Source organism: Megalops cyprinoides, chromosome 16 (assembly GCF_013368585.1).
Source record: "Megalops cyprinoides isolate fMegCyp1 chromosome 16, fMegCyp1.pri, whole genome shotgun sequence".
Lineage (NCBI taxonomy): Eukaryota > Metazoa > Chordata > Actinopteri > Elopiformes > Megalopidae > Megalops > Megalops cyprinoides.
In genome coordinates this window covers 21,645,006-21,717,094 of record NC_050598.1, presented here as the reverse complement: position 1 = coordinate 21,717,094, position 72,089 = coordinate 21,645,006, and the positions used below count along the sequence as shown (strand labels likewise).

General features: G+C 41.0%; 3 protein-coding genes across 3 annotated transcripts; 2 read left to right on the top strand and 1 right to left on the bottom strand.

Annotated features, from left to right (window-relative positions):
- Positions 1 to 21,258: 21,258 nt before the first annotated feature.
- On the bottom strand, positions 21,259 to 27,939 carry ids (iduronate 2-sulfatase). Its single transcript, XM_036548757.1, has 9 exons — positions 27,712 to 27,939; positions 27,225 to 27,361; positions 26,886 to 27,063; positions 26,427 to 26,515; positions 24,956 to 25,156; positions 24,419 to 24,589; positions 23,904 to 24,030; positions 22,629 to 22,802; positions 21,259 to 22,074 (listed from the first exon to the last, which is right to left on the bottom strand). The coding sequence occupies exons 1-9, from the start codon at positions 27,779 to 27,781 to the stop codon at positions 21,548 to 21,550; spliced, it is 1,674 nt and encodes a 557-aa protein (XP_036404650.1). The 5' UTR covers positions 27,782 to 27,939; the 3' UTR covers positions 21,259 to 21,547.
- Positions 27,940 to 29,013: 1,074 nt separating this feature from the next.
- On the top strand, positions 29,014 to 30,850 carry lygl1 (lysozyme g-like 1). The gene is made up of 5 exons (XM_036548142.1): positions 29,014 to 29,047; positions 29,293 to 29,376; positions 29,678 to 29,874; positions 30,260 to 30,398; positions 30,684 to 30,850. The coding sequence occupies exons 1-5, from the start codon at positions 29,044 to 29,046 to the stop codon at positions 30,815 to 30,817; spliced, it is 558 nt and encodes a 185-aa protein (XP_036404035.1). The 5' UTR covers positions 29,014 to 29,043; the 3' UTR covers positions 30,818 to 30,850.
- A 6,285-nt stretch (positions 30,851 to 37,135) lies between these two features.
- On the top strand, positions 37,136 to 63,927 carry zgc:66433 (uncharacterized protein LOC321250 homolog). The gene is made up of 12 exons (XM_036548552.1): positions 37,136 to 37,416; positions 47,236 to 47,312; positions 50,305 to 50,473; positions 52,392 to 52,524; positions 54,203 to 54,361; positions 54,786 to 54,851; positions 59,058 to 59,216; positions 59,799 to 59,916; positions 60,157 to 62,004; positions 62,580 to 62,713; positions 63,272 to 63,359; positions 63,720 to 63,927. The coding sequence occupies exons 1-12, from the start codon at positions 37,382 to 37,384 to the stop codon at positions 63,884 to 63,886; spliced, it is 3,153 nt and encodes a 1,050-aa protein (XP_036404445.1). The 5' UTR covers positions 37,136 to 37,381; the 3' UTR covers positions 63,887 to 63,927.
- The last annotated feature ends 8,162 nt before the right edge of the window (positions 63,928 to 72,089 follow it).

Here is a 72,089-nt window from a genome sequence, read left to right as displayed (position 1 = left end):
CCATGATTCCAGGTGTCAGTACAATTTGTGACTTGAAAAATCTGAAATGAGTTTTGGGGAATGTGGAGCCCATTAGACTACAGTGGGAGGCCTCTCTTTGTTGCCATCCAGACACTCACACATAAACAAAGAAACTCTAGCGAAGGTATTGGTTTATATTTTGGCAGGGCAACCTTTCATAATTACCTCAAGTTGGGATGGGTCTGTGACTGTTGCCAATTCTCAGCCAGCCTGAAGCACAACTGGAAGCATATTTTGCCCAGACATCTTCCATGTTGACAAGTTGATATTTGTCATACTGTTTCCTCATCTTCAGTATATTGTGCAACATTATTTATGGACACTTTTTTTAGTCGTTTTTTTTCCCAAGTGGTGTGACTCCAATACATCCGCTATTGTCCTCTCTCACTCTCTCTGTCTAATCTAATTCTCTTTCTCTCTCACTCTCAGTTTTTGTCTGTCTTGGTAAAGTGCATAACTGGGAAAGATCACAAAATTCACAGCATTCAATCTCTAAAGAACAATTACCCTCCCAGAAACAGCTTTGAGAAACAGTGCCTGGCCAGGGAAACAAAAACACATTCCACAATATCCCCAAAAAAATCCTCCTTATCTGAGGCTCTGTTGATGGAATATGAAGTTTTTCCAACAAGCTGCGACTCTGCTCTGATTTTTCATGTTCGCAATCATTGCTCACTCCTTAAAGACCAGACCTTTCCTTTTTCTGAAATGCGTATGTCTCTGACTCAGAGACTCTGTCTTTCCATTTCTCTCATGTCAATAACCGTTGGAGGATTACACTTGCAGTTGCATGGCATATTGTCCTACCCTTGTTCATATGTGTTTGTTAAATATTTCTAAACCATGAATTGTATCAGGGATGTTAATCGGACGCTGAAATTATTACCAGCACCCTTTAAATGTATTTCTTACTTGGTCTCATACAAGGCATCTGAGGAGATATGATTGTGGTTTGAGCAGGAAATGTTTACAAAGGCAGACTGAGTGAAATAATTCAGAATCATACTCTGTTACCTCTTGCATTTATTTAGCTGGCACTTGGTCTCAATGCTTCAGTTTCCCGAACTTGTGTTTTGTTGTCCAGAAAAGGCATCACTTTTGAACGGGGCTTTTTCTGGTTTTGTTTTGTTTTTATTTTGTTTTAGGTGAAGAGAATGACAACTGAAACAATCATTTTTGACAGTGTTTTCTCATGTTTCGTTTGTGTGTTGTAGTGAGTAATGATATAAACTTGGTCTCCAAATTCCTGTAAGGAATACTGCCCCGGTCAATTTTAGTGTTTGTAGGAAACAAACCAAATAACTTCACAAAACACTACTTCACTAGTTCCCTTACACTCAATGACACACCATTCCAGACAACAAAAGCAGAGTAATCATTACATTGCCTTTGACCTCCATGTAATATCTAAGAAGCACGCAGGGTGTGTGAGGAAGAAGACTTGTGTTAGTGTACGGCGGATGAGCCTTTTAAAGAAGGTAGATTCCCATGGTGCTGTTGTTGTTGTTGTTATTTTTTGTTTAATTCAACAGAGGAGAAACAGAGGAGCACTGAAAGGGAATCATTTATCTAAATCAGAGCCGCGGGTGCCGTGTTGAAGGAGTGATCTTGCAGCGCGATGACCTTTGCGGGGCCTCGGTGTGTACGCGCAGACTTTGAAGATGAAGTGCTGGTATTGATCACAACAGCAGTGCGTCCTGGGGTCGTTTCATTAGCACAGCACCTCTCCTCATCTTCTCTTCAGCCCCCCCCCCCCCCCCCACACACACACCTATCCCCCCACCCCCACAGAATGTTCAGAGGCCTTGCTTATGCTGAGATCACAGAGCAGAGGCACCACAGACGGTAAAAGGCATCAAGGTTGGATGTATGAGAAAAAATAACACAAGGAGACAGTTTGGATAGATAAATCAAGCTTGTTTTTAAATGTGTTTTGTTAGGCCCATTGGCAAGGATTCTTTGCTTTGTGTGTCCGAGCAAACAGTTTCCCTAGGGCTGCAGTTTCATCTGCTTATCATTTAATAAACAACCAATCTTCTTTTTTTTTTTTTGGAAAACAATCAGGATGCCCTTTAAAGAGAACCATTCTTGATGTGATGTGATTCAGATTTCTGATTTTGTCAATTGAGTAAAACTAATGATGCACAGAGACTGAGCTCAAGGATTTTATTCACCTATCCTACCCTGAGGGTTCAGTGATAAGAACCCACATCATTTTCCTTTGCAAAGCTTCCCATAACTTATGCTGCGCGCTTGCCATTGCAGACGTGCGATGAAGAATGCTTGGAATGCTGAACATGAGAAAAGCGGCAAAAAATTGATTCACTTCATCAAAACTATCCACTCCGGGCATGTCAGAGAAAAGGATGAGTTATTCATTCATAAAGAACGTTTTCACGGCTTACTTCAGACATACTAACTGTGTGTCAATAATTACCATAATAGTATGAGGCCCCATTTGAAATCATTGTCTGAAGCACTGTACTCTTCAAGCAAAGTGCCATCTCTAGCATGAGCTGTGACTTTGATGAAGTGAATTGTTGTTGAGGAATAATAGGAAACACGTATGTTGTGTCCCTCCCTCTCACCAAGTAAACTGCCTGTTCATGTCTAACTCATTTTTAGACACCTAAGATGATTAAGAACGGATGGGAGATGGCACTCATGTTAAGATGAAAATGCTTTCTGGTGTGTTGCCACAGAAACATGTAGCCCCTTATGGATTGTATTCTAACAGTGAGCTGGTTGGAGCTAGAGGATGGGTCAATTTTGTGCATGTCCCAGTAATGAATGGTCTGATTTGCCACTTCACTCTAATTCATGAAATGTAAACACTCCTAATGAATACGCTACATGCAGTTACACATAGAAATGTCTGATAACTCAAAATGATGCACCATATGCCTCTGCAGTCATATGTAATTCATGTTGTACAGGACTTAATGATAGAGCAATAAAGATGATTTGGATAGTAATTTATGTCTGAATGCAGCTTTTAAAGGCAGATTAAAAAGGCAAATAAAAATGTAACTTAGTCTAATAATCTGTGTTTAGAAAGTCCCATTGAAAAATATGGAAGGAATCCATAAGCACAAAACAGAAGAGTTTGTGCTTGATTTCAAAACTTTAGCTGTGAGCAGTATTGTCACCATTAATCTTCAGGTGATGTGGCTTTCTCTGTTTGAAGCCAATTCTGTTTGCTGCAGCTCCTGACTGCTTTTAATAATAAGCTGTTTCTAAAAGCATAAAAACTGTTAAGCGCTATGTAACAGTCCCTGCGGGCATTCCTTAGTTTAAACTTCAGCTGTGAACAACCAAATTCCGTGCCCATGACTTTTGAATAATAACAGGTGTATTTTACCCTTAAATGTGTTTTTTTTTTATTTCCTTCATGTATCTATGCACTCTCAAATGTTTGTACATGTTTTCTCCAGCTGAAATCAATAATCACTCAGATTTTGGAGATCGTTATGATCCTTCAGGAAGGTGTTACATAAGTAATGACACCTGCGAAACACCACACTTCAACAAGCCTTCCTTGATTTGAACAACTTGTCAAGTTGAAAAAATGATCAGCTACACCTGTTCTTAATCCATGTCAGGTGGTAGATGGCCCAATCAAAGCCTCTCATCTATTACAAAAAGCCAAGGAGATCACAACCTCATGATGCCATGTAAAAGGTTACATGCATTTGCTTTGGTTGCATACATTTGAAATCTAAACCAAAATGCTAAAAAATTCCTTCTTTGTGGTTCAGTTATAAGTTTAGAGCTTCTCCTTGCAGTATATAATTTTCCTGAAAGGGCAGATGAAGCCAATTACTCCAAACATAGAGGAGGAAATCTGAAATGTCTAGGCCCTCCCAGCTGTTTTGATTTGAAATAATGCATACTAGCAATCTATTTATTAAGGGAGATATCAAATTATCAGATAGGGTTGCAGGGTTATAACAAAAAATGCATTCAGTAATATTCAGGTGGACTTATTGTGTCTTTTCCAAAACCAGCACATAGCATTAGAATCAAAATCTTAAATTGAAATGCAGCTTTTGAAATTTTACAGAAATATATAATGTTTGTTTCATTCAGTATCTTTATTTCTGGCAATATATGAATGTGGTGTGAATTTTGAGCACTGATAGCTGTATGCTGTGTCTCTTCATGCTTGAACTTGTTTTTTTTCACAAATCAGCTGTGTGCTGAAGCATTAAACCTAGATACCAATGCTACTGTGTTGAAAGTCACATGTCTCATCTATGAGATTTGGGAGAGTTTTCAGAGAATGACTATGCAATTAACCAAACCTAGACAAACCTGTCCCATCCACAATCATAATATCCAACTTAACACTTCCTACCTGCACCAGCTGTTCACAGTATCCCTCCGTTACCTCATCTCCCTCCTTTCACTCCCTGTATATCACATCCAAATTGGGGGAGGTGCAACCTCCTCTTCTAATGCCAAGCATGATATAAGTACCATTACACCTACTTCAATTGCAACCTTTCCATTTTTATTTTGTGGTGATAGATATCCACTGAATTAGTCGTTCAGATCAGTTCCAGGGAAGTTATACCTCTGTCATTGGCTTACATGCTCTTTTTTTTTTTTTTTTTTTTGAAGAAACGGGATTAGCCAAAACATTAGAGACAGCTGTGGTTCCTACTCCTATGGAATTTTGTGTCACCATGCAAACACATAGCATCGATGATTATGGTTCAGTCGTGATGGATCCGTGGGAGTTGACCTCTCGCAGATGTTATTTCTTCTTCCTATTCATAGATATACTCTCCGCCAGAGGCGCAGGAGTAAGGCACAGAAACACATGGCTGAAGAAAGGCCTGAATGAAGCACTGAGACTAAATGGATTCTGACAGATCGGGGGAAGCATTCATCTTCATGAAGTCTTTAACGCTAGTAAGCGGCTTATAGTGCCTCTCCCTGGGTGTACCAGTTCACCTGCACCCGACTACCTACGCTACTCAAGAACAGGAGCATTCAGCTGCTGTTGCTTTTGTTTTAAAGGGACTCTAAATGGTGTTTCAATTTTGCGATGGCCATATGCTTGGAATAACGCAGTTGCTGTAATGATATTCATTTAATATATCCCATAGCAGCTGGCATTATCTGTGGATGCAGGATTGATACTGAAAATGCATAATAGCCTTTGGGCTCTGAAAATGCCTCAGGCTTCAGTAGCAAGTCTTGTTTTAGTTTCATCATACACATTTCTTCTAACATTCTGTGCATATGTCCTCATACTTTGTACATACTGTATTTTTGTATACTTGGCACAAACCAAACAAATTCAAGTGATAGAATTCATTTACGGTGGGAAGTGTAATGTGACCAGACACTTCACAATGACAAGGGTTTGACTGGGGTACATATCCATAGCAAACCACAGGTGTATAGAGTAAAACCAGTTGCTTTGCTCATTTGTTGGTTTGTTTTTGTGGTTGGTTGATTCTGCTCTGTTCATTCCAAGCCAGATCAGAAATTATTTAAATCTGGGATTTATAATTGAAGAGAACAACAGAAGGGCTGCCTGTCAAATCACACAGAGACACATCTTCCACAGGAAGACATTCAAAGGAAACTTGTTTCACTCTGGATTTAAAAAAAAAAAGGAATGCCAAGAGTTGTCTAAAACATGACCAAACAAGATAAAATATTTTAGTATATCATAACAGATGTTTACACAAACTTAGTTACTTTGCTATGCACAGACATAAAGTTAATCCCATTAGAATACACCATGTTGTGTGCAATTGTATTCATTGGTAGTGAAAAATGTCTGGTGCGTATTATGAATTAAGCCAGGTCTTCATTTCATGGTCAGGAAGTCTTATGTATCCTAACGGAAACTTAATTTCCTTAAATCTTCTTCAGTTTAACACTGAAAGACTGATAATGAGGTTAGTGTATGTTTCAATAATATACACATTAACACACACACACACACACACACACACATATGAATCCACCCTTGATGTATGCGGCAGAAATAAATATGCATCTAATTATTATTGCTGCATACAGTAGTATCCTCAGGTTGCTTAACACTACGGAGCCAGTGAAGCCTTCCATATTTCATGTTTTATGTTCCAGGCTATTTCTCCTCTCCTGTCCGGGGGAAGAGAGAGTTTGCGGTAAAAGTTTAATGTGTGGTCCGGGTGCGTTGGTATCTCATTACTGTGTTTTGGAAGCATGTTCTCGCTGCCACTTGTTTAATTACACTGGAGCAGCGAGACTTGTGGCCGTGGGTGCAGCAGAAGGATTACACTCCAAGGCAGGGCCCCAGGGCCCTTCATTATGGTGTTCATTTAGCTGCTCCTAATGAAATTGCTTTCTCAAACACTGGCATGGAGATGCTTCTCAAACTTTCTCCAACACTGGCACCAACAGCCCTCTTTTTTTTTTTACAAATCAACATGAATGCTGGGGCTTACCAACATTTTCTGGGAAAGAGGAAGTGGACACATGCTTTGCAATAATCTAATCAGAAATTCTGCTGTAGGCTATGAGTTTAATATATGTATTAAAATCAATACACCCACACAGACTTAATTATAGTTATTTTAATTCTGTATCAATATGATTATGGTAATTATATTTTAGAAATGTTTAATTTATTTTTAAATGTGTATTTTTAATGGATGCTGCTTTGATGATTTGTGATGGAATGGCAGGGGCAACAGAAGGAATGAGAAGTTGTTTCCTCAGCATCTCATTCAGTACTTCAATATATTGTTTTGTTCCATACAGTTTCATTTCAACAAACAAGCGAACCTCTGACTGTCACACTGTGATGAAGGCATACATAAAGGTCACTTATAATTAGTATAACTTTATTTTTATAAATTATTATGTTGATTATGTTATGTTTAAGGAAAGTCACAAAACATTAATGCATATCAATGCAGGGAGTCATTAACTTTGCAGATAGAAAACAACAAATCTAAAGCAGAGACAGTCTTTGTGAGAGATAATTTATCACCTGGGAGACAACACATGCTGGATTTCTTGTTGGGTGAGCAAGGGGGTGCCTGTCTTTTCTTGAATAATTGAACAAAAGAGTTCCAGTGATGCAACTTTCACTTCAATAAGGGAGGTACTGTACAACAATTCAAATTATAGTCCGCTGTCTGCAATCTTGATTTTATACAGAATCTTTCAATTCCCATGGTCAATATTCATTGCTTGCTATTTCTCCTAAAAACTGACCCCAGATAGCACAGATTATTTAATGCCATGATGCAAGACTGTACCCATTTCCTTTGTAATGAGCGTGAGATCAATCTCTCCTCATTTGCATTCTTTAACATCACACAGTGTGAAATTCCTACCACTTATAACCTATGCCCATGGTGTTTTTATGTCAGCCATATCAGCCAATATTTACGGCTGTTCTTTTGTTGAATAAATTGGCAAGTTCTCCAAATGGAACATGTATTACATGGCAAATGATACTAATCAGATTATTTCACAAAAAAATGCAGAATGAGTGAGTCGACTCAGTGGGGGAATAATAGCACTGCACTTGAAAAAACATTTTGTTGTTGTTGTTGTTGTTGTACTTGCTCTTAGTGCACTAGAAGGCAGTGGATATTGTTTTACCTGTAAATGTTGATTGAAAAAGGTTGATATTTTGTAATCGTTCACAAGGTGCAGAATCAATGACTAGACAAGTGACTAGAGAGTGGAGTGCACAATGACAGTTCCTCATGTTCCTTACAATTTTGCACAACATGGAATTCTAATTATTTACAGAGGAAAAGCAAGCTGAAACAAAGACCATCTGTCAATAACAATGACTTTTTCTCAAGTCCCAAAGGTGGTCATTAAGGCTTGGCATCTCCATACCCAATTAATCCCCTCTCACTGCTGCTGTTGTGACACTTTGTCAATTAATAAGGGGCCCAGATTTATAAGAGAGGCACGGAAAGGCACTTCACAAAATTCTTCTGTGAGCCCTTAGTTATCCTTTACCGGTGTTCCCTATTCACCTAACCAGTCATGGTTAGTTAACACTGAGACGTCATAATTAGGAACTGAGAATTAAAATGGCTTCTCAAACTTGGCTTTGACTCTGTGAATACTGGACTGTCCAATTAGCACAGCAACTCTTCTGGATTCTAGGCTGTGGAGTAGAAATGTTCATATTAACAAAAGCATGCAGCCAGACCGAGTGAAAAGGCTCCTTATTGAGTAATGTGTTTCTCCCCTCTCTTCACCTGTTCAGGAAGTGACAGCTAATAATTAATGGACAATGAGAGACTCTAGAGCCGGCAGAATGATGGACAGCATCTGCTTTGGAACCCCAGCTAATGTGACAGCCCCGCAGAAGAGACCCAAATGAGTACAGAGGAGCCGCAATTTCCATGGCCTGTGGCCATGTTCCAGACAATGTTGTCAAAGCCGCATAGGGCTCACAGCTGTGAGGGAGGGGCACGAGGAGAGAGAGAGAGAGAGAGAGAGAGAGAGAGAGAGAGAGAGAGAGAGAGAGAGAGAGAGAGAGAGAAAGAGAGAGAGAGAGAGAGAGAGAGGAAAAAAGAAGATAGAAGAGAGAGGAAGAGTGGGATTGGGAGAGTTTTGGAGGGTGAGAGTGAGAGAGAGATGGAGGGGAGGGGAGGGGAGAGAGTGGGGGGAGATTATTTCACATCTTTATACCACATGTACATTTTGCCTGGTGCAGCTGCTTAGTGAAGTCTTTGAACTGATCATCTGAACACAAAACAGTATAGTCACTGTAGCACTTGCCTCTTAACCTCAGCCGAGATGCTTGGATATAATCTGATTTTAAAAATAAAGACGTTTCTCCTTTTCTGCAACTGATTCCAATCCAATGATATAAACTGGACCAAAATCTGAATAACCCCGAATCACAAATGACAGAAATTACATTCCTCATGAGTCAATGAAAAATACTATCTAACATGCAACAGCACAGAGAATGAAAACATAACCAAAAGGTATTAAAGATGTAGATCAGACAAATATATGTGGAACCATATACCATGGGTTTATTATCCAGCCATTTGAGTGCTCATATGCAAAGTTAAACATACACACACAGATTTCACGCTAACCAGCTCACCCCATTATTTTCTTTGCCATAGTCAACACAGCAGACAGTCAGGCAGTGAGTATGACCCAGTGTGGTTGAGCTAAGCCACATTTATGCACTTTTAATTTCATGTGACCATTAGCGACCGCCTGGGTGTCACTGCCCTGCGCGATCCATTATAACAAGAGACAAACTTGATGAAAAAGAGATAAAAGACCAGAGACGAGAAACCAAATTATCTCCCAGTTCTAAGGGACTCCAAATCACACAAATGGAGTGTACAGTAATTAGTGTAATTTCCCACTTTGATGTGGGAATTAAATATTTATAAAGAGCAGAGTTCCCCTTATCTTCCATCAGATGTGAGACTTTGTGAGGTAGATAGGGCCAATGGGTCCTGAATGGGGTTTAAATTTGCCCTGAAAAAAGATAACGAAAAAAAAGGAGCAAACACACAATTTTGTTTTGGAAGAGGGTAAAGCAGATTCACAGATATTGTATCGCAGCCTGTTAATAACAACTCCCCAGGTAGTTCTTAAGGATTTTGACCCCTCAGTCTCGAGGCTGCCGCACGCGAGATACTTCAAGGCCTTTACAATGATTGTTGTTTGGTCATTTACATTTTTATTGCTTTCGGGTTGTAATGCTCACATGCACCGGCGGGCGAGAGAGACCCGCTAATGAATGGGACACAATATCATATTCAGGACGTACTAATCATCGCCTTGTTGATGCGCTGTGTGTGTGAAGTGACCCTGTTCAAGAGCAGTTTTTAGTGCCATTAAAGTGTGGCCTCTGTCACACTCAATCCATTTCAAGCCTGCTGATCTGCACGTCTGTTAATCTATGGAACAAATGGAATGTTTGGGGTATCCTGCTGAGTAAGCATGAGGACATAACGCGATTTATTTGCGCACTGTGGCACATTGTATGAATAAACGTCAATAAACAAGCAATAAAGACATAGATAAATACATCACTCTCTTGCGGACAGTAAAATCTGTTGTGTGTAGGAGTGTGGTGTTTTTGATGAGTCCTCATATCCGTGCAGATGGTCCCTCCGGGCAGAACATTGTTTAGTTTTAATGTGTGCTATACAGTAGGTCCGTGTTCAACAGAAGGCATATTTTAAGTCTAACTCCAGTGCGCTTTGGTCTTCACTTGCACTTAAATTTAAGCACATTTTCCTTGCACTTGCCTATTTACAGTCAACACTCACTGTAATGAAAAAATATTGTGCATTATACAAATTGAATAAACATAAAACCTTCAATAACTTGCACGCGGTTAAAGGTACAGCACTTTGCGGTTAAATTGAATGTCAGCGCTCAGCTCCATGTGAGGTAATCATGGACCTGTTGTAATTCCTGACTGGCTTGAGTGTGCTCTTCCCTCATCACTGGCTGGATTGAGTCCTTTCGTACTCTTCTGTAGAGGACTGTAACAGTGAGGAGCTTCCAAGATACAGCAGGAGTGTGTTGGGATCTGGCCCACTGTTTGCCCTGTGTAGTACAGCAACCAAAGCCACAGCAACCAGAAATGTTATGGCAAAATAGGCTCAGTCCATCTGAACCAATACGTAGTGGATGTTTACCAATTATGGAAGCAGTCTACCCTACTGATCTGAAATCAATTCTAAGAGCAGCACCACCACAGCATGAGTGGCCTAAATAATTCATCCATTTATGGGAATGTTATTGTTGAGCTGTATTAACAAGTTTGACTTCACCATTAAAGCAAAGAGTCATTTTACATGTGCTCTCACTTTGTTCAAATTACCCTGACATTGCTGCTGAAATCAGAGTCAAGCAAGATAATTTTCTACACTTCGAACTGACATGTCTGGTATGGCAGTCAAAAGCCTTGTCTAAACAAATTTATTTTTGTAAGGCAGACAATTGCTTACTGGCATTTATTTATTCATATTTACTTATCTTTTGGCACTGGGGGTTTCATGGGGTGGAATTATCCATGGATCAGTTTTTTATATGAGCAGCCTTCTACGTAAACCATGACGTTCTTATATCTCCATGTAATTTTCTACAACATTGCTGTCACACAAAAATAAGATAACAAAAACCCAGACAGATTTTGAAAAGGGGTAATCAATCATCGGTGCGTTAGTTGATGGGTCTTTTCTGACTAATCAGTTATTCACTGCAGACTCACTTCTTCCCATAAAGAAAGTGAATTTGGGACCTTGAAATTGACTTACTGAGTGATCTTGACATTTAGAATCAATGAACAAAACTCAAGAAAGCGTGAGATGCATTATCCTCTTTGCATGAACTCATCTAGGGGAAAGGAACACACTAATTACAGTACTAGGAAAATTCAGTGGTGGACACCAACAGAAAGTAGTGGAATCCATCTTTAGTTGTGCCACAGTTCTTAACAAGATTGTTTTTGAAGAGACTCATGAAAAATGTAAAAGTGGAAAAAGTGGATGGGAGACAGGGTCCTGCTATGCCCATGGCAATTATTTCAGAGAGATCCAAATCGGAAAGGATCAAGCTCTATCCGCAAAGGAGAGAGGGGGGAATTAGCCAACAATTTAAAACATCAATGAGACTCGTCAAGAGCTGGTCACTCCTGGTCTCCAATCACATTTAACCATGAGCTGCGGAAAAAGTGTGTTTTTGTTTGATAGTGATAATCATTAAACTTTCACACTATTACAGAGCTGCTGCAGTTTAGCTTCATTTCCCAGAATTTGTCTGAATGCTGCTAATCTTATCAGTCAAGGAAAGGAATAAACACATTGTCTTATCTCACAGTAATAAGATAAGGGATACAGGTGAGGCATTATCTTCCATGACACACAGTCTGATTCAAAACTCTAAAAACAAAGCAAAGCACCTTTTCTCATATAAACACAGTGATATTGTATGTTTGCTACAATGCAGAAAATTTAACTGCTAACTGCTTAACAACCGTAATAACAATGCAATAGCACTTGCAACACTTGTGGGTGATATTTATCTTCAGCGATAAAGTGTTTATGCACTGTTATAACCATTCCCCTAACAGGATTCTCGTTTTTTATGCCCTTGTAAGTGATACCCCAGAGATTCATGTTTAATCAATAACAAATTGCAGAAGGGTATCCTTCATAATATTATCTCAGGTCTGTTGCAAACCAAATGATGCATTACCTCCAATGTCATCATGAAAATCTACAATGCGGCACGATTATTTTCACACTTACAGCAACATGAAAGCTCGTTAAATGGAATATTTAAAATAGAGACGCATAGTTGTCCTTTACAACGGTGTGATGTGCATGTGTTTCATTACAGTTAATGTGCTTGAGAGATTTAAAGAATATAACAATGCCCCCGGGACAGATTCTCTCTAATTCCATAGCCTCTTTTTTATTATCATCATCTTCAGCGTGTTTTCACAGGGGCGCAGCACCGGGGGGGGGGGGGGGGGTATCCTCGTTCCGAACTCCAGCTCCCAGAGGGCATCAGCGTTCGTGTTTTTATGGGCGAGGAAACGGTCTGAGTCAGGACAGTATGAACAGATGGCCTCGTACAAGCCGAGACAATGGACCGTCAGAGCAGATGGCAGTCAGAGGGGCATGGAACGCAAGTTCCATGATGGAGAGGGGGGACAGCGAGATAACACAGACTGAGGGAGAGGGGCCGTGACCACAGCAGGTGGCTCTACACGCAGCAGCCAGGTTATCACACTGCATGAGAAGTGGCCATCAAGATTGAGTTATTATGTAAATAATAGAATAAATATAACTGCTAGCTGTAACGAGGACATTGTCTTTTAGAGCATGTGTACTGCACTTTCAGTGCGCACAAGGTTGGGCATGGAATGAGGCTGGAGTGCATTGCGTTTAGCGTTAAGGTTTGGGGGTGGTTAGGTGCCGGGGTTCAAGTAAGCTCGTAAAGACACTTAGAACACACACTTAGACTTGAATGTCCCTATCATGATATAAGTCATGTAGCAGTGTGCTCACAAAGACTTTATGTGGCATTCAGTATTCAGTCAATATGATGAAATGCATAGTATGATAAAGAATTAGATCAGATTTTTGAGATGATTAGTCATAGTCATTTTCATAATGGTACTGCAAAGGCCAATTTGCAAGGTAGGTTTTTTACTTTTGGTGTTTTTGAAAATGTGTTTGAAGAAATGATATCGCATGAACTGTCGTACCAGTGCTGTAAAACTTGGGTGTTCAGATTATGTGTTGTAAGGATGGCAGTGTCAATAAAAATATATATATATATATTTTTTTTTTTGTCTGAACTAGTATGGTTTACTGACAAGTTGTTGTGTGATTTAATAATGGTTATATTCCATTTGTTACAAACCCATATGTAAATATTTTTTAATTGTTGAACAAAGTAATTTTACATTAAATGCTCTCATATGTTGCGCCGACCCTGTTTGTTTTACTTTGTAATGCCTCTCAATGGAAATGATTATAACTGAAATGAAACATATGGCAGCTGCCACTTGAAAGCAAGGTTAAATATGATGAATATGCGCCTTTGAAGTTCGCTCTCATTAACAGTACTTGCACTGTGACTGAAAAGCTGATGAACACTCTGATTTGGAGAAATGAATGTGTCTGATGTGATTGAGATTGAGACAGTTGGTACTGGCAATATTTCCGCTGCCGATTCATTGTGTTCCCAATCTCCCATGACTACAGTCAAATATTGAAGGTAAATATGCACTTCTTTTGGAATTACTACCATGTCGGAATCATTGCCAGGCGATGTCTTCCATATAAACATCCCACTGTGCTCTCCCTCTCTCATATATATATATATATATATATATATATATATATATATATAGTATATTGTACTGTATACTGTAAAAAACTGATTTACTGAGAAGATTTTAAAAGGCCTCAGACGCATCTGGTTGACATCACTGTGGCATATACTTTGAACAAACTAATTCCATCACATCTATGCCCAGCTGCACATGGCAACATGTCACACACATATGTAGATATTTCTGGGATGGTTTCAATGTGCCTGTGATGGGCTGACCATCCTATTTACCCAAGAGAAACCAAACGGAGCACCTCCAGGATGTTGTGCAATATCTCGTGCGTTCTTGGGAACCACAACCACATACACTTGCTGACTTGCATGCAGATATTTTTGCAGAGTGGAATTTGATTTCACAAAGAGAAATAAAAACCTTTGCAATGTTTATGCCACATGTGGTCCATCCAGTACTAGCGAATGGAAGACACACAAAATACTCAACTTGTTTACTGATAAAATGGACTCCCTTTGTAATTAGCCTCCTTTGATCTGAAAATGGCTTTAAACATTGGTGTGTGGTAAATGCCCATGTCAGGGTTTCAGAGACTGCTGGCCACAACAACCAGCAGGTCTCCTCATAAGCACTTGTCTGATTTTTGCTTTTTGCCTGTTGCTTCTCTGAACAGAGGTCCTGTCTTCCCGGCTATGCCTTGTTTAATCTTGTTAATTGAGTTCACCTGTGTGTAGTTAGCCTGGTCATGTGATTTTGCTGTATATAAACCCTGCCTCTTGCCTGGTTCCATGCTCAGTCTTGAGCTGCCCTGCCATGTGTATGTTTGTGTGCACAAAGCTTGTTTTTTTATTTTATTTATTTTAAAAAAAAGAACTCCAGTAAAGTTAGTTTCTTTACAACCCATCTGTGCTGCTGTGTGGTCTCTGATATTGGATTCCACGTTACAGCCCAAGTATTATGCATAGTCTTTTTCTTCCTAAGAAATTAACCTATATTTTGTAATTAACCTATATTTAAAAAAAAAAATCTGAGCCAAAAATTGTTTGTTGCCAAAGCCTCTTGGTAAATATTGGGATGGCAATAGGTTTTGTCAGAAGATGCTTGCTCTAAATAACTGAATTTAAAAAAAAAAAACAAAAAAAAACAATACTTTTGGATATCAAAACTATTGTGAATAATTAATCCAATCCCCATGTCAGTTTTCATGTCAATGTTCATGAAGTGTTCATGCAGATGTTCACCATCAGGCCACCCCAGACTAACTTCATGGCTCTTGTTCAGGAAACTCTTTGATGTGAGGAGAACCAGGGGATCCTTGCTGTCACAATTACATTCCGAGTGCTTCCAGAGTAATGCATTTTTACATTCCATTCCTGGAAGTCACACATGTTGCAATTTATTGTGGTAATAAGCGCTGGTAGTTGACATATTTTCGCTGATGAGGAATGCATTCATTCTAGACTAACTCTACATTAAAAGGGTGGCAGCAACAGACTGCCAAAGGGGGGAGTATTAGAGTGTATACATGTTCAAAGGTCACACCCCAACTCACAGGTAGCCTTCTTCACTGTGACACACAGAGGAAGTATGGAGGACAGGAATATGCACTCCTGTCTGCCACTTTGGGTTTCACTCCAGACTTCACACTGGAGATGTCAGTTGCAGCTTACCGCCAGACATACTTTTCTTTCCCTCGAAACATGGAGGAATTTATACAAACATACATTAGTCTTTAAGCCAGAATGGAATGCTTGGGTTGAAGCTGTCATTGTCTGTGTCTGTAATTTATTACAGGCAGCAAGAGGGCTGATGAGAACAAGCAACATGATGCCAGCACAGCACTGTGGTTAAGGACGAGGGTTTGTAACCGGTAGGCTGCATGTTTAACAGCTGATCTTCGTTTGGGCCCGGAATTTGTATATTTTCCATGAAGTTATGTAGTGACAACTGCTAATCAAAAAAAAAAAAGATGATTCAAGTGTCGACAGAACATAGTAAACCGTTAAAAAGAGACCCTGGGAGCGCTTAAATTGCTAGATATAGATATAGATAGCCCTGTTTTGCTCCAATGCATGCCTCTACATCTGCTAGTCGTCAGTGGGCAGAAACAGGAGATGGAGGCTATGCCACCAAACTGGTGAAGGCAAACAAACCTCATAAAACAACGTGGACCTGATCACGGTCTATCCACCTGGCTCCAATTTCAATGGCATGAACATTTGTGCTTGTAAAGCTGCAAGACACCAAAACATCCCCCAAAACAAATTACTACGACTTAGTAAAAATCTGACTGATGTGTTGACATTAATCAGGGCAACTTCATAAAGATGAACAAAGTAATAAAAATGCTTCCTCGGTTCATGTTACTCCAAAGGTCATTGCAGTATCTATGCCCTTATAAAGACTAATTGTTTATATGTGTTAGTGGTGCTGTGTAATAAATACAGGATTCATTCCGCATTATTCCTGAGGAGGCTGTTCTGGTTGATGGATTTTTATTAGCCATAAGTCTGCTCCAGACGCTGGAGACAGCATTCAAAGAATTTCAACTTAATTATGTGAGTGCTTATAATCACAAAGTCTCTTTGATTGCAAAAGTAATAGGTCACAGACTATTTCATAATACAGGCCAGCTGTCTTTGATGAGTCCCATTAGTGTACATGGGGTTCCTCAGCACTGCCTGGAGCATGCTGCTGTGTCTTGGAGTTGGATTACCACACTCTCAGGACTGGTATAAGGTAAACTTAAATGCCCCTCGACCCCTTAGATACTGATCAGCATTGTCATGTATTGTTCTGTAATTCAAGATGCTTCAGTTCATTCCAGTGACTTAACTCTGATGTCCAGTCTGAGCAATGGCTGAAATCTGAATGAAAACCATGCCCCATCTGTTATTAACAAATGGCAGATGCAGTAATCACTTCTTGAAGAGTTTGTGGGTGAAGCTGTAAACACGAAATACTAGAGTGGTTCTTTGACAAAATGAAACTCCAGTTCCAGTTGCAAGTGTTAAATAACTACAATGCATAAAGCACCCATCAATTATTAAAACCCAGTCCAAGGAGACTTTAATTGTTCACTCATTAATGTTTGTTTAGCATATTATTTTGCCAAACTATTGTTCTTTGTTGAATTGATTGGGCGCTGTAATAATATAGACGGAGGCACTTCCAGTCAAAAGCACTGCCTCCCACCATAATGCACACTTAGGCAGGTGGGCTAATGTCCCGGGTCACACGGACCTCGTCTCCACGCGCACAGTGGAAATCGATGTTACACACCGCCAGTTTGTCACATCCACCTGCAGTTCTGTCACTGTTCAACAGATTACATCTTCCACCCACGCACACTGCTAGGGAGCTGGGCCCCAGTGAAGGCACCAACAGGTTCCACATCACATCATTCCAATGGCATTATTGCACAATTGTTGACTCACCTTATCAGTTTGTCACTGCAAACAAATAAAATCCCAGGCATAAAGACATCTGTTTATGTTCTTCTATAGTTACAAGGTGAGGAAGCCTTCAGATATATACAACTATTTCCACATTTCAAATTTATCTGTTTTTGCTAAAGTTCCACAGATGCTGTTTTACTTTGACGTAAAAGGACTTTGAGTAAAAATAGTACACCAAATGATGTACAATCTGGTTTCAGAACAGATCACAGTACCACTACAGGTGTTATGAATGCTGTAAATGATATCAGATTCTAAACAATACTTTGGCAGTTATTTATTGATTTGATATCATTTGATACTGCAAACCATCAGACTCAAAGGCTGAGTGATACCAAGTAAAGTACTATAGAGCAACTGGGGGTTTCAGAATTACATCAGTAAAAGAATCTTGTGTTTCCATGCAGATAGTAAAAAGTCGGATTATTTGGAATTAACAAATGGGGTTCCACAGATATTGGTTTTGGGGCCTGTTCTCTTCATTGTTCACATAAACAAGCTTTAGTCTGGTGTGTCAGATGCCAATCTCCATTTGTATGCTGATGACACTGTTGTTTACTTTTGTGCTGGTGCCCGTGATCAAACTCAGTGAAATGTACCATTAGCTTTTCATAGTTTATAGTTACATTTTCAAAATCTGAAATGTGGTAAATGCTGATAAAAAAACAAGCTGTGTTCCTGTACAAGCTGTTCAGGTAATTATTTACAATATAATATTGTTCTATGTTTTTTTACATACTATGCACTCCTTTTTGCTCTCCTAAAATAAATGTTAACAAAATAAATACATAATCAGGTCCTGCTCCCACAAGTAAATGCAGCATCTGCTATATTCCATTACTATAATTATCTATAATGTTTACAGTATTCCAATTAACCTGGTACTTGCATAAATTGTATAAAGTTGCATGCTAGTACTGAATGTTGAACAGGGTACACAATTTAAGAAAAAAAGAAAACATTTTCAGTGGGAGCTGGGAAAATGGGAGCTATTAGTGCCATTAACCATGTGCATTTGAGCTGAATGTCCAATGGGGGGGGGGGGGGGGTCATTTTGAATACAGGCACTGTGAACACAGGGCAATTGAAAATTGAGCAAGGATAGCTTATCTCTTTACATAGTGTTTGTAAGATTACGTATTGTCTACAGTAGAGGCCCTTAACCTGTTCAGCACTTTGTCAGTGTTATTACTGTGCATTGCTATTTACTGAATGTTTGAAAAAATATTTCTATTCATGGGTGTGAACATATGCTTTAGGTCTGGTTACGCATAGAAGGTATCCAATCAGCCCATTTCTCCCTAGGTGTTGTGTGATTTAAATTCACCTTTATTCATTAAAGAGCAAGTTTCCAAATAAAGGTCTGAATCAATGCTACTCAAGGAAGCTGTGCATAGCACATTTTATTGGATCTGGTGCTGCATCTACTTCTGTGTAGAAAACAAAAATGGTGCTCACACTGATGTCATGATCATAAAAAAGATTGTAGAAGACAAACTTACCAGACACCCTGTACTTTAATAGTTAAAATTTATCTTCACTTCCTGTTCCTCCTCTTTCTGTTTTTTTTTTTCTCAACTGCACCACAAATATGCATGCACCTGCATGCGAAAATTGCTATAACTCTGAGGGTGTAGTTTGTTGGCTTAATCAGTGATAATTGTTTGTTAGTGATAATTGGTTAATTAATTGCTGAAAATGATAACATTAAAATTTACGCAATAATCAGTGATCATTGCACAGAGGAATTTCACACATCATTGATTTGTTAATATTTAGTTGCTGAGACAGTGACTACATGTCTCCTGCCCAGCGAGAAATTTAAATGTATCCCTAGGTGCATGTCAATCTTACATTTACATTTTACCTTATATAGCCCTCATGTCATTTTTCTCTATTGCTTACTGGGAAAGGAATATGTGAGTGGCAATTTGGAAGTGGAAAGTGAATAATACAAAATATCCTAATAGTAGGATTAATATTCATACTTGATAACACAGATGTAATTGTGCAAGGGCTCTTACCGGTTCAATTTTTTGTTGTTGTAATGAAAAAGAATTAATGCAAAACAATTTTTCAGCAGAACTCACATGAGTTGAAAGGGAATTAAAATCACAGACACAAAGTTGGAGAGTGCAAACGAAATACCGCTTTGGTGAGAGCAATTAAAATATCAGCTTCAATCAGCCCGTGGATCCATCTCCGACTGGCCTGACCTTGCTTTCAGACAGCAAAAAAAAACAAGGCAGTGGAATTTTCCGGCCCAGCTGGCAATGAAGCCTGTCTGCTGGAGCTGAATACATTGGTGGTCCCCGAGGACCCTCCTCACAACTCGCTTGTGTCGCGAATTTATAAGAGTGAATTTGAAAAAGGAGGAGGGTAAGAGACAAGCTTGTGACAACCACAGAGGACTGATGCATCTTGGGAATAGAAATTTTCTTTTTTTAAATATAGAATACACTGAAACAAAAAATAATACGTCTCCTGCAACACTTGTCACGTCTTTGGTATAAACACATATATAAATTCCAAAAACAAAGCAGCAAATAAAAAGCACTGATGTACAAAGGCAGAAAAAAACTGAAGAGACCAAGGGAGTCTGTTCAATCTAGATTCAAAGCAAAAAACCCATGCTGGGAGATCCCAAGCGGCTCAGACAGCAAGATACTCGTCTTGAGTGCAAGCTCAGCCCTATGGCATGGGCACGCACCAGCCAAGTCCTCTTCCGACAATGACCAGGAAAAAATTGGCTTTGTTCAGATGGGGGTGGGCTAGTTGGCCAGGGTCCAATTGTCATCTTGTTCTCAGCACCCTATGACTCCTCAGGTACCTGTGAGTTGGTCAGATGATGTCTAGTGGAATAGCACCTATTTTCCAATTGACACTCAGTCCACTGTAGTGCATTGTGGGAATTATTGTGTGAAAAGTAGTGTTGGTGTATGGGTGCATTCACCTTACCTTTACTCCCCTACACAGGTTGGTATTGTGATAAGAACCTGGAGTGGCAAAACTGACACAAAAAGTTGGGTGAAAAGGAGAGAAAATGTAAACTGCAAAAAAATGCCATGGTGGTGTGATATTACAGCACAAGACAATGGATTTTAAGTCCTATAATTTACACTTTCGAAAGCTGACACAAGCATCCATCATTTTTACAGAGCTCTCTGAAGTGCATCTGAGCAGCATAATTTGCAAGTTTTCAAACAATTTAGTTGCTTTGGCAGCTCTTCCTTCAACCAAAGCAAGAATTTTAAGTGTAAATTTGCATATGTTGGTGCCATGGGAAGCACTAACATAATGATTCCCAAAACCGAGCCTCAGCTATTCATTTATAATCAAATTCAACAACACTACATATAATTAGAACTTAGTGACCTGAAAAAAACAGCACTGTCAGGGTTGGGAGGTACCAACATGGTTCCCCGAACATTTCAATGAAGTGAAAAAGCCACAAATTACAGCTGTAATTGCAACTGGAGGTGAGAAGTTTTGATTCATTTTAGCCTTGGCCTATATTGCAGAACCTGTAATTGGGTCCTACAAACTAGAACTATTGTATAGAAAGTTGCTGACCAAGAAAGTAAAGCTAAGTATCTGAATTGCTACTGAGCTGTAATATTCTTCATCAACACAGACTGAATATCTAATAGATTTTTCTTGCCCATAAGAAGAGTTTGAGAGCAGCCCAGCATGATATTCTCTCATGTCTCTATACCAGTGGTAAATGTCTCCTATTTCTAAGCACTTACAGGATTTCTGCTTACATTACTCCTATGTGTAAATGGATGGTTCCCATACTAATCCTGCTGTTAATCAGCTGCTAACAGAAATATATGGAGTGTAAGTGAAATAAATGGGTAATACCCTCTGCCAGTGTCACAGGAAAAAAAAACAATACAACATGTTAGAGAATTATATATCTCTTTTATGAAATCAGCCATTGTGGTGGTTTAATAGGTTTCCCTGAACACAGAGCAGCAGCATAAACATTGAAATCACACTGTAAATTACATCATTGTGTTTGCATTGTGTCTACGTGTCAAAGTATGATTACAGCTGCTGTCAAATCCCTCATTACAAAAGTTATTTCACTTGTGCAGTTATGAAAGAATAAAGGCAGATTTGAATGCCTGAAATCCCTCATTAGAGTAGAAAAATAGGTCTATGCATAACATTTCGTTAGCCTAGCTATTGAAAGGTTTCCCCTTGTTTTCCTCTGCACAGTACAAGGTGTAACACTTCAAAACATCCCTTTAGCCTTTGAACCTGAATAAAAATAAAGTAAGTGCTGTTTCAGAGTGGCAGTCCAGTGGAGATGGGTGTTGAGCTTGCACAGGACACCGCTGTACTCCGTGCTGTTGTAAACATTGTTATCTTGCCCTGGGTCCTCCTGCAGTAAGTACAGCTCTCCGCCGTGGATGTCAGACAGGTTGGCCTGGAAGCTGACGGGGTCGAAGCTCACCCACAGGGTGTAGCGGTAGTCGCAGGAGCGGATGGAGTAGCCCATGACGCGGATGTCCGCCAGGAGGGGGAGGTCGGAGTCCTCCTGGGGGGTGTCTGAGGGCCGGGGGTACTGGCTGTAGGCGATGGCCTCCGAGTTGTCCCTGTGCTTGGGGCCACGGAAGCTCTGGGCCAGGCTGGAGCCTTCGGTGCAGAGCTGGACGCGGAAGGAGGAGCGCGGACAGGGCGGAGGCGCCTTGAGCCCTGCGAGCTCCGACAGCGTGGGGAACAGGTCCACAAGCTCCACCATGGCGTTCACCTGTCTTCCTGTCGGACAGGGAATGGAGTTTCACCACGGCACTGGAAGGCTCAGAGAGACCAGACTGAGCAGCCCACATGCAACATATACACACAACCCAGTTTAAAGGATCGGGTTGGAAATTTCTCCATGCCTTAGGTGCTGTGATCAGTGTTGATTTAAGCACCTTCTTACAACACAATATACCTCTCTGCCCTCTAGCCAAAATCTGATAATGTAATTATTCAATGAATTGTTCACTTGAAATTTAAAATGCACTACAGTACAGACAAAAGTCAACACATAAAATATTTCTTTCACCACGTACAGTATGATATATAACCAAAGCATACTGAATATACTTTAAAATGGGATAATCCTGGCTCTAACTGCTCCTTTGAACCAGCACAGATCACCAATTATCTCTTATTACCAGACAATTTATACACCATAGGGATCTTAACATTCAGCATAAGTGTCTTGTTGCTCTTGGAATCTACTGCCAACCAAGTGAATGAACATGCTAGTCTTAATCTTAGGATAATGTGGTGAAGGCCAATATGGAACTGCCCTAGCTGTTTACCTTCAGAGAAGCGCTGGTGTGAGTCCTGGAACACATCTATGTAAGGGAAGATTTTTTTCCCGGCTTTTTCTGAAGCTGATGTCAAACCGGGTACATAGACCGAAAGGGGCACCCGCGTAGCCACGTCAAAATTGCTATATTTGGCCCATTCCCCATGCTCTCCTAATGACCAGCCTGCAAGGACAGCAACACTGTTGATTGCCTGTGAAAATTAACTTGAATTAAACTGAATCTTAGCAATTGAACATGATTAAATAATTACCACTAAACAGAAGCTGAGAAACATCAGCATAATTTCTACATTAAATGTGTGACATGCATTACACAACAATAATATGTTTCAAGAAATAAAAACCCCAAAGGCGAACTGCTGGCTAGTCTCAAGTGTCACACAGATCCTGCATGAACTGAACATAGAGCAAAAAGAATCCTGATAGCGGTTATTTACACCATCTTTGTACCACTCTTAATTATTAAGTAAGCCAATTCAAAAACAAAAACAGTCATCATAAGCAATTTAGCAAGATAATTATAGCTAAGTAATGATAAGATCAAATGGCAAGAAAAACAGAATAACAAGAATAACATATGGTGACTGCAGTTGGATACACCTGCTCTGTTAAAGAACACGTGCATTTCAAAAGTAAGTAAAATGCATGAATATAAACAGTCCACTGTATCTGAAAACATATGGCCAGCAAATGGGGTCTTTAAATCTACATGTGTATTTTGAACATTTCTGTACTACAGCAATATCTTGACCAAATATGTATGAACTTGCCAACTTCAGAAATTTCTAAACATTTTGACAATTTTCAAAATTTGAAAAAAAGGCACTTTGATATCAAAGTCAACTGATTCCACCAGTGTAATCAGTATGAAGCTGGTAATGAGCAAGCTAAAAATTGACAAAACACAGAAAAACTGGACAGTTGTAATATACAGAAAGGAAAAACATATTGGCTGAATAGCTACAAATATAAACCCTGGACTGAAAAAAGGAACTGTACAAATTGTGCTCCTTCCATTTTGATTAAAGGAAACCCCTGGCTACAGGTCTTTGAAACAGCCTGTTAACTGCACGGCAAGAGCAAGGGAAAAAAAGGATGTAGTTATACCCCCATCTTGTGGCAGTAAAGATGTACACAGGCAAGGAGATGCTTTAAAATGCAGACAACAGGAAGATGGTGTCTGTATATATTCTTTTAAATGCATTCAGGATGGCAGATAATAAGCTGACACAGAATAAAGACCAAAGGAGAGATGCTTGCTCACCATGATCAGAGGTGAACACCACAATGGTGTTTTTGGCCAAACCCAGGTCGTCCAGAGCACTCAGGAGCTTGCCAATCTGATTGTCCACATAAGACACAGAGGCAAAATAGTGCTGACGGATCCGCAGCTGAAAGATAATGGCACCCAGTGAGCTCATAACACTGCTGATTAGTATGAATTAGTATGTGAAGTAATGCATGTTAATGAAAGAAAATGACGCCCTTACCAAGGAAAATTTACCAATTAATTGATTACTATTTTTTTTTTTTTTACAAAATTAGCCCTATATAGAGATGGATATTTTCTGAAGCCACTCAGGAAATGAGTGTCTTGCTCTAGCATACCCCTCCACAAGATATGAACCTACAACCCTCTGGCTGCATGAAACAGCATCATGTAGCTTTGAAAATCTTTAAAAATCTTTTTAAAACATTAAACCAAAATCTTTCTCTTTGTTTAACACAAACGAGAAATCATCCATCCATGACATCTGCAAACCCTTGTTCTGGGTTTACCTGGAAGTCTTTAGGGATAGGCCCATAGGGAAAGCTGATGTTTAGAGATTCTACATCCTCTCTTTTGCGGATGTCTGTCCAGGGGTTGTAAGCTACAGGTGGCAGGCCTCTTGGCACATCAGGGTCAGGAGCCAGGGATAGGCTCTCCAATGGATACAGCTTTAAAAACTCCTGAAAATAAATGAAACACTTGTGTGCCTGTAACACTTAGACCTCCCCAGAAGCCATAGCAAGTCCTCCTTCCCTTTCCAATGAACAGACATAATAACTCTGCAAACCCAAATAAATGATAAACACTTTTCCATACATTGGGTCTTCTTCATTTTATGTCACTTAATACTGTATGCCATCTAAACTGCAAAAGCATTCATGCAAAAAATTCTCATCTACCCGTTGCATTCCTAAATGTATTCAGAAAGAACACTGCATTTTTTTCCAGTAGGGTTAGACAGGAACTATGAAGGTGACAACATGGAATTTGCTGACCTGGAACTGCCCATTTCAGTAGAAAGAATTTAGAGGAAGAACTGTAAATACCTGTGGGATTCTGAATGGAATGTGAGGCTTGTAGTATCCCACAGCGAGAAAGAACGGGCTGCCCGTGTCTTTCACAGACCTGAGCAACCTCACTGCCTCCGCTGTGTTCTCCATATCTGGCAAGGTCTTCAGAGGCATTTCTGTCACGTTAACAGGGCACAGCAGGTTGACGTGCAACTTGCCATCATCACCCTTGCAGACCTGTTTGAATAAAAAGTTGGGTAAAACACCCTATAACTGTCTTTTTATGATCAAACTGATAATTCATTTTCAAATGTGCCACGGCAGGAAACTATATCACCTCTCTTTACAGTTGATAGGTAAAAATGGCTTCCATCTGTAGCAAACTAAACACAATCACAAAATGTTTGTACTCACCATTACTTATAACATTTATATTTAACATTTTGACATTTGGTGTGACATTTGGCAGACACCCTTATCTAGAGTGATGCATTTTACACATGTTCATTTTAAGTCAAATACAGTTGTATGGCAGATTGTACATTCAGGACACAACTTGCCACATCCAAACATGTGTAAGTCCCTTACATAGTGTTATGAGAACTAGTATATACATTCTGCAAATGTCACATGTAGTACAATGTACCTGAATATAAACTTGCAGCACATGGGGAAAAGAGCCACGCTCAGATCGGAGAAAAAAGATGCAGTGTGAAGAGAAGGGGCTTCGGTGTACAATGGAAGATGGCCAGTGGCTTTTTGACAGCAGTGTGAAACATACATTTTCCCATTATCAGTAAGCAGGGGGATGGAGATTAGTGGGGGTGACTCAAGGGAGTATTTGGGAAGACTGTGGCCCAGCCAAGCAGCAGTATTTGGGATAGGCTGCAAGTGTCTGATCGCAAGGAGGGGGTTTTAGTAAGTCCAAGTGGGACAGGGACCATAGGCTGGACCAGGAGATTGGCTGAGTATGTGATGAGGAAGGGGAGGAATCTTCAAATGTTACGCATGAAGAATTTGCAGGCCCTACTGATCAATGCAACGGTTAATGGACGTCAGTTTGCTATCAAATATCACCCAGAGGCACTTGACTTCCTGGGAGGTCGACAGCGCAATAAAGACTAGAATAAAAACATTTCAGCAATCAACAGTATTTACCATGATGACATTAGAAACATTTGTAGAGAGATTTGGATTGGTTATCATTCTCATTTTTAAAAAAATGTACTGTACTATTTCCTGAGTGGAATTTTACAAATTCATTGGATACGTACAATCAATCAATACAGTGAACTACTTCCTCCTGTTTTCAATTAAAATGCTACGTGTTAAAGAACTGGATCTAAGCTGTATGAAGCAAATACCCAGACTGCTTATTTGCTATTTGTATTCTGTAGAGTATTTTGTAATGCTCAGTGTGTTGCTTTGAACACAGGTAGCTACCAAAGAAAGAAAGAAAAAAAAAACATGTCAAGTGGACAAAGCAGCAGATGCAACATACACTGACCTTCCTCTTTTCATAGGCGAAAGAGGGAGGATGATACGGAGGTACAGACCAACTGTACGGGTAATCATCCGAGTGATTGGAAGCGATGCCTTCAGAGCCGGCACACAAAACAGAGACATGTTAGTCCTGAACATTCCAGACAGTTATCAACATGGTCAGGGAATCTGTGGATCAGCAAATTAAAAATGACAAATAAATACATTGGGGAAAATTTGAATATATGAGGAATTAAACTATATCTCTGGAACAAAGACATCTACTAAAGAAAGTAGATTTAGGAATGTATGTAGAAATATTTTTTTCCATTAAGAGTTCTTTTGTGTGTTTGTTTTGAAAACTGACTTCGAGGTGGTTGCAACTAAAAATGCAATATGCAAATAAAAAGTCAGTCTAATCCATATCCTAAAATGTGGCTAAAAACTGAAATCACCGTAAGTCAATCGCCAGCAAAAATCTTACCTGGGTGGAAAACCTTCCCAACAGACATGGTGGTGTAGCCTTGGGATTTGAAATGTTGTGGAAGGGTGGTGTAGTTTCCCGCATGGACTCTCCAATATGAATTAAAGTCATACAGTCTGGTTGTATCAGGTCTGCGACTTGTTAAAAAAGAGGTTCTGCTGGGGCCACAGACAGCTTGCTTTAAAACAAGGTGGAAACAGACAAACAGACAAAAATAAGGAAGACAACAAAGCCCAGGAGCGGAAGCGTCAACGTTTAGAGCTTAAGAATTACGTTTATGGTAATATTTTTGTGCTCCATTTACACCGAGACACTGCCGGTTTATCCTGCTTAACGTACCTGGGCATACGCATTGAGGAAGACTTTACTTTGGGAAGCAAGCTGATCGATATTTGGTGATTTGACGACAGGATCGTCATAGCATCCTAACGCTGGTCGCAAATCATCTGATATTATGAAAAGGACGTTCAGCTTCCCTGGAAATTACACAATTCAGGTGGAGTTATAACAGTGCATTCATTTCATGATAGCCCATTCAACATGGCAGTTTCGGCAGAGCAATAAACGGTATTTACTTCTGATCAGACCTCTAGTACAACCTGTAGTAGATAAAGTGGTCGCTTAGTACTGATCCTAACATTACCAGTCCGTTACCTAGCTAGCCAACTGTCCGTGCTGAAGTTAAATTTTATGGAATGAGCAACATGGCAAGCCAACAAGCTCGGTCTTAAAAGCTATCTGGTAATCTGAAATCTCTTAGATCCCTGGTCTTTTAGTTATTTACGTTCTCCTTAGTACTTTCACTGCATGGGTAATCGTAAATTACCTGTCGACCCAACCTCCACTGAGGAAAAAGTTAAAATAAAACTAAGCCATGTCTGGGAGGGGGAAAGCATGGTGAAGCTACACAGTTTCTCCTAGTCCTCTTAGGTCGCTAAATTATGTAAAGTAGAGGATTTTCGTCTTGACTACTAATTTCATAGCATTTTCTGGGTTCCCAAGGCATCAGAACGTAGCTATCTTTACGTGTGCTCTTTACGTCCAGGACTTCTGGTGCGCTTGTTGTGTTTAGGATTTATTTACTTCCTGCCCGAAAGCCCCTCCTCTAATCTCTGCTGTCATTGGTGAGTACTTCTGCCACTCAGTTTAACATCATACGGCTTCTGTGCTCATTTGGTCACCGCGACATTACCTTCTTGTGACGTCGCAGCAACGTTTCCATTTGGTTCCGTGATAACGTTGTCGCGACGTAGTACATTGGTCGGTTGCAGACGTTATTTCATGGTAGCGTGGATTACGTTGCCGTGACGTTGTCCCTTGGTCACTTGCAAACGTTATCATTTGGTACCGTGAATAACGTTGCGCGACGCCGTACCCTGGTCAGAGATAATATTTCCGGAAATGATCGGTGACAACTGTGTAGTCTACATGAATTTCACTCTAGCTCTTACGTTAAATGCTGCATCCCAGCACCTATAAACAGGCAATCTCATATCATCCATTTGCAACTCGGGCATGTCATAGGCCTACATCTGTCTAAATGGCTGTTTTATTGGAATTATGGACAGGTAGTGTAGGCTACAACTCAACAAAAACCATAATAGGAAAATGCAATGAGTATCTGTCTAGTATTAGTGTTTCAAAATTGGGCTACAGCTCATGCCTCCTAGAGTGTCTGCAAGCTTTTCAGACGTCATGGCTAAATCTAGATATAAAATTAGTCTGCAGACAGCACTTTATTCGCAATCCCTTGTAAAAGTCAAAACTATATTACACTGTAAAAATAGAAAATCGCCTCCATGAAACTGCAATTTGCAGGACAATGCTTTAATAGAACAATTTATTTAAACCATGAGACATTCCACGTTGCCGCGACGTCCGACTTGACGTTGTAGTAGGCTATGTGTATGTGGGCATTTTTTTTTGTTATTATGTTAGATACAGTAAGTCTACTACTGAAGGGTAATGCAGGTGTATGACCCGTTATATTTGTTATAGGTCCACAGTAGTCGGAGCTCCCCGCCCCCGTTCCTTATTTCCATTTCAGGAAGTTGGCAACTCTACCCCACCCTAATTACAACACCTATGTCTATAAGCAGGGTGTGGAAATCAGAGCTGAACAATTTGAGGCAGCTTGAGAGACGGGTGGAACATCAGCATGGGTGAGTCCTGATCAGCTCTGTCAAAGAAAATGTTAACATTGATACGTACAGGAACAACTCTAAAGTTTCATGTAAACAGTTTAAAATGAACATTTGTGGCTAAATGATCTCAACCACTCGGAGACACTTGGAATTAAAATAAACCTATCTAGGTTTTGCAGTAAGTTGTATTTGTACTGGTTGTGTTTTATGAAATAGACTATGTTTAATTATTATCTTTTCCTTTGTCATAAATTCCATTTTAGCCTGCATTTATGGAGATGTCACAAAGATCGACACAACAGGTGCATCGGAAAGAACAGCGAAACAGGATAAGCTAACTGTCAAAGGTCTGGAGTTATTTTTGATAACCATTCAGTTGTGGACACATTGCTTTTTCAGGACTTATTACCACAATATCAATACTGTAGGCTATTAAACTGTGCTAAATCATAGACAGCCTTGCTAAATTACATTTTATGTAATGTAACTTACGTTTGGTCATGCTCTTACATGGGTCCCTGTATCGAGAAACACAATGTAGCCTAGTTATTTCACTATCGTCTAGCTGCTATGTGGCAGTCTTACATGCACTAGCACGTATGAAGAACATAATCGCTTCAATTGTTTAATAACTCTTTGTTTGAAAAGGGGTGGAGGCCTCATACAAACTGGCAGAGCATGATCTGGGCAGGATGAGCAAGTATAAGGATGTCATTATCAAGGTGGGGAAGGCCCATCAAATGGATCCAGCTGTAATCTGCGGTATCATTTCCCGCGAGTCTCGAGCTGGGGCAGCTCTTAAAGATGGCTGGGGTGACCATGGCAACGGTTTTGGACTCATGCAGGTGAGTAGAAGTGGGACAATTATTTGGATCTGAGCATTAGGATGGTGGTTGGAGATTAGGAGGAACTGAGTGATATTGTAATAGCTGAGTTTTTGCAGGGCATTGCGTGTCGAAATCAACCCTTTCGAAACTGTTGAGATTTCTGTGAACAATCTGTTAACACTTCTGATCATCTTTCTGTGCTTGTGTCATCATTATCTATCTATGTATATCTATATATGTGTATGTATGTATGTTTGACTTTTTTACTGTTACAGTTCCAACACTTAAAAAGATTTAGAATATTTAGAATATTTATCCATTTCTGGCATGCTTGTCGTCAGTGTGTAACAATAATTTTTTCAAAAAAAGATATATTAAAATTAAAAATTGTCAATTGCCTCAGGTTGACAAAAGACACCACAAGCTAGAAGGGACATGGAATAGTGAACAGCATATTAGTCAAGGCACCAGAATTCTGATTGAATTCATCAATAGGATCAAGAATAAATTCCCAACCTGGCCAAAGGAACACCAGTTCAAAGGTATTGTACTCCCTTAGTGATTCAGGCTGTTGCCAAAGCCTGAACATCAAAGTATTTGCTTATCCGAAACTCCCCTTTCTACATATTACTTAAGTTAATGTCATTCTAGTAATACTGTGATTCAAGAAGTATATTGCCCATAGGTAGTGCCCCTCTCAAACTTGTAACTTTCCGATTGCATACCCAAAACTCAAACCACTGCTCCACAGTATTGCCCCAATGTGTTATAATTATTCGGTGTGGGTATCAAATAGAAAATAAAATAACAAACCAAATGTTTTTCAGGTGGAATATCAGCCTACAATGCTGGAGATAAAAACGTCCGTACTTATGAGCGAATGGACATCGGAACCACTGGAGATGACTATGCCAACGATGTTGTGGCCAGGGCCCAATGGTTCAAAAGGAATGGTTTTTAAGGAGTGAATCAATGCCATTCTTGGGGAAAAGGAATGCTGCAAATGATCTATCTTGTACTTTAAAAATAAACATACTATGGGAATCACATTTATTAGTTCATTATCTGTCCCACCAACCTTTAAAACAGTAAGAGCCAGAATTAAGATTTCGAAATATTTTCCGTAGTTCTAGATTTTATAACATATGCATTGTCCCTTCCTGGGGGTCCTGAATATGTATGTTAATGTATAATGTATATGTATCTCCCGTAAAATCTGCAACGTCATAATTTTATGTTTGGTTTTGTCTCCAGCGCGCACCTATTACCATGACTGATATGTGCAGCGCTAGACCTATACGCCAAGACGGCCACTAGATTGTGCTAAATGGCAAGGATTTTGCTACAACGGCAATCCATGAGATGAGTTAGTGCTAATGCCAAATTATCACAGCACAGCCTACTATACGCTACTTGTTTAATTTCTTATTGGGGGGGATGTTCTTCAGAAAAAATATACAGCGGTAAAACAGGCAGTGCGGATGTTTTGAATGGGTACCTCTACAGAGTGGTTACTTAAATTTATCCTCATCCCTTGCGCATCAGATTTTTTACAGCAATCTAGCTGTCATAAGAGGCTTTTGTCCGTATGTTTTCTGTTGAAAGCCGAAGCTAGCTAAACCACTCCACGTTCCAATCTAGCCTCGAAACACTTCCATGGTAGACAGTTAATTCACTTCCTTGCAGTGTAGAGGGCGGTACACATTCTTTGGTCAAAGACACGAAACCTCACCAGGATAAATTTAATAACCACATACCGTTGCTGTATTGGTTGTTTTATGGACGAACGCGAATTCTCACTGCAGTATCATTTAAGATGTAAGTACCAATTTGTTGTTGTTGTGGTTGTTTTTGCAGCTGCTGCTTTTGTTCGTAATGGATCAAACGCTACATTTTAAGTGCCAGTACCAACTATTTCGCGTTTTCTTAGCAGAAAACTAGGTGGCTGGAGTGATGATTCAGCCAAAGTTTGAGTTTGAAGGATAAACAGTGCTACAGCAGTCTAAGATACTCAAATCTAAGCGGTTAGTGAATGGTGTTTTGTCACCAAAAGATCTGAAAACGTTTTAATGCAGGAGTGCCAAAATTTATAAAGAAAAACACTTTTATGAACACACCAGTGTTTTAGCGCATTTACAGATACAGCTGGTTCATTATCAAGATGGTGTCTTCATGTAGTGAGCGAATGCATGAGTAGTATATGTTTCAAAAGTTCACGAGTTAACGTAGGCTATATGATAGCGATGTAACATTGGCAGATATATGATCTAATTCCTCCTGAAATGGGTTGTTGAGTACGCGAAGTACTCAAAGTCAACGTAGACATCCAACCTGAATGGATGTAACACCATTCACACATTTCTCCTGCTGAATTACAATTATTACCACCACTTTATGTTCTTCTGTTTTAAAATGCAGAAGTTGTGACTTTATTTGGCGACAAATACGGCAAGGTTTAAGGTTTTTTGAGGCAATCCCCAAAACACTTAAATTAAGGCTGGGTGAGGCCAGAATCATGATGCAGTTGTGGGTCTTTTCTCCAAATTTGAATAGTGCTGTTCCATGTTGATGTCCAAACCATAAGGTCCCATCAGGTCAAAGGTACCAAAAATAAACATAAGGGAACAGCAGATTGAGAGCCGTCCTTTGAGAATCAGCTGACAGACTTGTACAATGCAGAAAGAGGAATTCCAGCAAAACGCTGGAATTCCAGATGAGACAAGGCTGTTGTGCTCCTTGAACAAGATATTTTACCATCCTTGCTCTAGTAACAGCCCAGCGCTGTAGATGAAACCATGTGTATGTATGATATATAAGTATCAGTGTATAAGGTTAACTACGAAGCAGTCAATAATGGAACAGTGGAAAATGGATAAATGTATTGCAGAGATAATCCTGTTATAACCTTATTGTGATACTCCATAAAATACAGCGATGAAATACCCAGCGTGGTCTTCAAATTCAGTTATTGAAAAGTATCTTTCCTGCTGTGTTGTACACATGAAGCCAACATAGACTGTTGTTTAACATATTGACGTGCCTCCCAAACTCCTTACCAGATGTTTTACAAATCTTGTTGGACTTTGTAGATTTATTATTGCAGCAAATATGACAACTTTCCATTGCTTGTATTTATGTTAACTAAAGGCAACACAAACTTGTAGCATAAAGTGATCATTTTTGTTTTTATATGTCATGTCTTTTTACACTTGTTGCCTTTTTTGTTATCCACTTTTCTCATTGCAACGCTGAACAGTTGTATACCGTGCCTTCAAATAGTACAACATTATTCTCACGCAGAGGTGAAGCATCCACAAGGCACCAGTCTTATGCTGTACAACCGGCTCATTATGATCTTGTCTCTTCAGTGATGTATTTGAAACTGATTCTCGGCCAACTGTGATCTAACCCCGTGTGAAGGAGGTAGTGTGCACAGTGGTGCTGGGGCTGATGGGGTGGAATGAAAACAAAGGGAAAGCTCAAAGCTTGCTGCAGATGTTCCTGGCACACAGGGCTGGGATTTGTCCTCCCCACAGTACAGGCATGCAAGAGACTCTTTCAGGCCCAGGATCCCAAAGAATCTAATACCGTACGACTTCTCAAGAACTGCCCTTCGAGGAAATAAGATCAGATGCCAGCAGCAGCTGTGGAGAGGAGGTGCTGTACTAAGCTGTTCACTCTATTGTGCTTATTGCTTTTTAAAATTATTTTCAGCCTCTGTATTACAAACTATTACTTTAACTGAAGATGCTGATAAATGGATGACATTGTAAAAGAACTGTAACCTATGTAAGTCGCTTTGGATAAAAGCGTCTGCTAAATGAATAAATGTAAATGTAAATGCTGATGAATTTGTAGCCAGGTCATCAGAGCTAGCAAGTCCTGGTGGCTTAAGTCTTCAGCTGATTTTAAAGAAAGGAGCCACTTACAGAACTCCTTCACTTTAAGTGAAGGCCAAAGCCTTTGGTGTCGAAGCACAATGAGGATTCTGGGTAAGCTTCTGGGCTGTTACATTTCCTCAAATGGAGAGCACACGTCTGAATTCCGTCAGTGTCACCTGGGGTAGCCACAGTATGTGTTTACTCAAAGGATAGTAACAGCAGTTTAAACAGTGTCTTCCTTGGTCAGGAGATGTTTTCCATCTTGGATTTCGCCAACCATGTGACTGGATTGGTTCAAGTCCAGAGAGTTTCTCTCACAAACAGAGCTGGGCTGGCATGACGTACTGCCTTTGTCGGCTGAGTAACAAAGTTTGGAGTTTCCATGTTCCTTCAGAGGACAATAACAATGAGAGGTTAGGCCTCGTCACAGCCTCTTCAGCCTCCCTGCTTTCACATAAATCTTATCTAATGAGATTAAATTGTAAAATTACCATTTTCTTTGTGAAATATTGATATCACAGTTCTCAGTCTGTTTGATCGCTAGTCAGGGATAACATATTAACCATTTTGTGATGAAAGAAACCGTAACAAAAAAGTTATACAATTACAGGACTAATAATTTTATTATTGTCATGCCTTGTAAAACCAGAGGTCATTTACTCACATGCCGCTCCTGCCCACACACAGATCCCTGAATGATTTGGAAGAGTAAAGATGGTTAATGAAATGACTGAGAACATAGGAAAATGCAGGCTTAAGGGTTCTGTGTTTTATCGAGCTGTAAAACCCAGCTGGATATCAGTTTATAGAGAGAGCAGGGGAGAGTTTACCTTCAGAGCAAGGCGACCATTACCGAGGTCAATACTGAAAGTTGTATGACGCGACATGAGACCGTCCCGAAACCACCGAAGGGCTCCCTTTGTTCACATTTACATCTCATAGACTTGTTTTGTTTCTTTCGACCAGTGTGACAGTGTTTCTGTCGATTTCAGCCTTTTTCTCTGCGCTAGGGTATCATTTTTTAGTTATTTACAGTTCAGCGTACATGGCCTTAATTAGAACTTGGGCAGAGCACTGGCTCGGAAGATGTGTTCCAGATGTGAGCTGGAATTCGGAGGACTTTCTAAAGTAAAGAAACATTATTCTGCAGGGGAGGAATACAGAAACTGGAGTCTGTGAACACTGGCAGGGGCAAGGGACTCGAGAGAACAGGGAGAAAGGGGCCCCTTGCTCAGTTGCAGACACGGATTGTGCGTCTGTCTGTTCAAGGAGAATATATTAGAGCAGCCAGTCAAGATAAAAAAATGGCTCATTTGGCATTCATCATGTTTAAGTATTTGGAGGAACATTTATGATGTATTCATATATTATTTGGTTTGTTTTTGAAGATGAAGAATGAATGAATGAATGAATGAATGAATGAAGAAATGAATGCTTAAAACATGTAAAGTTCACAAAGAACTTTTGTTCTGAATACATGTTCAAATACTACATTGTCTGTTACCTGAGAAACATTCATGGCATAATACTGAACTTCAGGCCAAATTAAGCAGCTGTCCGATTCTAACATTCCCTAATAAAATGTGGCCTCTGTAACCATAACCATGTGCAAATATTGTCACTGACTGCAGGCAGGATTTTGTAAGGTTTGTATGTACTGTGGGAAATTTTCTCCAAGGGTGATGCTTAATGATTGTGATGGGATTAAGAGATTGTCTCATCTGCATCTGTTGAACACGTTGGGGTCTTAAATGGACCCTCTCTGAGGCTTTAATGACAGTGCTTTTCAAAGTGAGTTTTCATCAAATGAGCCATGGTCTTCAGAAATCTGGGCCAGCACGAAAGTGGTTCAGGAAATACCAGTCTTTTTTTCCTAAGAGGAAAAAATCTGACCGACATTCCTCTAAACCTCCAGTAAAGGGTTCTCTAGGTTAGACATTAAGTTTAAAAGTGGGCTCACACTTATGTATCAAGATTCACTGTAGTGATTCAGATGACTTTCCATGCAAATGTACTGGATTTTGTTCCTTAGATGTTCACTTTTTAGTGACTGTAAGTGCTGCATTATGTCTGTCTGTTTTAGCATATGCTTTGTAAAACAGACTCCTCCAGAGAGAAAGGGGAGCAGTGAAGGGGAAGGGGAAAGGGGAACTTTTTGCGGTGGAACATCCCCTATAAATATTGTCGCAACTCTATAAACCTAAAATGGGTTGATTCTGGGTAAATGCAGGACTGCTGAAACTGGTTTTCTGTACATGTGTTTTGTACAAGATATGAAAGAGAGACATTCTGTACAAAACAAACAAACAAAAAACTGGCACAGAAGGAGTTTGGTACACGTTGCTCAACAAATATCAACTTTGAGTAAATACTAATTGCATGAATGAATTTGTCAGGTATTTCTATCAAAAAAATGTGTAATAATATTGACTGTTTACAGTACCAAAGAGCTGTCTTGTTAAAAGAAATGGCAAAGTAGTTTTGAAAAATAAACTGATTTCCTATTAAAGCTAAATGGCTAACCCCCCAGTTGAGGTTTTATGCATTCATTTACATATTCAGACTAAGAAAATTCAGCCTATGTTCAATTTTTGAATAGATATGCAATGCAGACTCTGGTCCTACAGTTTACATACTTTTTCTTCTGAGAATGGGAGGCTTGGATAATAGCCTAACGGGTCTGACCGTGTCAGTTGGGTTCAGATCCATATATAGCCAAATTCTTTTTAGTCCAGGATGTGAGGCATCCCTACACAGTCCAGTTTTCCTCAGGAGTTAAGGGGCGAAGCTTGTTTGTACCTCAGCAGCCACTTATACTATATATCAGAATGAGCTCATATGCATTCTAACCAGAGGCATCTGTGCTTTTGACAATCACTTTGCTGAGTAGATGTCTTTTGCAAGATAACGTTCCTTATGATCATTGTTCTTCTGTCGGCCTTTGCGAACTAATAAATCAATACTAATGAAGGGCTAGATCTCTGAAAGTTGTTGGAACGGTGTCTGCTGGGCTCTGAGATGATTGGTTTGAAGGTTAGCGAAGTTGGTAGGACAGGGTGGAGATAAAGACATCTGCTGTCTTTGTTGATACAGGCTCAGCGGCTGAGACGTCTGATTGGCCGTGGCTGTTGTTTGTCTGGGGGAGATAGAGCCAGGACACCCCTCACGTCTCCTCGGGGCACCCGCTGCCTAATTATCACGGAGACGCTGGGTAAATCCCCTGCAAAGCTGTTGGGGCTGAGACAATGGCAGCAGGCTGGGGGGGGGGGGGGATTATGTGACGGAAAGGAGTAGGAGGAGAAGTAGGAGGAGGAGGAGGGGGTGGGGGCGGGGGGTTATTGCAGCGCCGGGCAGACAGCGGGAGCTTCAGCCTATCCCTTCCCACTATAGGCCGCTCGCAGGAGGGCTCCTCTCAAAGTTAGCTGTGTCACTGTCTGGCCACTTAGTGCACCGCCGTGCCGCCTTTATGCATGTGCCTGAGAGTGTGTGAGGGCACACAGCAGAGCGTCCGTGGCTGAAGACTGACTCCCAGCCTCGCGCCTTTGCTCTCAGGGCTCCAGTTAGAAAGGATGAACTAGAGAAGACGCACCCCTGTATCTTTGTCTTTCTCTCTCTCTCTTTGTGTCTTTCTCCATATTTAAATCATGGCTGGATTTTATAGCTGCCTACGGGGGAGAAAGTAAGTCAGAGTCTGTTTTTAAAGTAAATATTGCACATTTGTTGGTTTGTTTTGCTGTCGGGAATGTGGAATCTCTTTGGGTTGTCAGAACATGTCATATTGCATTAGTGAGTGTGTGCATGCTGTGTGTTTATAGGCAAGGTCTTTTATCTAAATTGAACATACCCAGTTTTGCTTTGTACCCTTGCCAGTCTGTTTTTTTGATGATGGAGCAACTGTGTGTGCCTGCTTGGATATGAAGAGTAGCTTTTCAAGACCGTCACATGATAATTATTTACACTTACTTGTGTGCTGTGTTTTTGTGTAATAAAGCGTTCTTTTTGGGAGAGAGTCTTTCTAATGGTGTTTTTCTAATGGATAGTAGAATAAATAGCTAATTTGTGAAAAGCTGAGAGAGGCCAAGAATTCCTCATGAGCTGATGAGATAACCACTTTGTGTAAGAAGTGTCTATGTTGGTGCTGGAAATAGGGCTTGGTAACACACAGGCGCAATTGTTTCTGTAATTTCTTCTCATTGGTCTCGGGACATTAAGTGGTGACCATGCTATTTCTTCTCCTAACTCTTCGCTGTGTAAAAGCTGATGTACACTTTTGTTGATGGGATGGTTATTTTGTGCATATTTATGTAGTCTGAATATGGGTTGTTGAAGACGGTGATTGTTCTGTCAGAAGCAGTGTCAAAGTTTAAATTGACAATGCTGAAGGTTTTAGATGGCATCACATGCTTAAGGTGGCACTGGAATTCAGTCCTCTTTTGGAACTGAGGTGACATTATAGAGAATTTGGCTAGCATCTTCTTTTCAACTGTGCAGTTTCACAAGCATTTGTTGATATTTCCTATTTAACCATAATCTGCCCTGTCTCTTCATCAGTTTGCCCATGAACTGTTTAAGGCTTCTGCCACTGATTCCAGAGTGAAGTGGCTTCTTATTGGTCAAATTTATTTCTTTCTAGGAAGTCACTATCTTGTAAAAAACACATATATACATACATGTATATAATATTGTGTTACTCGTGCAGGAAATGCTTGTATCTAATTATCATGTCAAGTGAGGTACTCTGACATAATGGAGGTGGCTTTTAGGCCAAGTTTCTCCATTGTAGTTTGCTTTTTTCCCCACATCATAATAATAAGGTAGCTGGACAGTTCAGATAACCAGACTGTTGGATTTCTAGATTCACACTCCATAATCCAGGTTTTTGTATCTTTTATAATGGTGGTTCATCTGCTTAAATTCAGACCATAATCAGTCTGCTGTGAGAAGAGATACTAACCTCCCGAAGCATCTGGGTACCCTTCTCTAGCAACACTTCCCCAATTATCTGTCGGAGCAACATTAGTCACGCCAAACAACATTTTAAAAACATTACAATGTTAAGTGTGGAAAGCAATGCCTTGAAAGAACTTATGCAGAAGGACTACCTGGCAAGTGTCTGTGAATTCAGTGTAATGATCAGAAACCAGTGGGCAGAGAAAAGCGGAGGAAAGACATGAAATTGAAGACTGCCCTAGTGGCAAAATGTTGAATAAGTTATAATGAGTGGTTAGGCTGAATTAGTAGTTTGGTGGCAGACAGGAAGACCAGGTACTACTAGAGAGTTGCAGAGTAGAGTAGGGCCTGGCCCAAACGTTGGGTACAGTAGGTGATAAGAAAAGCCTATAAACCTCTAATTTTGTTGAGTTCAAACTTGCCAGGCCAAGTGATGTGCTCTCTGAAGGCGAGATTCTCTTGAATAACACTAATGTTCTCTGAAGTCTGGGAGGTGGGCATTGTAGGACCACACAGTGATATTTTGAAATCTTGAGATGAGGACATGTCTGGCATTAAATTGGGTAATAAGGCATTGAGTTTCATATAATTGTTTGATAAATTTGAACCAAGAGCGTGTTCACCTCTACAGTGACCTGCACGTAACATGGAAAGAAGGGAAGAAATCACAGCAAAGAAGAAATAGAATCATAAGGTAGCTTTGTGGCACGCTATCTATTTTTTTGTCCATATAGAATATGCATCTCATGTACACAGATCACACATCTACCTTTCATGACAAATCTGGCCTGAAACCATTAAGAATAAAAAGCAATATAGATCAGCTGTCCCTTCTCTCTAGCCAGTGTCAAAAGCCTGCTCTCCCTTGTTGCTAAGTAGTTGTTTTCATCCACAAGTTTTGGTTGCCATGTACATGATCTCCTGTCAGAGAGGTTTATAAATAAAGCTACCAATAGTGTATTTTTCACTTATATAAACAGAACTAGTGCTGAGTTCCAACCTCACCTCTGAAAGTAAAAAAAAAACTGCTCTATAGAAGAGTATATGTGAAAAGTATGAGGGAGGTTGAGGATGTCTGCTGAACGAACTCAGGCAATTCAAGAGCTCTGAATTCTCACTAATGTTGACCATGCCACTGCATGGTGTCTGTCCTGAGCTGGAAGATGTGGGATGCCTGTAAATTTTCTACAGTGTCTACAATAGCAAAGCTTGTGACTGTACCTTTTAGGGGGCAGTTTCTCAATGCGTTGTTAAAATTTTAATGTCCATTCATGATGGGTTTGTGTATTGGTCCCAGCCTGAAGAAAAAATGTAAGCCTCAACTAATTTGTTTATTTATCTATCAGTCTGTACCACTGTTCTCTTTTTTTCTGACTTCCAAATATACCGATCAGCCAAATCGGTGCCACCACAGCCCTATAGCAACAATGCACCAGGCATTCATGCTTCCAGACGGTGGATGGGAGAAAGGATCACTGTGGGACATATGGTAGTACATACCAGAAGTGCCATGCAGTAAAAGCTCATCTGAATCCTTGCTTGAATCAAGCTGAAGCCAGTTTGATCCCATTGTTGCCCCAGGTTGGCCAGTATTTGCCTATATAAATCTCCCCTATATGCACGCTTTGCATCAGTATTGTCACATCTCTCAGCCTTTATCAGCTCAGGCTGAACTTTAATCAGCTGCCTACATTTCATTCTTGGCGTTTTTGATACTGTTGGATCCACAGTAACCTCAGGACCAGAAGTCAAAACTGCACTGAAATCTTTTGCAACTTTGTAAAAGTAAAGTCAGTGACAATGATATCATGAATAACAGTCCACAGGGAGCATACCAGTATCTGACAATACTTTTGTTGTTTAGAGTGGTGTGACAGAGCTCTGTGATGTGTCACAAATTGTTCTGTATCAGCATGGATCACAAAATAGACTCCTCATTATTGTCCTGTGACAATAAGGACAGGAAGATGAATGGTTTCAAGAAGATGATTTTTATTGTGTTTTTGTTGTTGTTGTTGTTGTTGTTGTTGTTGTTTGTTTTCCTTTTGGCCTATGAGATAACAGACAGTTTTTTGATGAAAATCCTCTTTGCTTATGTTGCAGTATGATCTGTCTGCTGAATAGCAGGTCGCTGCTGTGATTAATGGAACACATTTCCTTTTTTCCATGATAATCTCTCCTCAGAAGACGCGTCTTGTCATGCTCTGGGTCTGGACCTGGTTCTGGGAGTCACTGCTGGGTTTCTACATGCTTGGTAAAGCAATGATAATTAGACCCTGTCAAAGAACAGCCTAATTGGAAAAAACTAATTAATAAGCCCCTCACAAAGAATAGTCTTACATTAATCATAAAAATGATCTTGGTTTGAGTTACCATTTTGGGCTGTTCACTGAAAATGACAGTACCCGACCTTACAGTTTAACACATTGTATATAAGACCTTAAATCTTGCCTGTATCCAATTGGAACTTGAAATTGATCTTTATAGTTCTAGATAAATCAGTTTGTGTTTGAAACTGGAGCCCACTTTGATGCAGTGTGTGTGCCTCAATACAGGAGTAATACAATAAATAAAATTAAATGGCTCTTGTAAGGTTCATTTATAATACCTTTGTATGCACAACCACACACTTTTTCTCTGTGTAATTTTCTCATAGAGCCGTCCAAGGTAACATGTAGCTAAGTTATATTGATAACAGATTATAATTGCACATGGCCATGACCTTTTTATTACACATTTTAAATGAACTTCAGTTTGTAAAAGGGCAGAAAGGCTACTGTGATCTACTATTATATTTGATCCCTGTGTATGTGAAATGTGTATGTATCTGTATGCATAAGGTCACATATACTATTTTAATGAAAACATATGCAGCACTTTAAGTTATCAATGTGGGATGTTGTGATGTGCCTGTGCTCCTTGTGTTAAGTGTTGTGGGATCTATGCTTTACAAAGTCATTTTTGTGGGCTTGTGCATCTTATCCTTTTAAATTACACAAGGATAAAATCATTGAATCAGTTGTTGCGGTTGCTTTACAGTATAGTATTTGGATGCTATATTGTAGTGTTTAATGGCAGTCTGTCTATATCCGTCCCCCTGTAAACCAAACTCGTCATGTGATGTATGTAATTTATACCACCAGCTAGTGAAGGCTCTCCACCACTAATTAAAGGCATGCCGGTTTGTTTCCCAAAAACAAAGCTTCCATTTTTCAGCTGGGCAGAGCAACAACAAAATTCACGTGGTCTGCTTTATTTTTTTCCCCCTCTGAAACAGAGGGACAAAGTGTCAGAAGATGGATGCAGCAGCCGTAAATGTGTGCAATGGGTTGTGCGTGGTGGCCCTCATGCTGGATAATGTGATCACTTTGTTGGCAGCCTGCAGCTGATTCAGGACCTGATTGGTCCAAATGATTGTTGATGTCAACCGTACTTGCTTGACAATGCAAAAAGCAAAGCATTTAGCAGCCTCCTAGCATTTCTTTACACTATGTCTTGTTTGTTCTGTGTCCTCCAAATATAATTGATGGTTTGGTGTATTGCTAGTACTTAAATATCATGTACATGTTGTCTGGCTTTACAGAATGAGGGGAGACTATTTAAGGCACTGTATGTTTAATCCATGGGCTACGTGGATTTAAATTACATAGGACAGGGCAGTGATTCTGTCAACATCAGCTGTGAGCGACTTAGGCCAGATGGTGCTGTGCTAAGCAGCGTGTAACCACTAATCAAGGCATTATCAATGTCTTATTTCAATGCCTGTCTAAGGTTCTGGCTAATCCGTGATTGCATAACAGAGGTGACACTGCGTTTCTGTGCTATGAAGATGGAGGTCCATGTAAACAAATGTATAATACAAAGACAGTCTCGCAAGAGGTGACGGTGATAAAGACGTGCATTAAAATAATTACACAGCTGGCCAAGCAGAGAGATAATGAACAGTGTGAGACAGGGCGCTAGTTCTTTGGTTGATAATTCTTAGCAGAAGTTCTCTTTGCAATTATTTGTGTGGTCAGATTTATTTTCTCAATTCATGCTGCTGTTATACTTAAAGGCAGAGTCTCAACTTATTTTAAGGCTTGTGTGGTACTTCAACAGTAGGATCTTTGCTTGCCTATGCAATCTGACTAACAACTGTTTTATTTCTGTTCTTTTAGGCTGCTCCCCTCCCCCAACAACTCTCTCCCCATTCAAATACCCCAAAAAATTAGAAAATGAAGTGAAGGACATCATTACAGAGCACTAGCACTGGAAACCCTCGGAGGGTAGTCCATTAGCCCCCCGCAAACTCATTAGTGCTCACTGATTTTATAGGGGAACATTCGATGGGATTTTCTCTTGTGAAAGCAGATCTGTGTCTTTCCAGGCCTGGGTCAAAGGGTCACACGGACCACATGTTGGGATTCTGGGAAGAGAGGGGACAGGCCAGCTGTGGGAACAGTCCTAGATGCTGTTTGTCACGTCTGTGCGGCTGCTTCCCAGAAATTACTACCTCCTTGATTGAAGATTACACTTATTTCACAAATTTGCTGAAGCACATTGATAGAGGAAAATGTTTCCGTATCACTGCACTTCTGTCAGTCGCTGGATGTGATGTGATGTACCTGAGCAGTGTAACATGAGAACTGAAACATGACATGATGTCAATGGCAGAGAAGAGAAGCCTGAACTGTCACCGGATGGCTCTTGCCTTCACGTCTTTGGGCCTGTGTTGGCCTGTGTATCATAAACGTATCATGGAATGTCCTAACATAGCCAGCCTTGAGTGGCGATGTGCACATTCTTGCTGGAATTCAAGGTTGTTGCTGAAGCAATAGTGCCAAACAAGAAAAAACAGATTCTTCTCATTCTTTGCCGTTTGTTAGCATGGTTAATAATTGAAAGCAAAGTTGAGCTGGCAAAAGCTTGACTGCTGCTATGTGTTTTGCTGTTTGGCAGAGTCTCCCTGACAAAGCTGCTTGGAATCTCGACCGTGTTACGAAGTATGCCCTATTGCAGTGTCTGGAGAACCTCTTTTTCCAGTGCACTCCCCCTTCCAAACTGCCAATAACAAACTCATCAATTCAACATTGCACCACTTATGTTGTATTTGCTGTGTATTTGCTGTCATGTGTGGAGAGTAAACATTGGGATCAATGTTTTTTAAATAGGTGAAATATATAAAAATGTCAAGGCATGTCAAACTACCTCAAAAGTGGCTGACAGGCCTCAGACTCCAGAGGGTTAAGGAGTGCCCTCATCCTGCAATACTATATGTCAGATTTAGTAGATTATTGTGCCACTGTTTTCAATAACAAAGACCTTAGTTCCAAATCTCTTTGCCAAGCCTGTAACCTCTTGAGTATTTGTGACTGTAAATAGTCAGGGCTGCTGTTGCTGTAAATGACATTTGGCTAATTTCATGACAGTGAGTTGCGTTCGCTTTGCAGTCCTGCCCAAGAACAAAATGTCCTGCGTTTCCTTCCTGAATGTTCTCAGGAAGGTCTGTTGTCTTACACCATGCTGAATCTCTTCACCTTTGTCTCAGCTGACTTTTTTACCACAAAATTCCAAAATATATGTGGGACATTTCCTTTTTTTTGTTGGGACTGTACAGTCAACTATGGTTTTATTTAACACAAGAGGAGCAAGAACACAGATTTCCAAATTCAGTGATGTGGGAATAAACCGGCCCTGAGTTGCATGGTGTCGTTTGTGTTGATTTTGGATGGACGGAGGTTGCTGGCTGTTCGAGGGGCCTCACGGTATAGACCTGTGTGCGGTTGGTGCGCTGAGATATGTTCTAATTGTGGAGAGACTCAGCTCAGTAACGAAGCCATTTCCTGTAGCGCCTCACGGCTCGTGCAGAGTGAGCGGGCCTCCAGCTGCAGCCAATTAGTGTCAGTTTGAGCGGGGAAGCGATTGATGGGTAAGGGCCTGCTGGACTCCTCACAGCCTGGGGTTTCCGGGGAGATGGGAGGAGCGATGTGCTTCTCTGTACTGTCAACGGCAAATTACCCTCATCTCAGAAAGGCTGTGGCTGGGATTTTAGCACACTGTGAACACAACATGCAGTGGTTTGGGGGAGAGCTCCTCATTGGCTGTCCTGAACATGGTCCACTTTATTTCTGTGAATGTTGTGTAAAAAAAAGTCTGAATTCCTTCACTAGATGTGATATGCTCTCATAGACTACATTGGGGAAATGTCAGATCCCTGTGGATTCTCCTCCATACCCTTATGGCTCATATATACAATCCACTTATCTGAAATTCTGACACATTCTTAACTACATATCATACATATCATAAAGAAATCAAAGTAGAAATGTAGTATTTTTCATTTTTTTGTGGAATGCTCAGAATGTGTGTGACAGGAAATCTGTGCATGTATTATAAGCTTTGGGCATTTTTATCACATTCTGAAAGTGTGTGTGTGTGTTGGTGGGAGCAATGTTTACTTTTTGATGTATATAGGCATCAATGATGGGCATGTCAGTTTTGAACGGGGTCACAGCGTTTTAGTTATTGTTGGTTATATTGTTTTATATTCAAAGATGCAGTAAAGATTTCAGAGAGCAACCATCGCTAAGCTACATCTGTACATCACTCAGCTGAACATAAAAAAGTCTTAAACACCGACACAGACCAGCTGTATCTGGCGTGTCTGTCATGTGAGTCTGTGAAGTCCCCCGTGGAAGCAGTCTTGCACAGCAGGAGGGTAGCAGGGACAGGGAACACAGGTTTATTGGTTTGTTGGGGCACAGCACTTGTGTGGGAGATATGCATTCAGGGCTAAATTTAGCCTCTCAAGAGGATTTTAACATGTCCTCTTAAGGCTAGATTTACAATTCATTGCCAAAATGTACCGCCACAATGGGTACCGTTGAATGTGGAAGTCAAGGAAGTAACAGGGTGGAGGTTCAGATTGAATATTCAGTCAGTATTATTGAAGATTAGAACAAACACGATCAGATTATAGGCTCCTGGCAGGAGGACTAATACTAAACGTGGATGGAATTAAATTGTGAACCCTTTTCTTTGGATTGAAAAGTTATTTATACTGTGGTGCATCAGAAAGTGCTGGTTTGCAGTGCCACATTGCTGTTCCTCTCATCCCAAACTCATCTCACCCTTTTCTAACTTTTCCTACCTTTTCATGTGTTATACTGTACATAGTGTTTCATTTATTAATATTTTCTTTCAGAAACAGGCCCACCATGAGTTTAAATGCATATGTGAACATTAAAATTGAAAGAAGTGGCATGAAAACTAACAGTAGACCTAATGTGTTTATTTGCGCCTGCTAGACTGTTAAAATAGACTCTTTTGGGGGCACCCTTTGGGCTCACTCTGAATTGATTGAGTTCCATCTCCTGGCCCTTAATAGATTTTCTATACAAACTCAACAGTAAGTCAGAAATTTGGATGTAATTGTATTGGAAACATCTTCATTAAAACAGAGTAACTGGTTTTGCATAGTGGGCTGGGGTCTAAATTACAACCACATCCTGTTTAGCCATTCTGGGGCCAGTATTCGTCGAGGCCTGTCAGAGATGCTATGGCCAGTTTCCTGATGGCAGGCTGATGGGTCCAGTTTAGCTGCTTTAGGAGCTTATACTCACTGTGGTTATCTGTCACAGACAGCAGCTGCTTATCAGTGAGTGTGAGTATCCTCCTCTGCTTTCAGCAGGGCGTTGTTTACCCCCCCCCCCCCCCCCCCCACACACACACACACACACACACACACACACACGCACACACACACACAAACAAACACACAAACACACAAACTCGCAGTCACAGCCATAAACACAGTCTACCCTTCCCTTCTGTGATAAAGCCGTCTGCTCTGGACACCTCCCCAACTAACGGTTCATTCTTCACCCCATTTCACCCATGACCAAGTATTCTTTCCTTTTTTTGTGAGTCTGAAATCTTTTTAACTTGCAATTGAAAAATACCTCAAGCCTGATGTTTTAGGGTATGTACTGTACTGGCCGCATTTATTTGTGATGTACAGCGCATACCCTTTCAATTGCACTTGAAAACATAAGCCTTCTTTTATACGCATGGATTATGGTGCAGGTGAGGGATCAGTAACTGTGATCCTCTGTGGGTCTATGGATACGTATACTGTATCTTTAACCTTTTAATCTCTAGCCGGTGTTTTAACTATGCAACGTTCTTAGTCAGCTGGAAGGGTCACATGCAGTCGTCAATCAAAGCAGCTGTAGAATTGCGTTTGCTGTAACAGCAGCAGTTCACTCGGATGGGTCCATTTTACGTAACAGTGATACTCTTTGCTGTAACCCTTGCGCGACTTAAGAATCATCAGATGGGATTTGCCCGTGGAATTACACAAGCTCTCACTGTGTTTTCACTGTGGAAAGGTAGACGAGGATGGTAGAATCCTCTGGCTAACACAAAATGGGGACTGGCTCTGATGGCCAGTCCATATGGAGTCTCTTCTCTCTGCTTCAGCATTACCCAAAGGATTCCCTGCTTGACTGACGTGCTGCCGTACTCACTGGCTCATAGTACATAATGCCTGTCTGTTTTCTGCCAGTGAGAGCGACATGGCGTCGGGACTTCCAGATGTGATGGTGAATCAGGAGGCAGCGGAAACCTCGGAGGAGTGTTCAGGTAAGAGCTTTTCTGCTTTTCTTAAGTGGGAAACCTGTACTGTGATCAGTAATCACTAGTTTACGTTGAGTTTATCATTTACCATGTGCATCTGGGGATACATTCCTGGGGAGAGTGTTTGAAAATGAACCCAAAGTGTTTGGGCAGCCAAGGCAATAACTCTGCCATCTGCCTTTACAAGTATAGTTTGTAAATGCTTTGAATGTCCAGCCTAGGGTTTCCATGGTCTCTTTTTCATCAAAGGCCAAGCTTATCGCAGGTTTCTTATTTCCGTAAAGAATATTGAACCTTCAAGTAGGCTTTATATTTAAACTTATACTACAGCATTTGTTACAAATTTATTAAATACCCTCTGAAAATAAACTTTGGGTGCTGCCTTAAGCTGATGCTTTCTGCATGGATTTGTGGTGGCCGAGCTGCTTTCAATTTATTTCTGTTTGAAATTAATATTGTTATATATTTTAGAGTATTTCAAAATGGTCTGCTCCAAAAGAGTGTCCGCAAACGTTCAGCACCCTGTCGCTCATACTGCAGTCTGGGAAGAGGAGCAGGCCCACCTTATCGCTAGGAAACCAAAAAAGGATGAAAGGAAGTTAGTACCATATCCCCCTGTAGGAATGAGCTCACCTCTGTATACCTCTGCCTCCTACCCTTGCTCTGGAGTCTTATTGGAATGGGGAAGGTGTGGACAGCAAGGTCAGGCAGGCCCACTGACTGGAGAGGAAACGGCAGCTGGATTAGCCGTTTCCTTCAGGATAGGTCACACTTACAAGAAGGATAATCTCCTCCATAGGATTTAAGTTATAAAGGGTAGGCCGAAGTCCATTAAAATAAATTACTTGTCAATGGCAGAGGTGCGCTTGGCCACGGGCCAGCGGGTAATTCTTTGTACCCAGACTGACACCTCATGTCATCGTCTCCAGGCTGACTGCATGTCGCAAACACAGCAGAGAAAGGATTGTATGCCGACTTAATGACCTGTCCAGGTTTGGTGAAAAAGAAGAGCCATGGTCATGTCAGTGATCTTCACTACTGCTGGGTCTGCGCATTGTAGTTGGTTGCGTGGGTGGGTTCTGATTCCTGCACTGCCACCAGCTCAATCAATCGATCAACTTTATTCAGTGAAGCCCCCTTCACAAGAGAAATAGTCACAGGCCACCTGCAAAGCGAAAGGCTCTGCATTTAGATTTCAGTTAGAGGCAGACGTCTGCTGATGGACTCCCACATCACCCATTAATGTAGAACTACATTAATTATATAGTTATACGTGTAATCTCAGAGAATAACACCCGTTGTCAGAAAAAAACTGAATTCTCCTGCTTGAACATTGTCCCACTAAAAGTGGCTGCCCCATCTTCCTGACTGTGAAGGCTTTCATACAGCAAACTTTAAATGGTTTTCTTCTTAATCTAATCTGGTGGCTAAGTGGTAGCGGCGATGGCTCACTGTCTCTGTTTATTCCCAACGAGCACGTGATGGCTTGGTCTGGGAGCCATTCCAAGCAGGAATGGACCCTGTGGCTCTGGTGCCACTGCGACAGTGTGACGCTGTCTGGATGTCAGAGAAAAGACGGGGCATTTTTTTGCATTACCCAAATCGATCTTTTATGCCGACAGGGCTGTGGTCATCCAACCCCGTGCACATTTTTCGAGTGGTTGTTTCCCCAGCCATCCTGGCACCCCCAATTTTAAAAACCCGAATCTTGCCAGAGATCTTTGTTTGTAATTGGATGTTGAGCGTTTTCAGAGAATCTGAGCCAGAGGAGGGATTGTCTGGATTTATACATAAATATAGCTACCAACGACCTTCTCATGGCTGAAAACTGGGCACTTGCACTTTTATCAAGGAGTTGCGCGTTTTGCTTTTCACAATTGCCCAGGATGTGAGCCTCCCATCCTAGAGTATTGACAATCTCTCCATGGTCGACTAATAATTCTGACCTTTTCTGTCAGAATTGCCCTTTCTTCTCCTCTGAATGTAAACCTTCAGATTAATGACACATCACTTCCTTAAGAGGAAGCACCACCTCACATCAGCAAGTATGTTTCTGCCAGCTATTATTCTACACAAAGCCTTTTAGAGTGTAGTAAAAATACTGACATATAAAGAGTCCTGGGGATATGGATTTACAGAGGCAAAAGTACTTAAAGTCATAAAATAGAGGTGCTGAGTTTTCCACACTGCTGCTAATGGACATGGAAACATTGGGAGTGTTTTAGCACTGTTCTCATTACTACAACCTGGACTTTATTACTGCACAGAAGGTAAATTACTGTCATTTTAGGGCAAATAAGGGAACAATTAAGATTCCCATAGTGATAGGGGAGGATTTCCAGGGTTTTATTGCTAAGGTACTGTAAGTGAGAAGATTGAGGTGAGGGGGGAGAGAAGGAGAATCATACTGTGAGATCCCACTGTGACAGTACTGGACTCTGTTGAATAGATGAATTTAAGGTGTGCTTTGTTGGTATGTATTGACTGTAAAAGTCAATATGGAAATGTGTAAATGTGGAATAGAGCGAGAGACCAGATCCTGTGAGTAACTGAACTGGATGTTCTGTGCTGATCTGAATAGAACACACATTTCCTTTCTGTGTTCTCATACAATATTACAACTTGGTTAGAGTTATGATTCACCATATTTCAGACAGAACAAAACAGCAGTCTGATTTTGTGTCCTATTGGGTTTGAGAGGGGAGATGCTAACAACAGTGCACCAGAAACTGGACACAGATGTGCCTCATGGGGTATTCAGAACACACACTACCTCAGTGTATCTATGATGGATGTTCTGAGCGACCTTTTCAGACCATTATAAACAGTAAACTGAGTCAGGAAGTGACTTGTTTTACTGAATTGTCATATTTAAGAGAACAAATGAAATAATTGCTAGTCATTGATGGTGTGATATTGATTGATGTTGAACTTGATATTGGGTTGGGTAGAATGAAATATTTTTTGTGATGGGATGGATTTGTGCTTTGTATTATAGGAAAAAAGAAGTCAAAATTCCAGACATTCAAAAACTTCTTTGCCAAGAAGAAAAGAAAAGAGGCTGCAGTTCCTGTTAACGAGAGTGTTTTGAAGTCCAGTCAGTCTAGTGACAATGTCAATGCTCCCGAGGTCACACCAGCCCACTCTGATGCAGACCAGGACTCTGGGTAAGACCACATTAGCAGTGTCCGCCCTCTCAATCCGATAAGCAATGGAAACATTCAGATCTGACACAGTTGTCTCATTCCAAAGGCTTTGTTTTTTGGTTAGCAAGTTTGAGTAACTCCTTCTTAGCCACACGGGAACGTTGAGCCAGGAACAATAAACCAAGGAAATCCTGGTGTATTTCCATTACCTTGCCAAATCAAGATGTGATGCCTAACATCACATTACATCGTGCCCAACAGGAACATGAAATGAGCTGAGCAATGGGCTGATTCACATGAGAAACACAAATTCAGTGAGTCCTATGGGCACATCACCTTCTGTCTCTGGCAACGGTGAAAGCAGAGGTAAAAATATTTCAACTTTTCTCCAGAGGGTCTATAGTTTTACTTATATTCAGTCAATAAGGTTGATAACACAGCTTTGCATGGGCAATTTACATGGGTGAAATAAAAGAAATATTGGGGATGTCAGTTGTAAGAATATGTGTTGTTGCTGGTAATTATAGATAGTGTAATAATGGGAAGTGTATATATATGTAACTCATTCTGATAGCTAACTATTTCTGACAACAAGTTAGCAGAGATCATAACAGCTCACTAGCCAGAAAGCAGATACTGGGGACAGATAACAGAGAACAGGGCAAACTTCAGGTGGAGGCACCATCACTAATTATCCCCTTTTCAAATGAAGAATTGGGTTAAAAATGAAAAAAGTTTCACGACAGGAAAATTTATACTGGCCTAGCTGGCTAAGTTGAGCTGGCAAACATGTTTATTGACCAGTCAGTGAAAAGCAGATGCATTGTAATACCTGGTCAATATGAACACACCACATTGTGTTATTGTGTTCATAGTATCCATTGTATTCATATTTCTAATGTGATTTGCCCCTTAGTTGCTTTTTTCCTTCCTTTCTTCTCATGGTATGTGCAATTTTATCTTGCAATAAGCTAGCTAGCCAACTACTTTGCTATCCCCTGGAAAGTGGTGACTGTGCTTCAGGATTATGATAAACAAATGTCACCAACACAATATTTTTATTGTCTGATGAAGTCTGCTCTTTGTCCTGCTGTCCTCTGTTGGCTCAGGGGCATGAACTAAGCCCAATGACAGTCCAAGGCTTAAAGCCTAGTAGTCTCACACATGGCCCGACTATGCCATGAAAAAAAAAAAAACAATGGAAAAAGTAAGTGGGCCATTAGTACTAGTCGTCTGTATTCGTGTTCTGACAGTGTATAAAGAGCTAATGTAATCTGGCAGTGTCTTTCAATAGTCACATGCTTTTGGCCCAAAGTGGCGATAATCAGTCTTCACTGGCTGCTTTCAAAGTTACTTATGCATGCATCAAACATGCCGATCAGAGCTGATATGTGAATCAAACAGATAGCTGAAGATCTCTGCAAATATCTGTGCAGAACAGTTTGTTTGGCTTCTAACATGCAAACCATTTTATCCTCTGCAGAAGGCAAAGCAAAAAACATCATTAAATTACTGCCTTTGAAAGCACAGAGTCTCCATTACGCATGTTTACAACTTAAAAGGAGAATTGTTCACCTAATTCAAGATGCACTGTAGGGAATTAATTTTCTCCCTCCCACATATTCACCTTCATAATAAATCAACTGTTTTTTTTTACACATATTAGATTTAAGTGAATTTCTGCTCATTACTTGTACTGCCCGATACCTGATGTTGAGTCACTTTCTTGACTTGTTTCTTTGGGAACAAGTCAGTGACTCACAAAGTCTGCTGCTTTAAGGTTTCTTTGCAAACGGAGTGAGTCTCAGATCTATCTCTTTTAATGTGGCTTATTTCATAAAAGCCACACCAATATTAATAACCTTAACATAGTTAGCTGCAGCTGGCAAGATGGGATATTTCTTTCTGTATTAATTGTACTTAAATCGTTTCTTCACAGGTCGAAAGTTAACATGGGGAACAAGGCCATGTCACATGACAGTGTCTTTGTCTCTGACTCCCCTTCATCGGAAGCCAATGACGGCCTCGCGTCTTCTCAGGACAGCATTCATGGGAAAGTGAAGTCTCTGCAGGTACTCACAAAGCTCCTTTCTCAGTCCCTCAGGGTAGGTTTAGTTCTGGATGAAATCTGTAAGTCAAGTGGGACTTGAGCCTGTTGGGGTTTACAGCTGCAGTGTGGAGCAAGCTAATCGGCCTTAGCACTGGCACATTTGCACTGTGTGGCCTGGGTGTAAAATAAGCAGCTCATACGTAAGCCCAAGGACGCAGGTCTGTGCCTGGAGTGCCCATGCCATGCCAGCTGGTATCTGCTGCAGCGGCCTCCTGAAGGGCAGAGGGAGGCCCAGTGGTGGAACAGAGAAGGGGCCTCCAAAATGAGTCAGGGTTCCTGCAGTCCGCCTACTCCAGAGCTGCGTTCACCACAACATGCCGTTGCTCTGTCCTGCCTTGTAGAGGCATGTTTTCACAGCGCTGACAGTAAGAAAACAGACACGAGAATCTAATATATCTAATATAATCAAATCTATTGTTTAGAACACAGTTCATTCGTACAGTGAGGGATCATCTCGAGAAACTAAGAGACTAAGATCTGCTTCCTTGAGTGGGATTGGAGACATAGATCCAAGTGTCCTTTCTGGAATTTTTTGAGTTGACCTATATTACACTCTTAAAAAGGAGACCATTTTGGAGATTTCCACCAGCATAGCATCAGTATGCAATGTCGTCTGTGTTCATCTTATAATTTGTTTGGCGTTCCCTTAATTCACTGCCACATTCTTACTTCTGTGTGCCAAGGACAGCTGTTTTCTCGTCAATTGTTGTAGTATTCAAGCACAACGACTCTGTGTAAGTCTCTGTATGTAGACCCTGTAAAGACGCTATGTTGCTATGTAGGAACACTAGTGCTGAATGAACAGGAATATCAGGCGGGTAAGAACACTACAGCTGAATAAGTGGACAATGAGGTTTGGAATTCTTGTTGGAAAGTGAGAGCAGAGGCCCTGCTTTACACTGGACCTGGTGCTTGCTTTCCACTTCCCCAGCTGTTAACCACTGATAATTCCAGAAATTACGTGCATCCGTTGCAACCTAGTTTCCTCTCAAGTTAATTATATTACCCACTTAAAAAGATAAAGTAGATTTGCTGTTAAAGCAAAGGGTTTTTTTTTTTTTTTTTACTTTTTTTACTTTTCCCTTCACCATCATTTTCTGTTTTTCTTCCCCTCCAGAGCAAATTGTTTGCCTTTTATGTTGTGTTTACATTTACATGTATTAATTTGGCAGATGTGTAGATATACATGTTCATGTATATTTATCACATGAAATGTCACCATGGAAGATCTCTTGAATTTTTTTTAATGAAATGTGAATGCCATTTTTGGAGATACAGGTCTAAGTGTCCTTTCAAGTTTATTGGGTTAGCTCACTTGACAATTCGTCCATTTTGTGCATTTCTACAAGCACAGTATCAGTATGCAATACAGTCTCTCCTCAACATGTTACAACACTTGTGGTATTCCCTTAAATTACTGGCAGATTGTTTGCCAGGTTTTACTTCTGCATGTAAACAACAGCTTTTTTATATATTCCATCAGTGTAGTATTTGAAAATAAAGAATCACAATATGTAGCATGTAGGAACACTATAGATGAATGGAGTGGACTATGTGGTTTGTACTGTAGGAAAACTATATTTGAATGGAGTGGGGTGTCTGTGTGAGGTCCTCACTAAGGCACCGGTGTTTCCCTTCAGCTGCAGCTCAAACAGGCCATCAAGTTGGGCTCCCCCCCCTCTCTCATCTGTGTGAAGAAGGGGGAGGATGCGGGGGCCCTGTCAGAGGATGACGGCCTGCCCTGCAGCCCCCCGGAGATCTCCACCCTGCACACCGTCCTGACGGGGTCATCTCACAGGGTAGGACCACACACACACACACTGTCACAGAGTAGATTCTCCCATGTACCCCATAGCTTACATACATTTTCACCGGGTAAATCACTTACATGGTCTACACCACACTCTTTCATAATAAAATCGTCGAGTACCTTATCATGTTGCTGCTGTAGCAGGTATTCCTCACTCTCACTTTCAGCGGTCATGATGCAGCAACAGTACAATATCAGTGTGTGTTCACATATGCAGTTTGAAGCTGAATTTGTTGCATAGAGTAGCCTGCTAGTGCTTATTTTGACCTTCAGCTACTTTTCATGCACAAATTACACATGGAGCTGAAGGTGGTTTTGGTCACAGCCATTGTTTTGATGTCGGGTCACTGTCTCTGCGCTTCACATAAACTTTGGGCCGCATGTGTTGTTCCCCTTGTTCTTGCCCTCCACAGTCCTCTAACCTGGTCCAGAGGACAAGCTCGCTGAGCCTGGAGGGATCAGAGAGTGAGGATGACCAGGTAACCATGCCTCCTACCCTCTGAGAAAGTGCAAGCACACACAGTCACATGTTCATAGACAGCACAGCCGCAGAGGCTTCTGGGAAACGGGTCCAGCTGGATTCATTTTGCGACCAACGAATGGCATGTACATCCTGTCTAGTGCTTCCTGTTGCAAGAAAACCAGTGGCTGAATGAGTTCCCACCATCCCCCAACAAAGATTGTTTATTTAAAGCATTCTTTTAACAGATTCGTCCACACTCTGCCTAATGTGTCGACTGAAAACACATGAGACACTGAAGCTTGCAAGCTGTTCTCTGTTTAATGTGGGGATGAATATGACATGCTGTAGTAATTTAGAAGGAAAGGAGAGGGGGAAAGGGTGCTCTAGAAAATTTTACCAAATAATTCCCCAGTGATATATGGGGCAGGTCATGTAGTACAACGGTTTTCTGTAGCTGACTCACCCCGGGCTCTGTCGAGAGATGAAAGATGACACTGTGGGCATGGCTCCACAGTTCTGACAGTGAATCAATGCAAGAACGGCTCGGAGCCCCATTACTGAACCACATGTCACCAAGGCCTTTTGCTCGCCTTTGCCTCAGAGCTCGTATGAGCACGATTAGGATCATGTGCCATCCATGTGGGTGTACTTCATATAGAAATAGCCCCACTCCCCAATGAGAGCTGGTGTTTAGATGGCTCCCAAAGCTGTTCTCTGAAAGATGATCATTGTATATTGTATATGTGTACATTGTATATTGTACGTGTGTTTGCACGTGTGTATGTGTGTGTGTATGTGTGTGTGTGTGTGTGTGTGTGTGTGTGTGTGTGTGTGTGTGTGTGTGTGTGTGTGGATGCTTTCATTTGGTATGTGTGTGTGTGGATGCTTTCATTTGGCAGATCATCATAGAATAAAATCAAATCATTAAGTCAAATTAACATGATATGCTGAAACCCAGGTATGATACAGGTGACAGTGACAGTGATTAATTAACATCCAAAGTTTCACTACTTGAACATGCTTAGCATAAAATGTTGACTTGCCATCCTAATATATGTTGTAGCCAGTGAACTTGATCTCAGCTAAACAGAATATTGACAGATGCCTCATAATCAGTAGATGATGATTTACCAATGTGACGTCTTTGTTACACAATTGACATTGGGGGAATGAAAATAAGATATCAGTAAGTGCTTTTTGGACAATTATCAACATGAAATTCAGCCATCATTATTTCAGACCAGACAGGAAATCGATACCCAAGATGTAAGTAACACTTACTGAATTTGTAAGATACACAACAAGATTGTAAGATATATATGTGTGACACATGAGGATTGTATTTGTGAAAAAGGATGTTGAGTGTAATGTTGTTATCTTATCTTTTTTGTGACCAAGTGTCTATTACATTGGATGGAGTATTTACTTTATAATATAATAATTTAAAATATTCCCAATTCACATTTGTTAATGTGTGATATTGGGAAATTGTAAATTGTTTAATAATAAAAAGGTATTTACATCATGAGTTTATGAAAGTGGTAAAAGCATCTCAAATATAACATGAGAGAGTTTAGTTTGGCAGACCAAGCACACAGCAAGTAAACAGTTCTGTCAACATTTTTTTTTTTTTGTAAAAGCATGATCCCTCCAAACAAATACTTTCCCTTGATTTTACACAAGTATGGAACAACACTAGATGTTTTGAACCAATGTTCAGGGGCCAAGAGCTTGTAACTAACTTTCTTACGTAAACACAATATAACAGCAAAATTTCTTTCACAAGAAAGAAATTGGGAGCAGAATAGCTGCTATTTTGTTTCTGGCATGACTTCATCACTGACTACCAGAAAAACCTGGTTAAAGCAACTTGTTCATGAGTGTGTTTAAACTAGTGCTCACTTTTGACATCACAACTCAATATCTAAATGTGACCATCTACTTTAGTCACCCTTTAACCAAATTTACCATTTGATAACACTCTGGGTAACTACCAACAGAAAGAAATGCCTTGAGGTTTTATTAAATCCTCAAAGAATTACAGATATGAAAAGAGAATCCTCTGGGAAACACCCAAAAATTCCACTCAAATTGTTAACCGAATGCTTGGGGATTGAAGTTACACAACTGGCTGTTTACATCCTGAGAAATCCTGTTGCTGGGCTCGTAATTTGGGAGTCCTCTTCTCCTCATGGTTGGAGAGATTGGGGTCAAGGCAACAATATGGAGACCCTACATGAAAACACTGCCTCACAGACATACTCACACATTCATAGACAGACTCTCACATACAAACACGCACACAGTGACCCTCAGAAATAAATCAAACACAGACACTGATTCACAGATACCCATAGACTCACACACACACATGGAGTCATGTACATTTGCACATGCACACACTTTGGTCACACATACATGCATTCACACACACTGACACATTCTGACGCAAAGACACTCACTGTTACTAATGTTCTACATGAGGGGCATGTCTTTGTCTTTCTCCTGCACTCATGATGGCTGCTGCCTCTGGCTGAACTGTAGTTGTAACAAGACACAGATTGTTTTGTGCACTATAAAAAGGCAACATGCTTTTAAATGTTTTATTTTTTTATATAGGAAAGCCAGCATTGCCTTCAGCTGAGAGGGCTCAGATCCTAATGCTTTAAAGTTCCTTGCAAAATCAAAAATACGTAGCATTTTACCATGTCATTGTCAGTGTATTTATGGAGGATTTATTATGTTTTCCTAACCATGGGAGTTATTGAAGTTTCAGTGTGGTCTGAGGGTATTCTAGTAGTCTAGCTGTCTGCTGGAAATGAGCATATTTTTACAGGGTCAATATGACTGCCAAGATGACCCTGGCAACAGAAATACAGTGGACACTTCTGGATACTTCAAGAAGTCAGTGCTAGTGCTAATGCTACTACCCATGTTTTGTGAGTCTTTATTTAACCAGTATGCCAATGTGTAAATGTGAAATATGTGCCACTGGTGTGTATATTCACTTTTATTTACATTTACATTTATTCATTTGGCAGACGCTTTTAGCGACTTACAAGTGATGTTACAAATATATAGTATAAGTCTTATTATTGAAATTTCAGTTCAAATAAGGTGCATTCCTTTAACAATGGAAACGGGAGAAATCTGGGTGCATGGCAGTCAGGGAGAGGCCGAGTACCTTATTTATGCAGCTAATGTCAGAGTGGGCAAAGTACAAAATGCAAGGATGTAGCACAAAGACTTCAAAGAGGGGGTATTTTTAGCAAATCCTAATGGTGAAAGGTCACAATAACGCTGCCCTTAACACACTGTTTATCCAGCTGGGTGCTCTTCCGTGTGCGTGTGACTTGTTTTTTCCTTTGTCACAAATGGACAAGAGGGAGAAAAATTCTAAGAATTTCTCTTGTCAGCAAGTGGTTTTGTAACTCAACATTAAGAGGATTCTAGAAGAATCATATTTTAAAGGCATCAAGGCTCATTATCCAAAAAACTATCAACAGCTAGTATATTATCGTCCAGCATGTATATCAAATTTGAGCAAAGCATACACTGTGAGCTCTCTGTAAGAAGGTGTTAATTATCTGAAATTGCATTTAGTACGACAGAAGCCCACATCAATTCAGATAGCCCTTGTAAAGGGGGTTTGATAAATGTCTGATATGTTCAACCAAAAGTAATTTGAATAGCCATTAAAGGTGCATGTCATACCAGCGCTGCTAATCATATGGATTGGTACATATTCATTTTTCAGTAAGACAAAAAACTATACCAAGGGAACTATACCTTGTTTTAGCTCTGTAGCAGCTGTTAGTTAAACTGGCATTACAGAAGAATGTTGTGTGAATAGCTCTGGAATAAGGAAGTGTTTACATAAAAGCGACAGCAAGAATTTCCAAGGACTACAACTTTGATGTTAATGAACTGGGGAGGGTCAGTGATTTTTAAAAGGTGCCGTTTTGAGGAACAATGAAACCATTTACTAAAACTGAAGTTGCAGACCTTGAAAATATCTGTCCCATATTTTTGTTACACAGTAACTCTGTGACTCCCAGGATAAGGCATTCCAACACAAAGAAGGCCTCACATCTTGTGGCATCGGAAACTCAAACGTAACCCGAAACAATGTTATTTAGATAAAAATGGACAGTCAGCTAGACAACAGACATGTGCCACATAGTGACTAGTGAGTGCCTGACTTGCTGTCCATCTCCCGCAGATGTCCTTGGAGGCATCCTCCAGACCGGTCAGTCCTCTGGTCACGCTCCCGGTGGACTTCAGCCAGCCCGCCAGCCCCGCTGCCTGCCTGGACACCTCAGCTGCCCGGCACCGCATCGCCGTCAGACACAAGGCCTGCGCCAAGAGGAAGCCTGCCAGCGTAAGGACCTCCTCCCCCCAGACCCCGCTGTTCTAATCGCTCGAGCAGAGGCTCTCATAAAACGGCCACGCCACAGGAGCCGAGCACACGTCCAGCCCAACCGCAACGCGCTGGCCTCCCGCCCCTCGTATCAGCGCGGGAGCCGTTCAGCCGGTCCTCATAAAGGCAACTCACAGTCTGACCAGATTCATCTGAAGGCCTCTTGTTTGACTTTGCATGACCTATACTTGGCTTCCCTTGTCTAGTCGGGTTGCACAAGTTAAGTTGTGGTAGTGCTATGCTCACACTTACTGGTTTGGGAGTGTTCTTAGCCTGGTCTGACACTGTTGGTCACTCAGTTTGAATGGATACACTTCTGTTCTTCTGTGCTGGAAGTCACTGTGGGTAAGAGCGTCTGCTAAATGTAATGTAATGTATCCTTTCAGCACGCGGAAAACACTATGAATCTCTATTATGTAAAAGTGATAAATCAGGCAGATATTCATTTATCAAAAGGCAGCTACTGTTTTATTTTCCTGTAGTCTTGTGTTTGTCATATGGGTTAATTGTATGAAAGAACAATGTTTAACATTTGTCTTTCAGAGGGAGATACTTGAGGGTGGTAAAGTGAAGGTTTTGAGTGGGAGAGTGCCTCTCATTGTAAAAGAAGAGCGACTGAGCACAGTCACAACAGAGCCGTCTGCTGAGGAGAAAAATGAAGGTATTGAATTATGGTCTGAGCTGTTTTTACAATAATTTCATATCAGAGAGTCACACAGAGAATGTAATAGTATGAATAACTCTATGGGGAAATAATATACTGTAGAATTGAGTTACTGATTCAATTATCAGCCGAGTGAATGATAAAGGGAGACCTGAGATGACTTGGCTTTGTTCAGACAATTGGTTAGGTCGTTGATGAGACTGGCAGCCTCGTTACTGTGGACGTTTTTTGTTTCAGATGAGCCGATGAGAGAGACAGAGTATGGTGAAGAGCAGGAAGAAGACGCTGAAGCTGCTCCTCCTGCGAGTGTCCTGCCTGTTTCACAGACAGAGACGGAGCCTGCAATTCCAGATGAGCCCTCTAAGAGTGAGGCAGAGGAGCAGAGCTCTGCACAGGATCTTTGCTCCTCCTCATCCTCCTCCTCTTCCTCCTCCTCCTCCTCCTCTTCTGACTCTGAGACAGAATTAGATGCTGAGGAGGCCCTTCCAGCCACTGACCCTGTCCCAGACCTCCAGCAGCCCCTCCAGCTTGCAGCTCCTCTGACCAATCTCCAGGAATTTTCCTCATCTCTGGAGCCCCCTGCTGGACAATCCACAGACCCACTGGATTCTGAGTGCGAGGTCCCAGCTGAGGAGCCCAGCTCCCTGCTCCAGGAAGTGTTGAGCTCACTGGAGTGCCCTATGACCTCTGCATTTGTGCTGGACCCTAATGCTGTGGCCCTAGAGGTCAATGAGGCAAACACAGGTATTGAGAGCATGGAAGAAGATTTGACGGTCATACCAGGTTCCTTGTCCCCTGCCTCAGAGGAGGAAGAGAAGGGTGATTTTGCCCCTGTGTCTATTGCATACAGCAGCCCTGATGCTCCAGATGCAGAGCTGTCCAAGGAAGAAGAACCTGCTGAATTAGAGGAAGGTGATGATGAGGAAGAAGCAGCCCCTGCTGAAAGTCTCATTGAAGAAGAGGAAGATCTCTCTGAGGGAAGTGGAGAAGCCAAAGTAGAGGAAGAGGAGGAGGAAGAGCAGGAGGAAGCCATGCTGGAAGAGGTAGAGGAGGAATCCATTAAGAAGAAGGAAGAGGAGGAGGCCATGGAGGAGGGGGAAGCTGTGGAGGATGAGGTAGAAGAAAAGGAGGTAGAAGCCATGGAAGAAGGGGTGGAGGATGAAGAGGAGGAGGATGACCAAGTAGTGACAGCCTCAGAGGTCCCTCTGCAGGAAGTTCTTGCATATTCATCAGAGGGTGAAGAAGAGGAGGAAGAAAAGGATGACATGAGAGTGGAGCTGGCACCAGAGATCCATGAGTGTATGTTCTCAGAAGAGTCTGAGACAGCAGAGGTGGACCTGGTCTCTGCGGATGCAGTGAAGCCCCTGTCAGATGACAGCTCTGACTCAGAACAGAGCAGCACAGAGAGCACAGAGTGCACCATCGAGCTGTCTGCTCAGGTGGCCAGAGACGACACCTGTCTGCCTCTGTCGCAAGCGGCCGACTTCGACCAGCCTGCAGCCCTGGCACCTGGCAGTACAGAACCTGACCCAACCACAGTGGAGCCTTCCTGTAATACAGACGTCAGTGCAGAGCAGAGCACAGAAAAACCCTCCAATGTCCCAGAGGATCCTGAGAAACTGCCAGATGTTCCTGAGCCAAGCAAAGTCAGGTTCACTATTGCCCCGGCTTGGCAGAGATCCCTTTCAGGAGGCACCTACAAAGAGCCTGGTTTCACCCATCCCATCAAGCCCGAGGCTTTTGAGCAGGGGCCTGCCGAACCAAGAGACCTCTCTGGCAAGGCCGAAGTAGCAGCAGCCAGCCCTGACAGAACCCAGAGCTCAGCGCCCCCCTCTATTCCAAGACAGCCTCCCTCTCCAGAAGCAAACAGTGCTGAGAATCCATTTGGGATTCGGCTAAGGAAGACTGCGGTCCTGCTGCGCTACAGCTCAGAGGGCTCCGGAGAGCACCCTGGAACCACAGATCGTGTGGAGCCTATGGAACCGCCAAGACTCCCCCAATCCGGGCCCCCCAGTACAAAACCCGCCCTGCCCAAAAAACCTGACCTGCTGGACGACAGCCTTACCAAGCTCAGGAAAACCCCCGGTACTGAGCCTGTATGACTGCAGCTGTGTTTGTAACATGTCAGCTTTGCTTTTAACTCTGAATATACAGCAAATCAAGCCACACTTTATAAAGATTAAACGTCATTTCTAGTGCTACTTAGAGTTATACTCTTTGTGCTTCAGGCAAGGTCAAGAGGAAAGTAGGAAGAAATGTTCTCCAAACAGCAAAGCATTCTGTCTGCATGTGTCCATGGGCAGTAGTAGATCCACTGACCTCATTCCAACATAATAGCTCATAATTAAACCCTTACATGAATCTGCTTGAGTCACTGGTTTAACAACATATTAAAATATGTTCACTGTTATCTGAAGACCAAGCCAGCTGCTAAACAATGAGGAAAAGCTGCGAGTTAACACTTTCAGCACCTCAGAGAGAACTGCATACCCAGTGCAATCATGAAAGCACTGCTGGTTTGTGCAAACAGGTCTTGTTAAATTTTGATTTCGAAGTATCTTGAGCATAAGACCCCCACTCATTTTCTCCGTAAACTCTAGTGTGTGTGTGTCATTAGCCGCTGCTATCATAGCTACTTCATATTTTCCTCTTTTTTTCAGAGCCAGCTGTCAGCAAAGTGCCAGGAGGGACCGTGGATTCACCAAGCTGGATTTCTTTAGCCAAGCAGAAGCAGAAATCCTTCATAGAGAATTCACCGGAGGAGACCCTTGAGAGAAAGTTCCCTCTTGAGAAGGTAAGATGTCTTTGATTGCTGATTTCAGATGGAACCCGAGCAGTATCAGAGCTTACTGATGCTTATCCCACTATAACAGGACACACTGTCTCAAAGTGACACAATCAGGTGGTAGAATCATTCTGGTCTGCTCTTTACTTTTGTGTTTCTCCTGCTGGGCTAATCCCTTAATCTTCTTGGTTGGTATCAGAGTTTCAGGTCTTCAAGGGCTTATATAACCATTTTTAATCAAATATCCGATATCAGTGCAAAGCAAGAATTCTGTTGCCTTTATTAGAAATGTTGTCTCCCCTTTTCTGCATATCACAGAGCAGCTGCAATGCTATATCAAATTATATTAATGCTTTTCTTCAGAATGTGTTTTGCGAGTGGCAGAATTTGCTTGTCATTAGAAAATATGTCATTATCTCTATATCATGTCATCTCAAGTTGGTTTCCGAATATGAGTATGAGGATTTGACAGAGGAGAGCCCCCCTCCCTCACGAGCCTACAGCTGCTCACCAATAATAATATTTAGCTATATAAATGGAAAATAATAGCCATTGTTTCTTTTGCAGGATGAAGCACTCACGGAAGGCTCTTTACCCACCTTGACAAATCTGTCAAATAAAGAAAAAGCCAAGCTTTCAGGTTCACCTGTCACAAGTAAGTCCCCTCCCTGTCATGCACACCTGTGTTGCATCTTAAACATGTGTTCTTTTTAAAACCTTTGCATAATATAATGGCACTGTTTTCATATGAGAGCAATTTCATGCTACTGTGGAGGGCTTTGTAATAGAAATACTGTAGTATATGACTGCCCCCTTATGGAGGATATCAGAATCGCACTGCCTTACTCTATTGAGCAATTCTCATTCATTTTTTGTTTTGTCATTTAGTGTACATTTTTTGTTTTGTCAATAGTGTACATACTGAAACTACAGACAGGCGAGTTTTGTATGTGTTCATTTTCAGTGAATCATTCCACTTGATCAGTAAATCTTCCCCCTTGCTCTGTTTGAACAGCGTCCTGTTCCCTGGAGATCTGTAAACCTGCAGCAGTGGAAAAGGAAGGAAAGAGGACCCTGGCGCACTCACCCCCGGCGCCTTTAGGCCAGGACGAGCCCCCGTGGCTGGCCCTGGCTAAGAAGAAGGCCAAGGCCTGGAGCGAGATGCCCCAGATTGTGCAGTGAACGAGCACACTGCAGAACCGTTCCCTGTGTCCCAACCCCCCCCCCCCCCCCCCCCGCTGTTGAACACAAACACATTTTGCACATATAGAGTATTTTTAATGTCTTATATTTCCTTGGTTCAGTAATACCCAAACACTCCTGCTTGGTTTGGAATGTAAACCTGCATCAAAAAGGTGTTGGATTTGAAGAGATGGGCCCCATATGTGAAGGGGATCAGCCACACAAGGACACAGTCTTGTTCTTATTGCAGTGTAGTTTGTCCACATGTATGCATGTGCAAACACACAGACATCCTTCAGTACGACCTTGATCATTAATTTCAGGTATACGTGTGAAAAGAGAGCTCGAGCTGGAGAGACCTTTGTATTTATTTCTCTTTTTATGTACTTTTTATGTATTTTGTGTTCTATTTTTGTATTGCCTCCCAAAGTGCAAACACAATAAATTTGTGACTTGTATATAATTTGTGCAGTAAAAAGTAATCATGATAATAATGGAAAAACTGTGTTTGGTTGTTTTTTCACTCAGATCCCCACAGAGTATGCAATGAAAGGTTTTTAATGTGTTTGGCCCAGATCAAAATTATTTTCTTGAATTTGTAAAGATGATATACCACCTTGGCTACTCTTCCAAATAATCATCATCATAATTTAAAAATTTATTCCTATTGTTATTTGTTAATGACCAAGAAAATTACCGAGGAAAGTAGTGGGTGCATTTCATAAAATGCAGCTTTTCTGTCCCTTGACTTTTATTTTAGGTTTTTTGTTTTTTTTCAAAAAAAAAAAACCTTTGTAAAAGTAGAACTAATATATACAATTTGGTAAACTATAATTTTGCTGTTGTTAGTCTGTGCAGCCTGGTATAATTTGAAGGGTTGGTGTAAAGAGAAAAGGGCATATGTCCTACACAAGAAACTACCTTTATGGAACCTGTCTCATGTTTAAAAATGATGAAGTAGCCTGGACAGCATGCACATGCCTTCACCAACAACAACATACACATGATAGTTTCAAGTCTGACAGAGGCATTCAGTATCTGACACAAGAAGCTTTGTCCTGTGTCTGTCAAAGGCAAAATTTGTCTGTCAAAGGCAAAATTTGTGTCTGTCAAAGGCAAAATTTAAAAGAAAAATATGCAGTTTTGTTCCAAGTTATTTTTATTTTATACTAATTCCTGTGAACATATTTAACAATGATGTCCAGGGTCTTTTTTTTTACTAATGCTTTTTTTAAATGATTTGGTCCGTCTCATAAAGCATTCTGTTACATATTGACAGGTTTTGTTATTTGAAAGTGAGGACTAAGAGGCTTAAAAATATGAAAATTTCCTCCCCGCTGTCCTGTCTTCGGTGGCAGGGAGATATATTGTGTTTTAATAAACTTTGTATTCTTTATAAAATATTTGCTACGCAAGGTTTTTTGTGTGTGTTTATTTCTGAACCTGAATAGTGTAGTTTTCTGCTCATGGTATATTTCAGTGTGGCGTGCATAATAAAAACCTATTATGGATACATTACGAATTCTAAAAACATTTTATAAATAATTGACATATTCTGATATTTGATACAAATAAGCTCGATGTTTTAAATACAGTAGGCCATCTATGCCATTCAATGGCAAATTTCCATCAGTAGAAGGCGCCAGACTACCGAGTATGGCAAATAATCAGCATCCCACTGCCTCCCGACAGAAGGCGCAAGTGTCTGTCTCATGAGGAGAAAGCGCGGCTGTTCACAGCAGGTAAATAATTACTGTGGCTCTGATCACCGTGCTTCCCCCCAAAATTGTACGTCTTTCTAATTTTGTCAGTGCCTTCAGTAATATATCCGTAAATGTTATATTTTAAAAGCCGAAACCACCGCAAGCATGCTTTGCATACGGTACAGCGATCGCCGATTTCTGTATGACCGCGGTAATACTCAAAGTTGCAAACTATTTCTGGTCGGGAAGGGGGGAAATATAGCTACTATTTTACAGTAAGGTCTACAAATTCTTACACACATAGGTGTACAAAACCATCAATGTGTACTCATCAGACGGAGACAATGGTCATCTCCCTGGAGGCTACACAACTGGTAACGTCTCTTTTCAATGTGTGTACTTTTTGTAATGGCCGTGATTAAACTTCCAGGCAAATGCTGCCAGCATGCACACGGGACGCAGGTTGCGATTTAGTGGAGTTTACATGTTATTCTGTCATTCTCATACGTTTGTCACAAAAAGACAAAGTCGGCCTACTGCTATCAGGAATCACCCCTGTGTGCGCAATGAAGTTGGGGAGCTGCCTTTGGAGGTACGAACGACAAAACTGGCTCAGCCACACTTGGTTATTCTGAAGGGACTGGATGAAAGTCATCCAACTCAGTCTGTCCCGACTCATATATTGGAATATAATACTGGGTTAAGCCAGGGATTTGTATGGATAATCAACAACAAAGCAGATGACTGTGATATTGCAGGGAAGTGTTTGGCACTACAGGCCTAGACCGGCTTTGTCCTAGGTCAGGTACCCCAGTGGCTCTTTCCTACGGCGCAAGTGGGTACGATACTGTAAAAGCAAAATACTAAGGAAGTTTATGGTGAAGGAGTGTACTTTTTCAGCAACAGTATTAATAGAGAAGATATCCTGCACCATGACACTTCTCAGCATGAATGATTTGAATATGACAGTAAGATCCTTTACATATGTTAAGATGAAATAAACACAGAACCAAGGTACACTAAAGAATTTAGTAAATATCAGGTAGAGTGAGTAACTTTTACATACAGCTTGTATAAAGTAAAGGTGTGTTGTTGGAAAATGTGTTATACATTTTTCTGTGTTATTTACACTTTGATTTACGTAAGAGCTTCATAGCTGGTGCTGCGGTAGTTAATGCCTATCAGATTTTGAGTCCAAGAAAGGGTTCACGCAAGCTCCCTTCCTCACATGTACATCAAAGAACAGGAAAGTAAGGACAGGAAAAATGGAGGTGAGGAGGGGTATGTACGGTATGTACTAAAGCAACAGATAGGAGTAGGTACATGTACTGTACATGTAATTTCTTACACTGGTTTGACTGGGTTTACATAATTATGTCAGCAATCTTTTCTGAATGCTTATTTAAAACTCCCATAATCTGTTTTTGTTATTATTGTTATTAAACGATAGAGATAAAGGCAATTCGTATGTTATTTCATGAGCTGTAAAGGAGTGCAAAGTGAAGTGTTTCACTGTAAATACCTTGTCCTGACAAGGGTTGACTAGCCCAGACGGGAGCAGTTTGAAAAATCAAACTCAAGCATTAGTAGTCCTCAGATAGCCTGGTACAGGCATTTGAATACCCTGCGGAGACAAGAGAAGTCTGATTATGGGGTCAGCTGTAGGGACTGGGGTGGGGGGTTTGGGGGTCTACCTATTCTTGTTCTTTACATTGTGACCTTATAGGTGATTACAGAATGTCAAGTGTGCTGTGTATTGCAATACAAGCTCATACCAATAGTTTGAGATGAGTATTATCTTTTCATTTGGAGGGACACATATGCTAAATGTGGTGACTGCTTTGTATGGTTTTCCCCCCTTTTGCACCGACCTTTTGGAATTACCAAATGCACATTAGGCTCTTCCTCTTCTCACAGTGACAATGTCTCCATGAATGCACTAACTCAATCCTCTGATACACAGTCAATGGCTGTTTTTCACAGTGCAAGTCCCACGTCGCGACACAGTGAAGTAAACAGGGAATGGAAGGGCTTAACCTCGAAACAGGCTGATATCTGAAAAGCTCATAGGTGCCTAAGCAATAGCAGCGTGCCTGACAGTGGAGAGACGAGGAAACCCTGCTGACAAACACAGCCAAGTTTGTTCTACCGCTGCGGGATCCTGGTCGTTTTTGGTTGATGACACAGCTGGGCTTGAGCCTGAGCTGTAGGTCTCTGCAAGCACTCAAGACAAGTGTGTTGCTGATTGAGCCACTCAGAAGCACCAAATGTGGTGGCTTTAGGATGATTTCTGAAGCTTTTGAATAATTTACATATTGTAGATATTTCAGTTGCCATTATTTATAGCCATTCCAATTCATTGGTTAATTATTCAAGAGCAACAATTAAAGTATTGTAACAACAGTGCTTTCATGGAGTTCAGACCATGACAATTCAGTTGTTTGAAGTCCAGTGGTGTTTGCTTTTATTCAAAGCATTATATTGGTTTTACATTTTATTTGGGTGGAATAATAAAGTGTGATGACTTCAGTTAAATGAATTGCTGATCATGTGAAGATGTAGGCCTCATTTTTACCTCATTGGACTTTTAACTATCTATTTACATATGTATATAATGCAGCAAATGTCCCAACTAGAATATATGATATAATTCAATACAGGGGAATCAATAGTTTTTACGCAATTGTGAGAATGTTTCTTTGTTCTTATACTGTCATCGATGGTAATCTAAGATTTAGTAATCTAATACCAGTCAAATAAACAGGGTTGATCTTCATATGCTGCTCAGAGCTGATTAAACAGACAATGAAAAAGGTTCTCTACACTATAGGTGGTTGGAGTCCATTCAAGGACAATGAGCTGCATGTGTAATTCTATACGTGAGCATGTCACGCAGTAGGTTGATTATGCTTAGCACTTGGCACAAAGCTTACTAACATATATAGAATGCCGTTCAGGCCCAGCTAATTATACACTGCGAATTTGATGACACATTAATGAGACCAGGGGAAAAACGGAACTCTACAGTTGCCAAGCCTGACCTTTCTTTTTGTGTCACTAATCCCCTATGTCATGGTCCAGGTTACACAACCACATTATTCCTATCCAGTGCTGCATTCAATTTTGCTGAATGAAACACTGTTCATGAACATAGTTACGTAAAGGTGAGGTCAGCTGCTGTCAAAGCGCAAATTTCACAACTGGATTTTCCTCTTATGGCACTGTGCAGTGCAAAAAGGTTTCATTGTTTTATGACTGTTAAGATTTCGTTGGAAGGTGCCGCATGCTCCCGGAAACAAGTGAGCCTCCTAAGCTGGAACCCCATGCACTCACTTCTTTTCAGCCCTCGGTGGAGTTATTTGCCAGGCCAGACGCGTAGTAAATATTTTCAGTTAACAATGGCAGTGGGTAGGGGGGGGGGGGGGGGGGCTTAGCTGACGCACTCAGTCATAAAATCTCCATTGTGTTCCATAACCTCGGATATCAGGTCATCAGTTAAGCTCGCTTTTGCCGCACTGCTGTGCATGGTGATTACAACCAGCTACTGGAAGATAACACATTCCTTACACCAAGGGGATGTGTTTCAGCATGGTGGATGAATGCTTGCTCCGGTCACCTCAGGTTATTAGTCTGCCTGCATTTTTTTTTTTTCCTTGTACCTTTGCTGTAAACTTAACTGCCCTTAATGCTAGCAACCTCCCCTTCATAACGGGGAGGTTGCTCAGTTTGATTTAACTGGACTTCCAGTTTCAAGTGTCTGCAGTCGCCAGAGAAATTAATAATGGATCTTGCTAGATCGTAAAACAAAAACCTGGCAACTAGAACACATTTAGGATTTCATCAGTGATCTTGCTGACTGTGCTTACATAAAGTGGTTGATTATTAAGTAAAGGTGTCCCTCTGCTATCATGGTTACGGTCAAAAGTAAATCATCTCGGAGGGTTTATGTAACTATCCTTTTGCAAATTGGGCTAAAATAAGATTTTCCCAGAGGGCTGTGAACTTATACTCTCTTATCATTTGCAGCCTGTCAAAGGTGGTTATCTTCACTATCACTTCATTCCGAATTCCCTCACTGCGTGTTAACAAGAACAAAGACCTCTGTTAGTTTATAAAACATCCTCCACTGCAAACTGAATAAAGCATTTCTGTTGATTTCCCTGTTGACTGCACAAGGCTACCAGGGCTTTATTTCCCAATAACGCATCCTCACAAATAAACGTATGTCACTGTTTTTTACAGGCCACTTGAAGATTAGATATTGTGACAGCCTGCTGGTGGATTACACAACCACAGCGGCGTGTCACAGTCAGGAGCTGGAAGCCCACAGGATGCCGAGCAGGAGGAGGAGAGGGGGAGAGGTGAGGCTCAGCCTCTGTTCTCCGTCTGTGTGATTCCAGCACGGCCGTGCTGTCGCGCGGCTTACGCAAACTACCCTCCCCGGCCACGCACACTGGCGTCACAGCGTCGCCCGGGCCGCTGTGACCTCTCAGCCGCCTTTTTTTCTGGGTGAGTTAGGTAACCGTCTCCCACAATGCACCGCTCTGGCCTACTTCTGTCCACGCGTTACATGTTTTTATATCGCCGGGGATAGGTGTAGCTGCCAGGTTTCCTTAGCAACCGCTGCCTCTAGTGACCTTATCCGTTCGGTTATGTAACCTCACTTGGCAAGAAAAATTAGACTTGTGGTATGCGGAGGGGCTCTGGCCCAGGCACTGTGGTAAATGATCTGATTTTGAGAGGATAAAGAGAGGGCATCGTTTTACTACCAGCTACTATGCAGACTTTTGCTTTAGTTGCATACTGTCTTATTACTGCAGTTCAACGCTTAACACTCCATCAAGCCAGTCAACAGAAGGCCTGTGGATTACGAAAAGTGCGAAAGAATTTAAAGTCATTAGTTCAGTAGGTTAACTCAATGTATCTGTTTCATGGTAGTAAATAGCCATGTTAGATCTCTTTCCCTATGCTTGGTTGCAGTGGAAGACCGCAGAGTAGGAAAGTGAATTAGGATTCCCCTTTCAATCCTGCCAAGCCACAGTTCCTGTGCTTCCTGTAACCCCGAAATGCTTACACATTCCTCCCCTGCAGAAATCCAAAAAAAGACACGCAAATAGGATTTGTCATTTACACCATCTCTAATCACTTGAGACCCTCTGCAAGGTTACTCAGTTAAAAAGCTGTTTAATAAGGCATTGTGTAAGTCTTATAAAACATATCTCAGCTGGCTCTCTTACTTTCCACGAAGTCAACTATCCCTGAGATTGAGATCTCCTTCATCCGACCGATCTACTTTTTCTATCTGTGGGATCCCCCAAAAAAGGCAGGGCAAGAGACTTAATAGGGGTCAGCAGACTGGGTAAAATGAGATGCATTTCCTTCAACACATTGACCTACATTCATGCTTACATAACCAACCGGTTTGTTTTTTGGAAATGGATGTGCTCACTGTGTGTTGTTCTCTCATTCTCATCTTCACTTTTACGTGAACTTCTCTCCCTAGCTTGAGAGGCAACTGTCCGTATTTTAGTTTGCCTGAAAAATGGCTGACAGCCAAAGAAGTGTGATAGGTAAGGTTATGTGGTGACCTCTTTTCCTGAGTCTGACTTTGACAGTACTTTCTTGAGTTGGCAGTGTAGCATAGTGGTAAGGAGTAGTACTCGTAACGGAAAGGTTGCCAGGTCAGTTCCCCGCTGAGGCACTGCTGTTGTATCCTTGGGTATGGTACTTAACCCAGCATTGCCACAGTAAATAATATAAATGGGTAACATGTAGAAAAATAATTGTAACCTATGTAAGTTGCTCTGGATAAGAGCGTCTACTAAAATGTCAATAATATAATGTAATTATGAGTCTTCGGTTTATTTGTGTGTGTTTGAAAAAGACATTGGCAGAATCCAATACCGCAAATTAAGAACAAAACTTTATTTGATAGCATATGTACAATACATAACATAACATTGACTGTTTACTTTTGTAACAATCAAAACAGAACAGCTATGATGTCTACAACATACATTCAATTTTGTAAACACAGATTAAGTTAAGAGGCAATTTTTCAAACATTACACAACAACCAGAAGAGAATGTATGGTCACTAGTCACTACCGTATAAATACAAATACCCAAATCAAAATCTTTGTTTTTCATTAGCATTCTTCAGCAGATGAACTAAATGCACATGTCAAAGAGGTAGGTCTGCATTGGTAATTAGAGTGCAAGGCTAAATGTTGGATTTATAAAGGTCAGAAAAATAGAACTACTTTATTTCAAACTCATGTTCCCACACTGGACTGTCTTACATGCCATCAAGACACCCATACTAAGCATGAAAACAATAGTGAAAACACCAATATGAACTTGAATATGAATTTGAACAAGTAGCTTGGCTTTGAATGAACCATTTCTAATACAAATTTTCAGGTCATCTATAATCAGGCATGCAAATTTATGCTAAAGAATGAGAAATAGAACAAGCATGTAAAAAGACAAATTCAGGG

Excerpts from the sequence above, each read along its gene's own strand:
- ids (XM_036548757.1), bottom strand. The coding sequence starts at position 27,781 with ATGCTTTCCCCCTCCCAGACATGGCTTAGTTTTATTTTAACTTTTTCC. Across the intron at positions 27,064-27,224 it reads TCCTCAATGCGTATGCCCAG|CAAGCTGTCTGTGGCCCCAG; the intron begins GTACGTTAAGCA and ends CTTGTTTTAAAG. Across the intron at positions 25,157-26,426 it reads TCGCCTATGAAAAGAGGAAG|GTCTGCAAGGGTGATGATGG; the intron begins GTCAGTGTATGT and ends TTATTCAAACAG.
- lygl1 (XM_036548142.1), top strand. Across the intron at positions 29,875-30,259 it reads ACGGTTTTGGACTCATGCAG|GTTGACAAAAGACACCACAA; the intron begins GTGAGTAGAAGT and ends CAATTGCCTCAG. Across the intron at positions 30,399-30,683 it reads AAAGGAACACCAGTTCAAAG|GTGGAATATCAGCCTACAAT; the intron begins GTATTGTACTCC and ends AATGTTTTTCAG.
- zgc:66433 (XM_036548552.1), top strand. The coding sequence starts at position 37,382 with ATGGCTGGATTTTATAGCTGCCTACGGGGGAGAAA. Across the intron at positions 62,005-62,579 it reads CAAGCTCAGGAAAACCCCCG|AGCCAGCTGTCAGCAAAGTG; the intron begins GTACTGAGCCTG and ends TCTTTTTTTCAG. Across the intron at positions 62,714-63,271 it reads GAAAGTTCCCTCTTGAGAAG|GATGAAGCACTCACGGAAGG; the intron begins GTAAGATGTCTT and ends TTTCTTTTGCAG.